This window comes from Humulus lupulus, chromosome 2 (genome assembly GCF_963169125.1).
Source record: "Humulus lupulus chromosome 2, drHumLupu1.1, whole genome shotgun sequence".
NCBI classification, from domain to species: Eukaryota; Viridiplantae; Streptophyta; class Magnoliopsida; order Rosales; family Cannabaceae; genus Humulus; species Humulus lupulus.
The window spans coordinates 288,701,899-288,773,987 of NC_084794.1; the positions used below are offsets into that span (position 1 = coordinate 288,701,899).

The 72,089-nt window shown below is 35.1% G+C and overlaps 4 protein-coding genes and 1 long non-coding RNA gene across 7 annotated transcripts; 3 read left to right on the forward strand and 2 right to left on the reverse strand.

Moving 5' to 3' along the window:
* The first annotated feature begins 16,795 nt into the window (after nucleotides 1–16,795).
* LOC133819702 (beta-amylase 1, chloroplastic) lies at nucleotides 16,796–19,537 on the forward strand. The gene is made up of 4 exons (XM_062253006.1): nucleotides 16,796–17,604; nucleotides 17,715–17,925; nucleotides 18,083–18,193; nucleotides 18,498–19,537. Exons 1-4 carry the CDS (start codon nucleotides 16,946–16,948, stop codon nucleotides 19,302–19,304), a joined length of 1,788 nt encoding a protein of 595 aa, XP_062108990.1. The 5' UTR covers nucleotides 16,796–16,945; the 3' UTR covers nucleotides 19,305–19,537.
* Nucleotides 19,538–22,617: 3,080 nt separating this feature from the next.
* LOC133816773 (late embryogenesis abundant protein 2) lies at nucleotides 22,618–23,790 on the forward strand. The gene is made up of 3 exons (XM_062249092.1): nucleotides 22,618–23,031; nucleotides 23,136–23,270; nucleotides 23,470–23,790. The coding sequence occupies exons 1-3, from the start codon at nucleotides 22,996–22,998 to the stop codon at nucleotides 23,548–23,550; spliced, it is 252 nt and encodes an 83-aa protein (XP_062105076.1). The 5' UTR covers nucleotides 22,618–22,995; the 3' UTR covers nucleotides 23,551–23,790.
* Nucleotides 23,791–45,105: 21,315 nt separating this feature from the next.
* Nucleotides 45,106–56,243, forward strand: LOC133819703 (uncharacterized). 3 transcript variants are annotated; one of them, XM_062253007.1, is made up of 18 exons: nucleotides 45,106–45,593; nucleotides 45,932–45,990; nucleotides 46,206–46,287; nucleotides 46,399–46,466; nucleotides 47,477–47,546; nucleotides 47,947–48,028; nucleotides 48,293–48,357; nucleotides 49,131–50,174; nucleotides 50,335–50,397; nucleotides 50,478–50,524; nucleotides 50,961–51,006; nucleotides 51,105–51,184; nucleotides 52,536–52,649; nucleotides 53,461–53,542; nucleotides 54,426–54,551; nucleotides 55,285–55,365; nucleotides 55,538–55,663; nucleotides 55,930–56,243. In XM_062253007.1, exons 1-18 carry the CDS (start codon nucleotides 45,276–45,278, stop codon nucleotides 55,996–55,998), a joined length of 2,622 nt encoding a protein of 873 aa, XP_062108991.1. In that variant the 5' UTR covers nucleotides 45,106–45,275; the 3' UTR covers nucleotides 55,999–56,243. The 3 variants fall into 3 exon arrangements, with proteins under 3 accessions (XP_062108991.1, XP_062108992.1, XP_062108993.1); XM_062253008.1 differs by having other exon boundaries at nucleotides 45,107–45,587; XM_062253009.1 differs by lacking the exon at nucleotides 45,106–45,593 and having other exon boundaries at nucleotides 45,972–45,990; nucleotides 46,219–46,287.
* A 7,794-nt stretch (nucleotides 56,244–64,037) lies between these two features.
* On the reverse strand, nucleotides 64,038–66,316 carry LOC133816774 (uncharacterized). Its single transcript, XR_009885458.1, has 3 exons — nucleotides 66,232–66,316; nucleotides 65,405–65,747; nucleotides 64,038–64,267 (listed from the first exon to the last, which is right to left on the reverse strand). It is a non-coding gene; the product is annotated as an uncharacterized LOC133816774 (long non-coding RNA).
* A 2,319-nt stretch (nucleotides 66,317–68,635) lies between these two features.
* LOC133815650 (uncharacterized) lies at nucleotides 68,636–69,379 on the reverse strand. The gene has a single exon (XM_062248463.1). It carries the CDS (start codon nucleotides 69,377–69,379, stop codon nucleotides 68,636–68,638), a length of 744 nt encoding a protein of 247 aa, XP_062104447.1.
* Between the last annotated feature and the right edge of the window lie 2,710 nt (nucleotides 69,380–72,089).

Consider the following 72,089-nt stretch of genomic DNA (forward strand, 5'->3'; position numbering starts at 1 on the left):
TGTACGTGGCACAGGCCACCCTCTCATTACCAGCCACCCTCATAAAATCTAGGATGGTGGTAACCATATTCATCCATTATTCGGCCTTAGCCAGATTTGCACTACCCTCAAAGACTGGAGGGTGTTGTTTCATGAACCTTTCATAAAGAGGTTCCCATTTGTTCCCAGCCTCTAGTGGCTGCTCAACTGTTGGCACCATCATAGGTGGTGCCTTTGGCAAAATGTTCCCTGTAAGAACTTATTGTTGTCTCAGGAGGCAGATTTTTTCTTCTTGCCTCAATAACCTGGCTTTCAAATTAGCAAGCACCTGCTGCCAGTTCTTAGGACCTGGCGGAGGGGTCTGACCCTGATCATTATCCTAACCTTATCTATCATTCTGGCCCTGATCTTCCTGGCCAGTTGATGACTAAATTTGCCTTGGAAGCATACCTCCAAGCTTATACCTTGCTGCAATAATCAATTCGACCAGTTAGGTAGTAATAACTAAACCTCTTGCCACCTTACGGTCCAAGACCAAGCATATAATCATTCACATTCAACAATCATGCTAATAAGAATGTCGATTCATATTCATATCCAAATTTGGTGCTAATAAGCACTTCCTGATATTCATAACAAATAACAATGCTAATAAGGATGTTCTGACATTTATAACAAATGGTGACGCTAATAAGCATTTTCTAACATTCATAACCATATAACAATGTTACTAAACATTTTCTAACATACAGGTATGATGACAGCACTAATGAGCGTGTCCTGACTTACATGTCCATATAACAGCGCTAATGAGTGCTTCATTTGCATTCACAAGCAACATCAATGCTTATAAGCACGTTCTTTTAAATCATGCAGCAGTCAAGGGCCAAGCCCTATAAGAATATCTCATGCTACCTAATAAGGCATGCAGATAAGGCATTTATATCCTATTTAAGCAATGAAGCACATAACAACGTAAATAGCTACTGAACCCTGAGTTGAGCTTGTCTTTAGTGGCGAGTGTACATGTCCAGCCTGTCTTCAGGAACCCTTAACCTTGGCACGCTCTGATACCAAGTTGTAATGCCCTGGTTAGCCAAGACTGTTACACTGTGTATTTTAAATAGTGCTAACTCGCTAGACGAGTCATTTGGCCATAAACGTGCAACTAAATGTGATTAACGGTCCGGAGTTGAAATTTTCAGTCAAAAGGGATAGACATTTAATTAAAAATGTTAAAATGTTAAAATGTTAAAATGTACATGGGATCCCATAATAATCATTTACAAAGTGTTTTACTGTAACGCCCTGGTTACCCCAGAACAGTTACGGTGAACGGTGAACCGGAAATTTGACTCGCTACCCGAGTCCTTTGGTTAAAAACGTGATCTAGGTACCATTAACAGGTTAAGGTGAAAAACCAATAAAAAGGAAATGGTACATTTCATTAAGTAAATAAACTGCTCATGAGCCTTTTAAAATGTTTACAAGTAGTCCGTAATACAAAAGAGTTGCTACAGTTTCAAATTTACAATCCCCGCCGGCCTAAGCGGCAAAATAGGGTAAACCCCTAGTCCCTCTGAGAACTCCTTGACTGTGGCAGTCAAGCGGCCCTGTATGTACATTACATCGCCCAAGCTCTCCACTCAAGGCTGGCCAAGCTTTTCCTTTCCTTTACCTGCACCACATAGCACCCATGAGCCAAGGCCCAGCAAGAAAACATAGCAAGACATGATATAATATCAACAACGTTCATAATAACCATTCAGGACTATCAGTCCAACAAGTAGATGACAATAGCCAAAAGTCACAGTAATGAGCATCGCTCCCTCTAGCCAGGTGACGATAGGGTCACCAGGGCTTAACTGATAGGTGATTTCTTTCATAAGCTTGATCAGGACAAGTACATGGTGATTGGTCACCAACATAACCTTCCTCACGACTCTAGAGTCGAAACTATGGACAACGTCCCTTAGCCTTGTGACAAACAGTCACCGGGGTCATACACCTTGGCTATAGTCATCTGGTCGTAGACCAGGCAAGAGCTTGTAAGTTTCTCGACCCTAGGGTCGGTCTGGCATTAATGCTATAGAGCCATTCAATGTATGATTCTCGACTTTAGAGTCGGTCCTGACTAGTCAGTGTCTCAAGTAGGTAATCAGCATTCACTAGCACTTAATATGCAATCCATGTCCACATATATCAACCAGCATGCCTCAAATATCAAATCATACATGCCATATACCTGTACAGGGTGCAACTATATTCATACACTGTTTTCTTACCTCTGGTTCGAGTGAGGATTATAATATGAACGACCCCTGAGAACGATCAACCTTTAAAATCCTTGACGGTCACCTGGTCATAACCAAATTATAGAATTTATCAATAAAAATGATAACCGAGGGTTCCCAAACCAAATCCCAGCCCCCGAGACATCAAATACTACCCAACCGGGTACTAGGTTCAACCCCGAGGCCTATGGTTTGAATCCCCAAGCCAAAAGCCTCATTTTAGCAAAATTGGCCTTAAGGGCCGCGACCCCCCCTCTGCTGCGCCGCGGCGCGCCTCCAGACAGAGAGGCTCCCCATCTGCCAGGCGCCAAGGGCCGCGGCGCTCCCCTGCTGCGCCGCGGCGCTCAGCCCAGAATGGCTAAGTCGGCCACACGAACCAGTTTTTCTCCCTGTGCAATTCCCTCTCAAACCAGACCTTTAAACCCTCATAGAACCTCTTCCTAACACATAATTGAACCCCCAAACAACACCCTTAGCTTACTCACATCAAACCCCAATCAAACTAACACTAAAACCCCCTTTGATTCACACTTTCCACATCAAAACCCATGACTGAAAAGCTAAAACGAAAACAGAGCATAGCTTAAGTTCAGTGATCAAAACTTACCTCAAAACCTGTTTTGAACTCCCACACAAGCATAACCAAGTCTACCAACTCAGCCTTGAAGTTCCTTAGCTTGATATCCCACCTAGAGCTCAAAACTCTCAAAGAAGGCAATGGAGAAGATGAAGCTAGGAGAAGGTACGGGAATGAAGAAGCAAACCCCTGTGTTTACTCTGTTTATTCCACAGCTTCTAAGCCACTTAAGTCACATATATCCTCCCAAAAAGACCAAAATACCCTTGTGTCATCCTAAGCCTTTTAAACCTACTCAAGGGCAAAATTGGTACTTCCCGCTTAACCCGTTAATTATAATTAACGATTTCCAATTCCTGCTAATCTCAATATCCTCAAACACCAATAGTTCATATCCCGTTACCCTAAAATCCCCGGTAATGCTATAACCACCAATATCACCCCGAGACTCACCCCGAGCCCCGAGCTCAAACCTGTTATGACCAAACCGGTAAATCATGTTTAAAGATCGTCTCATGTCGAAATACTCGAACCAATCCACATTATAATGTGGTCTCACAATATATCATTATCACGCAAACAAATATTCAAGTATACCCTCAACGGGCCAAATTACCAAAATACCCCTATAGGCAAATGTGGACTCATATGCATGCATTTAACATCATATTATAATATAATTCTCATAAACATGCATAAACACATTTAATGGCATAATTAAACAGTTATGGCCCTCCCGACCTACTAATCCAACCATTAACCATAATAGGGAATCCGGGGCATTACATTTACAGTTCCAAAAGGGTAATTACAACTCAAAAGTTACAACCCGCCAATCTAAGCAGCAAAAATAGGGTTTAACCCTAGTTCCTCTGAGAAACCTTGGTCGTGGTGGTCAAGCAGCCGCATATGTACATGTCGCCACCTAAGTTCTCCAACTCATGGCTAGTCTAGCTTTCATTTTCCCTTACTTGCACTACATAGCACCCGTGATCCAAGGCCCAGCAAGAAAACTTAAATATGCTCATAAGTAGTGATTAACACATTTCCAAATCATAACAAGCACGCCAAGCTGTAATAACCCTACTCATGCATGCATACCATTCATATAAATGACTACAGCATCATATGGGGCCAGATGCCCTAATTAAATGATTAACTTAATCATATCGGGGCCCATTACCTAAGTTACATGATTAATAAACCACACTGAGGCCCAGCCTCAGAATATGGGACTAATAAGTCACCCCGGTGCCTATTGCCTTATCCTCTGAATAACCAGCCTTGGAGCTGGCGTAACGTACCTGGCGCTTTAGTTTTCCACGACCATTGGGTTGAACAAGCGTATGATGTGCTCCTGATTAGATATAACCATACCAACCAACGCTCAATGTGCTATTACTGCCCTTGACTTATAAGTCAATGCTTTTCAACCAGCACTCAGCACTATTGCCATCCTTGACTCACAAGTCAATGCTTTTCGACCAGCGTTCAGCGCTTTTGCCGTCCTTGACTCATAAGTCAAGCCTTTCTCAATTATTTAATACTAACAGGCATTCATCATATAACAAATATCCATATACAGAGCATTCAAAATGCTTAATCAATCAATTACAGGCATAATCATAATCATGCACATTTACAGGGGCCCACGCCCAATCAAAATTATATTCAACGTTCCGGCCAAGCCCTAGTCATGTACATCACATACTGGGTGCAATTTTCTTACCTCAGGTCCAAGTGTAAAATAAATTAAGAACGATCCTCGAGCACGATCCTGGTCCCGAGCCCCTAACTGTAGAGTCCAAGAACTTTACTTAGCTAGTTAGATAGTAGTAGCAATAGTAATAGTTGTAGTATTTTTATGACTGTGGATTTTGGTTCAGACCGGGATTTAGTTGGACACTCGTAGTAATACTTGTAGATTTTCTAAGTTTAACCTATAGTTTAAGAATATTAATTTTAACCTAAGGTTTGATTAATATGACTAATATTGATGGTGATATTTATTATATTATAAGGTTTAGATTGACCTAATAAGATAGTAATACTTGTCATATGTATGTTTAATGATAATTAAGTATTTTTGAGGAATAAGTTTATTAAGATCAATATTTGAATATCCTAGGGTCTGTCAGCAGCTTTGAAATCGTTAGAGGACTTAGTCAAGGCTGTTTACTCATTTCAAATTAGGCTGAAAATGTGAAATTTCGTGTTTAAATATTCAGCGTATGCCGATATATTGCAATACGGGGATACGAAAAACACGTAACTTCGCACGACCAACTCAACGAGCCTCGGGCATATTAGCCCAGGTGATATATCGCCTACTAGGGGCGATATATCGGCTCCTTTGAATGTTTTTGAAACCGAGCTTAATTTAATCTTTAACCTCTTGATAAGTCCAGCATCTTTCTGACCGAGTCTTCAGCCTCTGCTGAATGATAATTCAAATATTTTTCAATTAAAAAGCCATTATTTTATTCAAGTTAAATGAAGAACTTTTCATTCTTAAATTCTATAAATAGGACCTAGTACCCAGCCATTTATTCATTCATCAAGCTAAGTTCAGAGGTTGCAAGCTGCTAGGTTATTTTTTAGTGCTTAAACACTTGGGTTGGGAATATAAGCTTTAACTTTATAAGCTTAATAAACACTCGGGAAGTAAGGTTCATAGTATTTTTCAGTTCCAGGTGTAGTTCGGTTATAGAAGCATTCGAGGTATTCATTATTCTAGTTCATTTCTGTATTATTCTTATAGTTTTCTACTCAAAATCCTAACTCTATTCTTATTCTTGGCTAGGAAATCTAAGATCTTGAACATAAGATTCTTGGTAAGTATATTTTTGATGGTATAGTTCTTTCATTCTTTTCATCCCTTTTTCATTAGTATAATCATCTTGCTTTGATGGTTTTTAGGAGTGTCCCAAAGTCCCAAACCTGATCTCATATCCCGGTATATTTGGTAAGGAAAATAGGATAGGATTTTATATGTTATGTTATGTTATATGTTATCTTATGATTTATATGTTATGTTAAATGTTATCTTATGATTTATGTGTTATGTTATATGTTATAATATGTATGATTGTAGACTTGGGCATATGACTTGTATAACTAACAAGCCCCAATAAATTTATGGGCATATGACTTGCTTAGCTAGCAAGCCCCGCAAATCTAATGGGCATATGACTTGTTCAGTTTACGAGCCCCAAGTCATAATGGCCATTATAGTATGTGTGACATATGTTTATCTATGTTTTATTATATGTTGATATTAATTTTATGTATATGATTTATGTGTTAGATTTTCCTTGCTGGTCATTAGGCTCATTCATCTATGTTTATATGTGCAGGAAAGTAGCTATGGTGGCGGAAGGGTTCTTGGCAGCTTGGGGGTTGTGTATTGAGGCACAATGGAAATGGATGGATTGAGCGTTCGGTTCGAGGATGAAGTCGCTTCCTAGTATTTTAAAAATTATGCTTTATATGTATTTTCCGCACTTTATTTTGTAACCCATTTATTTAAAGTTATGTTATGTTTTATTTTAAAAAACGATGGGATTCCCATATCCTACTTTAAATTTTATGTAGTTTAACATTTGTCTTACAAGTTTTAATGAAGTTATGATTATTTCACTTGTGAGTTTTATTAAAGATTAGTGTCTATGTATAGTAGTCATTAATGGTCCAAAGTCTAGAGTAGTTGGGTCATTACATTAACGATAACCTAGTCATAACCAAATATAGAATCCCATCAATAACGAGAAAACACAGGCTTCCAGACCAAGTCCTAGCCTCCAAGACATTGAATTCTACTAAACTGGGTAGTAGGATGGATCCCAGGCCCTAAGGTTTGAGTTCCCAGACTCAAAACCTTTATTGGCCAAAAACCCCCCATTTGCATCGTGGCGCACCCAATTAGGGCTGTGAAATCACTGAATCGTGAAATCTAATTCAAAACTTAAGAAACTTAAGAAAACATAAACTCTAAATTCAAAGCTTAAATTACCTTTGATTATGTTATTTTCCTGCTAAATCCTTCAACTGTCAAGTTTCTAATCTTCCCTAGAATCTTTATGACTCTAACCTTGCTTGAATCTGAGCCCTAAAACTCGAGTTCCCTTAAAAAATGCTAACGACGTAAAATGAGTGGGAGTATTGAACGTACTTCTGTTTATGATAGGTTACTTAAGGCTCAAGTAACCTTAAGTAAATCCTAAGGCTTGGGGTACCAAAAACGCCATCGGGGTAAAATAGTCAAAATTCTCATAATTCCCTCCTGGTTTCGCTAACTCCAAATATATCCTCGAATATTCATCCCCATTACCCAATAACTCGGTAATGTACTAAATACCCAATAAACCCCATTGACTCACCCTGAGTCAAGTATTGGTCTCGTTGTGACTTTCTCGCTAACTTGCTCCCTAGGATCGCCTCGTGCTGAGCAACCAAAATATACCCACATAATAATGTGTTTTCACACATATATCACATACATGCCAAATATACCGATAACGGGCGAAATTACGAAAATTTCCCTTCTGATAATAAATGGGCCCACATGCATATTTAATACGCCTAAACATACATATCAAGTTATATCATAATATAACTCACATAATCATGTAATAATACACATAAATATCACATAAGCACATAATTTTCCATAATTTGCCATCCTAGCCCCCTAATCAAGGCCTAAGCCTTATTAGGTAATCTGGGATGTTACAAAAAGGCTCAAGCTCCTCATCTAAATCATAGGCCTTTTCTTTATTTTTCCCTTTTTGAAGGATACTGAATGCTTCCTCAAGTTGGTTGATTCTTTTCTGAACCAAATCCACAGGAAGGGGAGCTTACACTACTGGTAGCTGGTTATTGTTCATAGGAACTCCAGCTCCTTATCGCAGCACAGGGTTGTACTGATTTCCATATATTGGTTGTAGGGCTCCCTCTGGCATTTAAGTGTGCCCTCATGTCCGGTTCAGCTGATTAGCCTACCCCGGTGCTAGTTCAGGTGGTCTCGAAGATCACGATAACTATTTGGATAGTCTTCATAATACCTAGGTTCAGTGTTATAAACACTTACCGACCTACTGTAATCTTGACTTCCATCGGAAGCTGAAAATTCTTTATGGGTGTTGTGAAAATTGATTGCGAGGTGGGTACTCACGTGCACCCTAGCTCCAGTTGCCTGTGACCTTGACATATAACTCCCAAACGGTTGGAGTTGTCTAGTTTGTCTATGTTTCTGATGTGCCCTCAGTGGGATCTCGCGTTCTCCCCTGTGCTCGGGTCGAGCACGACAAATTCTGTCCTGGCTTCCACTTCTAGCACTTTGAGAATGCCTCTAAGGCCCTTTCGCCCCAGCTCGATTTCCGCTAGAAGCCTTGTAACGACCTCCTTTCTTAACATACATATATATAGTATAAAAACAAAGTTTAACCTGAATATAACAATACTGAAATTCTGAATTTACAAAAACTTTATTAAACAATACATAACTAATGTTCATAACCTCAAACCATACAATACTCACAACTAAATAAAAACTTTATCTTACATACAAATCTTAATACTTTTATAAATATTTTTCGTGGCGTTACTACACCTTAACGTAGAAATGAAGATGTATTCAACCGATAAATTGAAAAGCTTTATGTAAATTACAACGTTCATGAAATACTTTTAAAGCTTTAAGTAAATTATAAAGTTCACAAAATACTTTTAATGAAATATAATTATTAAATCCAGTTTCTCGTTTATTTATAAAATAGCATAGCAGAACTCCACTCCCTTCAGGTCAGCCCCATATGTACAGTCATGTTGTCTCCACGTATACTTATCAACAATTTATATTTGGGGCCTCTTACCTACAATACAAAACATTATTTGATGAGCTAAGACTCAGTAAGCAGAATAACTACCTCATATGCATTAAAATAAACGTGCAACATGTTATGTATTTTCTTTCTTTCACTTTCCTTTCTTTTGGGCCCTAGAGGATGCTGCTGCCGGCATTACATAGGGAATCACATTCCCACCTGAACATAAACATGATAATAGGGAATTTCTCCTTCATAAACATTCATTATATAGGGACATACATCTCCCTCCTTACATTTTTGGGACGTAGGTCTCCCAAGCAGCACCTCTACTTTAACGCTTTCAATAACTTGTTTGTGAACATTAAGCGTGCTTATGCATAAGAAATATAACATTCTTAAAAATAACTTATGCATAAAAACATGTCAGAATAACATATAAAGCATATAAATGCACATAAGACACATAAAAGACTTGTTTTGTAGATGAGGATTCTACTTACCTTGTGTCTTGATAAAACAACCGAAATTGTTAGCTTCCTGATAAAAACACAAACTATTAACTTACATAAAATCTACATGATGTAATTTTAGTTTATAGTTGTTGTTATTCTATTTTTTATTTTATTGTTTATTTTATGTCCAAGCCTATGGTCATACTATAATTGTCCATGGCAAGATCCCGGTCTAAAAATCGTGGTCATGGTCATACGGAAATGTCCAGGTCATAGTATCAGTCCATAATAATAGGGAATAAGGTCATATAATAAAATTCCAAATAGTCCAAAGTGTGACCATAGCCTATATAAGTTTAGTATTATAAAGATACATAAAAAAATAGTTTATATTTCAATTTTGGCATTGTAAAATATGACGACATGGTAAAATAATCCATATATAAATTTTAGCATTTTAATGGCATAGTAAAGTAATCTATATAACTTTTGGCATTATAACGACATGGTAACATAATCTATATATAACTTTTTGCATTATAACAGCATAGTAAAATAATCTATATATAACTTTTGGCATTATAACGGCATAGTAAATTAATCTATATACAAATTTTTGGCATTATAACGGCATAGTAAAATAATCTATATATAACTTTTGGCATTATAACAGCATAGTAAAATAATCTATATATATATAATAACTAAATAACTGAAAAGAAAGGCTCGGGAAAGAGCTTACCTAAAAGGTTTTCGTAGGCTAACGTTTCGGACAGAACTTCGCCTAGATCTTCAAGATTTAGAACTTTAGAAGGGTGTTAAGAAGATTTTTGGGTAGAGTAAGAGAAAGAAAATGAAGTTTTTGTGATTCAAGATAAGTTTTGGAAGGGCTATTTATAGGAAAATTTTGGGTTACTATGCTAATAAAATATTTAAAATATGAGCATAGTGGAAAAATAAAATATTCAAAATATAAACATGGTGGTTTGCTAAAGTCATCATTATATCACTACTGCATCATCATGTGGGAACCATGGGGTGGACCCCGCCGTGGGACCCATGCGGACCCCATTGTGGGACCCACTATTAATATTACCCAGTGAATAGTAAAAAAATGAAAACTTCCCAATCTTCCTATATTACTTAGTTTAACATTTTTTACTCACAAATTTTTCTGAAAATGTTTCTCTAACACCCATAAATTAATTATTCTCACTTGTAGGTTACTTCAACAACTTAGAATTGTTAAAATCCCAAAATAGAAAACAACTATATCCCCAACGATCAGGATCACTATTCACCAACGGTCATAAACGGCTAGTTTTTGTCCTATAAATACTTGTTCCTTCAACCATTTACTTGCAAACTTCTTCATCTCTTATCCTTCTAGATAACATTCATCATCTAATCATGAATTTCTCTTTATTTTTCACAACTTTAGTGATTGTTTGCTTGTATTTAGCATCATTCTATGGGTATTATACTAATGAAATGCCCATGAATGTTATAGTTGCATATTCATTAGTTATTCTTCCACTTTACTTAATAGCTCTAGCATTCGGTTAGCATTGTAATGCACTCAAAAATATGAATAAAAATATCTTCTCTTATTTTTCATAATTGTTGTAATGTATTTGTAAAATGAAATGGGAGTTACAAGCCTGCTGGGGTAAACCCCGAGCTGGAGAGGGATACCTGATTGGAGACGGTGGTGGTCTCTCATTGTTTGGCCTTGTAGGCTCAGGGTTATTATTCCCGACAAGTCTTGTGTTACTACTTCGAGCTGCCAGGGGAGCTCGGTTATTCTCAGGGTCTGCGGGAATGTCCTTAGCTGGGTTGTTCCTAGTAGGGTTTTGTGATGACACCCTGGGAAGGTTTTCTCCAGTATTTTCCCTAGGCCTTGGTTGAGCCTGTTGGGCCCTTTGCTTGGCCGTCCTGGAAGCCTTCCTTCCACGTGGTCTCCCCCTAGTCCTCTGCGGGGGTGCCTGGGTCTCGGTGGCTTGTCTTGCCATCTCCTCATTTAGCCGTGTTGCCTCGGCTAACTGTTCACGCAGCCTTCAATTTTCATTATAATAATCCTGCTCATTAGGTCTAAAACTTTGACCAAGCCTTCCCCTGGGGGACGATGAAGCGCTCCCCTCATCGGGACTCCGATCCACGGCTGGTTGTTTGCTAGGCCTTCGAGGATGCTCCTCAGTACGTGGAGTATTTTCCTCAAGGATTTGGGGAAGTGGTTGCCCACTGGTTCCAGGAATGTTCAGGGCAGCCATTGTTGCCAAGCGGGAAGCTTTATACTAAATAGTAGGAAGAATTGCTTAATGCTCTCAATGAAAGCACCAAACTGTTGACGCCATTTTTCGTTAACTTAATTTTGTAGAGCAATTAAACAATTAATCAGGAAGAAAATAAAAGAAATATATTTTTTACGTGGTTCAGTAGTTAAAATTTGCCTATGTCCATGAGTCATTTCTATTAACTTATCTGCATTAAAGCTTCAGGAATGAGCAATTTCACAAAACGTTTCTCAGTACAAAGTTGTGCATGTGTACAAATTACTAGATCAAAGCTATTTATAATACCAGTTACAAGAATATATTCCCACAAGTTTAGGGAAGTTATAACATGTATTCAAATTTAAATTCAAATGAATATTTTAATATTAATGCAATTAAAATGCCTTATTTAAATAAATATCCCATGAAAATTGGGATTTAATACACGGTTTTAACTAATCCCAAAGAAATAGGAATTTCCCAACAATTTTTCTGTGTGTATGTTTAATGCGTCATCGAGCTTGAACACTGTTTAACGCGCTTTCGAGATCACTCGTAGCCTCAAGCTCACCATTCCAATTGTCGCCACCTCCTTGCTTGATCAGTCTGTCGAACTCATTTCTTGGAGGAGAATGATGCCTTCGAGCCTGCCACTCATGCTTGAGCGCTGATGTCGTAGCTTTGGAACTTCGTGACAATTTGTACAGGTATAATGCTAACACTCATTAGTCTTGAGCTTATTCTTTACAAACCTACATTTCGATGTCGTTTATTCATTCTCGAAATTTGGGTGTAACACTAACCTACTTTTAAATTTATTTTAAAAAAATCACTTTTTATATCTTAACCAAAATAAAAAGAAACACACATTTTTTTTAAATAGAACAAATAAAAAAATATATATTCACTCTTTTTTAAATAGTTATAGATATAGTAATAATTGATTAAATATTAAATTCAATTTTTTTATCAAGTATAATTAATAATATTAAAAAAAAAGGTATATAACTAAAATATATTCTCTACTATAGTATAATATAATTTGATCAAATTTACTAAATTAACCCACCATTTAAATCTATTAAAAGAAAACCACTATTTAAATCTTAGCCAAAAGAAAAAATCTAAAATATATTCTCACTACAAGATAATATAATTTGATGAAATTTATTCACCTAACTCACTTTTAAATTTATTAAGAAATCTCACATTTTAATTCTTAACAAAAAGAAAAGCATACATTTTTTTAAATAGAAAAATATTTATATATATATATATATGTATACTATAAAACAAAATAACTTGACCACACTATAAGACAAAATAACTTGACCAAAATTTCTTAAATTCACCTACTCTTTTATAATAGTTATAGATAAGCCATAAGATTACTACCTTTTGAGAATTCATCCCTACAATTTGTGAGATGTATTATAGGAATTATTATATTATTTAAAAAGTTGAATCCCCTCCTACCCCTCAAATTATCATTATAAAATAAATGCATTATTTATGAACTGTTATAAAAAAAACTCAATATTTGTGTAATTATTTTTCCATCCGGTATTTCTACAATTATTTTTTGCTTCAATCATACTTATACAAAAAATTTAACTACGAGAACTCACAAGTCACAATGGATAATATAAAATAGATATACTATCAAAATATAAAGAAAATGGTGAAAAAATAATCAAATTGTTGCTTTATTTTACTTTTATGTTATCTCCCAATACATCTCTAATGCAAGCAACTTTATATGTTGCCCAATTGACCCCACAAATTATTTTCAACCAATCATTACTATTCTTTATTGAAAAAAAGAAGAAGAAAAAGAAGGTTGGCAACGTTGTCGCTGTTGAGCAACTTTAGTGGGCAACAATGATATAAAATATTACTTAAGGACCCACTTGAGCTAAGGCAATTGCAGTGGCAACCTACGTTGCAGATGCTTTTAAAGCACTCCCAATGACTTTTTTACACTATCTTTCAAAGTACATCATCGTAACCTCTTTTTTTCTTTTTCAAACCTTACATTTTTACATTACATCATACAATAACTTATCTATCTTTTCATTATATAATAAAAAATATAAAATAATAAGGAGAGCTAAGAATGGGAAATGGAAAAGGGGAAAGATAATTTAAAAAAATATTATTATATATTTTATTTTATTGTTTCAAATATAAAATAATAAGAAGAGATGAGAAAGGTGAAGGGAGTATTAAAAAATGAGTAATGTTAGACACACATTTAAATTACACACATGTTTTACACACTATGATGTGTATTTTGCTATCTGTATTTTCTTCTCCGACACGTGGCAACTCAAAATGACTGACTCGGACGGTCATAGATGTCTTCAGAGTATTCTACCCCCCGAGGGCTCTATTCGGGAAGAAGATCCTTTTGGTCGAGGTCGCCTATTTTTGCCAGTTGGTAGACCATGGATACCTTAAAAGTAGATTACCCTTCGAGGTGTGCCCTCAGAGCTGGAGGTTTTCCAGCTCAGGAAGTTAAGGCGAGGGCTCTCCTCCCAGTCATCTCCTAGGTCCGAGGTTTCGGTTCTCAGACCTAAGATAAGGCGCCAGGTGTCAGCCAGTGCAGGTTTGCAGCGCCAAAGGGTTATCTGACAACCTTTTTGGGCGATCCGTCAATAGTGTTGTTGAGTGTACGACTCGACAATTTGCACTCCCACTACGCCGTCTGACATGGAGGTACTTACAGCACGCCCTGAAAATACTTGGGGCATGTTCCCCATAAAGTAGGTACCTTTTTGCGGTGGGCCCCACAAATCTCGCTTGGGCCATGATCTCTATTAAATGCAGCCCAATGCATTAAATTGATATTAATCCCCCAATAATAAGGAGAATGTGTATTAATTACTGATGATTAGTATTAATGACCCCAACCTCTATAAATAAGGCTGGGAGTCTCATTGTAAAGGGTTCGGTTTTTAGAGCGAAAAAATCTTGTACTCAGAGCAATCTAAACGCTGCCTGAGAATACACCATTGGAGCTTGCCATCATAAGCTTCCAATCCTCTTAATATCAGAGACTCGTGGACTAGTGTTCTTTTATAACCTGAACTACGTAAAAATCATTGTGTTCGTATTGCTTATTTTTTTAGTTTATCGTTTTAAGGTTGATAGCGAAAAATGCAGTCAACATATTTAATTTTAACCATAAATATTGTTAAGTGGGGACCACATCACTTTTTAATTGTATGTTAATCATTACTCTTAAAACATATTTAAAAGATGAATAGTAATCTCTAAATATAGAGAAGAGGCTAAAGCATGGGGTTTAAAAGAATAGAGTAGACTATTTGAGTATTTGATGGAGTGCATTGTTCCAGCATCCACATTTATCTTGTAGCAATCTTCTTTGGGTTCCCACTTTGTTGCAGATCTCTACAATGACCTATCTTTGCATTTGTTGTAACCTCTGAAATCATTTAATGACTTGCATCACCATTATAATAGATCACAAGCATAGGGAACACACTTACCATGGTTGAATTTGTTTCTAAGGGTGCTTTTGGAAAGTCACTGTGTAATTAGAATTAGGTGTAATTCAGAATAATTACTCGATTTGACGTGTTTGTCTGAGCATGTAATTACACAGTAACTATGTAATTTGAGGTAATTGAGGAGACTCAATTACACTCTCCAATTCTCATAGCCCCCATGAGATTTGTTACTATTAATTTTAAATAATATTTATTACATAATATTTTTTTTTGAGTAATTAGTAATTGTTTTTCCAAACATGACAATATGAATTCATAAGTAATTACCGCTTGATATCCATACATACCTTGTATTTTAAAATATAGTGTATTTAATTAGAATAATAATTACACGACCTAGTAATTGCATAGTTATTTCCAAACACGCCCTAAAATATAGATTTGCCAAGAAATAGTGACAATTCTACCATGATTTTGTTCTTTTCATGTTTGAAGCTTCATCTTTCTCATTCATTCCCATGACAACTTTTACACCCACTCTTAACACTATACCCCCTAATCTTTGTATATTGCCCACAAAATCTTATATTCCAACCCCTAACCCTCCACTTGCTACTACCCAACTTTAGATCAATTACATATAAAGTTGTGAGGAATGTAAGCCTCAGGGTCAATGGGGTCCTCAATGAACTACTCTTCCTCTGCAGTCTCTCATGATAATCTCTTTTCCTCACAAATAAGGCTTTGAAGCCATATTTAGCCTCCATGATGCTACAATCTCAAAAGTAGTCATATTTGTTTGGCAAGTGAAGCTCCATATTCTTCAACCCCACCAAACCATCTTCTTCCTTAGCCTATAAGTCTTTACACTGGTGTATTTTTTTCTAGTGGTGTTATTTAACATTTTAAAGTGTCCAACACTACATGAGGTGACACTTTATGGTTAGTTAGAAATAATTCATAATATTTATTAATTCAAATATATGAGACTTAATATTAGATTGCGCCAATAACAATGTGTCACCTAATTGTAGTGTTGGGCACCAATAATGATATTAACATTTTTAATTTTCTTCTACATTCAATAATAGCGCTCTGTCTAGAACCTTACAGCTTTCAATTTGTTCCTTTTTAAAGCTTTCTTAAGCTAAAGTAAAACCTTAATTTATATAGAAAAGAATGATCTTCAACCACACAAAATGGATAGAAAATAATATTTCTCACAATTCTTTTTCGGAAATTTCCCACAAAATTTGAAGATTTTTGTATTGTATGTAGTCAAAAAGATAAATAAGTTAATTTTGAAAATAACACGATTGAATAACACAATGCCACATAAGCAAATCAAAAGTTTCTGATTCAAATGTGGGTCCCAACTGATCAATACACGTATAAAAACAAATCAACGTAGGGCCCGTAACGCGTCAAAACCTCTTTCACACTCATTATCCTTATCAATCCACTTTACGCCACGTGTCCTCTCGCTAAACGACATTTCTCACCCCCGTTTTTGGCTTTTTTTATTTCGTGGACGTCAAAGCAACCTTACATAATTACTTTTACAAAAAAATTAATTTAAATTAAAAAATAACCGACGGCTCCCCCCACCTCCAAGATATTTGAAAAAAAATATAAATAAACAAACCGAAAGAGTAGGCCACGTAATCCACTCGACGATCCACACGTGTGAAGCTAGTTTTCTTAAAGTCGAAGGGGCGTTAACCTTAGCTGGAACCTTCGTGAGCAACGACATCGCACCGTCCATCCACATGAATAGAGCGATCGTAGCCGTCGCCTACTGAAGAGCCTCATCTTCTGACACGTGGAACGCGCATGGCCAGAAATTTGCGGGGTAACATAGATTATTGTAGGCTTATCTGATTAACGGCCTATAAATAGAATTCAGACGATGTTTTTTTCAATGTCAGTTTCAAATACCAATCCGAAACCCAATTCAAAATCCTTCTCTTTTGTGCGAAAGTAAAAGAAAAGAAAATTTATCTGAATCTGCATTTCTGCGACTCCTCCTGAGACGAAAATTAAGGAAAACACTTTGTGATCGGAAAAAGATGGCGTTGAATATCACTCACCAGATCGCGACTTTAGCTGGATCAACTGTTCCGGGAGAGTCGGGATCAGGTTCGTCGGCATCGGCAGTGTGGAAGTCGCCGGCGACGAGTCAAAGATGCAGGATTCAGATGTCAGAGTCCACCGACGGCGGATTATCGCCTCCTCGGAGTCCGTGCAGGTCCAGGCAGTTGAGTCCTTGTCGGACTCCGCCGAGTCCTTGCAGGTCGCCGGTGTATGGTGGAATGAGGGCGGATCTGTCGGTGGCGTGTCAGGCGTTTGCGACGGATTTAGAGCTGGCTCCGCCGGCCGTGGTGGAGGGGGATTTTTCCTCTGTGAATGAATACAAAGAACTGCGTGGTGCGCATGATAAGGGGAAGGGGGTGCCGGTTTACGTGATGATGCCGCTAGACAGCGTCACGATGAACCACACGGTGAATCGGAAGAAGGCGATTAATGCGAGTCTTCAGGCGTTGAAGAGTGCCGGTGTGGAGGGAATCATGATGGACGTGTGGTGGGGCCTGGTCGAGGGCGACTCACCCGGCTCGTACAACTGGGGCGGGTACAACGAGTTAATCGAGATGGCCAAGAAGCATGGGCTCAAGGTTCAGGCCGTTATGTCTTTCCATCGGTGTGGTGGAAACGTTGGTGACTCTTGCAAGTGCGTGTTAATTTAATTTAATTTTTTTTTGCATTTTTTTAATTTTAATATGTTTTAAAAATTTAGATGGAAATCCGATTACTGATGATTTGGATTATGAATGAATACAGTATTCCTTTACCCAAGTGGGTGGTGGAGGAGATTGACAAGGACCAGGACCTTGCTTACACTGATCAATGGGGAAAGAGGAACTATGAGTACGTTTCGCTTGGCTGTGATACCATCCCAGTTCTTAAGGGCCGCACTCCTGTTCAGTGTTACGCTGATTTCATGCGTTCATTTAGGGACAACTTCAAACACCTTCTCGGTGACACCATTGTGGTAAGTAATACAGTCGATTCTTTTATCCTTATTATGAAATCTTGGCCTATTTGGTTAAGAAAAGTATTTCTAGGTTAATTTATTTTTATTTATTTATTTTTATGGATCTGTGAGCTTTGTTTGGCTGAGTTTTGCATTTGTTTTTTTTTTCTCTCAGGAAATCCAAGTGGGAATGGGTCCAGCTGGTGAACTTCGTTACCCTTCATACCCAGAGGAGAATGGAACTTGGAAATTCCCTGGAATTGGAGCTTTCCAGTGTTTTGACAAGGTACTGTTTTTACCGTTCAGAAATTCATTCATGGAGTTTGTATTTTTAAAACAAAAAAATAAATTGGCTATTTAATTGTAAATACAATAGTAGAATGAAAAGACTTTATGCTTGCATGAACTATATCTACAATATTGTGAATACCCATTTAGCTGAATGCACTGCATATGCAGAAACTGTTGAAAAGGTGTGCTTGATTGATACATTTTGTGTAGAGTCATGGTCACATGGTTGGTTAAGAATTCAATCATTAGTATTTTTTATGTGCCAATGAATTGACACAAATCTTGATTATTGTATGCAGTACATGATCAGCAGTTTGAAAGCTGCAGCGGAAGCAAATGGTAAGCCGGAATGGGGTAGCACAGGTCCCACTGATGCTGGTCACTACAATAACTGGCCTGAAGATGCCCCCTTTTTCAAAAAGGAGGGTGGAGGTTGGAACGGTACTTATGGTGAATTCTTCCTCAGTTGGTATTCACAGTTGCTGATCGACCATGGTGAGAGAATCGTCACCGCAGCCAAGTCTGTTTTTGAGGACACCGGTGTGAAGATCTCGGTGAAGATTGCTGGAATTCACTGGCACTACGGTTCCAGATCCCACGCCCCTGAGCTCACGGCAGGCTACTACAACACCCGTTTTAGAGATGGTTACCTCCCCATTGCGCAGATGTTAGCTCGACACGGCGCCATATTCAACTTCACCTGCATTGAGATGAGGGATCACGAGCAGCCTCAAGACGCCCTTTGCGCACCAGAGAAGCTGGTGAGGCAAGTTGCCCTGGCCACACAGAAGGCCCGGGTTCCTCTCGCTGGCGAAAATGCACTGCCCCGCTATGACGATTACGCTCACGAGCAGATCTTACAGGCAGCGTCCTTCAACTTCGAAGGTAGCAATGGAGAAGGAGAGATGTGCGCGTTCACTTACTTGAGGATGAATCCGCATTTGTTTCAGGCGGATAACTGGAGAAGTTTTGTGTCTTTCGTGAAGAAGATGAAGGAAGGAAAAGGTTCCAACAAGTGTTGGGAGCAAGTGGAAAGAGAAGCAGAGCATTTTGTACATGTTACTCTGCCTTTGGTGCAAGAAGCTGCTGTTGCTCATCTGCACTGAAGAGAATACATTAACCTATGCATTTTAGGACCAAGGCTTGTTGTTACACACGAACAAGGACGACTTGTATTGGCAATAATTGTACCGAAAAGTTTACTGGTTTTCTTTCCACGGTCCTTTTTCGTATGCTGTGGATTGAAATGGGTTTTGGATCATCTGTAATATTAAACTCCTAAACCCTATGAATTCTGATGTATACCGTAATCAATAATGAAAATTTTATAGCTTCTTTATACTGCTTTCAAATTTGATTTGGTGTTCTGCTCTTAATATATCAATTCAACTTATCAACCAAGTGCCGATGTAAATGAGTAATCCTAAATCTGAAAAAATAAAATAAAATGGAAATTATACTTTGTATTATATTTAGAATTTACCACATTTGTATAAGCTCCTTGGCAGTATAGTTAATAATTACTAATGTATATGATGAACCAACAAGTTTAATATAGTAATTTATATTAATTATATTTATTTCTAATTATCATGTGGCTTGAAGCTGAAATCGAACTTAGTTGAGTGTTATTCCTTCTTCTATCCTACATAAGGCATGTTTAGCTTAATTGATGAACATAAATTATTTTTGGGATTTTTTTATTTACTAGATATAAACAATGTGCATAATGCACGTCTTGCTTAGTTTTATTTATAAAATTTATTAATTGTTTTTATTAAATTTATATTAATGTCATATAAATTTCAAATAAATTTATATTAGTTTTATTTTTGTTTAAGTTTATGTTTGTTCTAGTTTTTGAATTTTGGAGTAACAACAAGATATTATATATTTAATGTAATATTAAATATTATACTTGGATTTTAAATTTAAGTTTCTTGCTAGGTTTTTTGAAAAAATAATTTCTTGCTAATTCATAGTAAATTATATTATATGTTTAATATGATATTATTCTAATAAGGGAGTTTAAGTTTAATTAAATTTTATTTAAGTTATAAAACGTATGATTTTATTATTTTTAAATAATTATCATTGTAAAATATCTCAAAAATATCATATTTTATTTTGTTTAATTATTTATTATTTTAAAATGATTATCATTGTAAAATATCTCAAAAATATCATATTTTAATTTATTTAATTATTTTTTATTTTTAAATAATTATCACTGTAAAATATCTCAAAAATATCCTATTTTAATTTTTTTAATTATTTATTTTATTTTATTTAAGTTTAAGTGTTTACAAACTACCGTTAAATATAAGAATATTCTGTTAAAGTTAACATTAAAAAAATAAAAAACCGTTAAAACCAATAATTTCCGTTATCTACACACTTATTATATAGAAGAGATATACATATAACATAAATAATTAAAAAAAATTATTTTAAATAGAAAAGTTCATGGAATCCCAAGTTTTTATTAATTTTTATGTTAAGATAACATCTTACTATTTAAGATACATTTGGGTTGAATTCAATAAAGTATTATTATTAGGGTAGGTAACCATTTGGTACCCTGTGTTTTTGCAAAGTATCATTTTGATACTCTCTGTTTTCAATAATGCTCATATGATACCCTGTATTTTAAAATCGTACATATTTGGTACCCTAAACTCAAATTTAATTAATAAAATTTTACCAATTTAATCAAACTGCTGTCAATTATGTAAGTTCCAAATTTAAATTTAATTATTTAATTACATATAACTGATGTCAGTTTGATCATATTGACAAAAAGTTATCTATCACATCTGAGTGTAGGGTATTAAATATGCATAATTTTAAAATACAAGGTACCATATGAGCATTATTGAAAACAGAGGGTACCAAAATGATACTTTGCAAAAACATAGGGTACCAAATGAGTAAATTCCCTTTTTTAATTTGGTTTACAAAAATTAATATTAAGAGACCAAAATGTTAGTTTTTTATTATAATTCGAAAGTAACTTTTAAATTTTTTTCTTATTTGATTAATAAAATACTACTATTGTTTACGTATAAATTATATAAGTGGCGAAAAACATATTAAAAAGTTCTAATGTACTATACCAAAAGTAAATTTTGTTAATAAGCTAAGTAATCAAAAAGTTACTTTTACCAGAAAAAAGAAAAATTTGGGAAGTATAGTATTTTTAAAATCTATTTTTTTAATGATGTGGCAATATATTTAGAGCATCTTCAATGCTTGTAGCCACAGTGGTGGTTTGAGCATATTTATTATATAAAATGTCATCTTGTCAATGTCAAGTAAGATTTTTGTTTATTGTAGTTGGAGAAGTTGCCACTTGCAACGTTGCTTATTCTATTTCTAAAAAAATAATAATATTTTATACCAATTTATGTACTTTTGGCAACATCTAAAGTTGCTTGCATTGGTAATGCTCTTATATAAATAAAAAGTTTGTGATTTTTGGAATTAAAAAGCAAAAATTAACATTAAATGAAAATTTTTAGATATTTTTTTTAAGTTATTTTGTTAAGTGGTATTGGATATTTTTTTATTAAATAATTTTGAGATAAGTAACAAAAAGTTTCAAAAATTATACATAGAGCAATATATTATTTTATGAAATATCACTTATGAACTCTTGCCTTGAGTTAGCAGAGTCGTGTTTCGAAGGCCACTTTCTTGATTTCATTCCAACTTATACTAATAATAATAATAATAATAATAATAAAACTCGAGAAGATTCTCTTACTGATCACGTGAAAATGAACCTGTGATTGTCCAAAATGCTGGAAAAAAAACCCAACTACTAAAATGTGTTCAAATCACGTGCTTGACTTGGCTGGGTTATGTTATGTGGTCCTCTAAATCCAACCTAATTATTGTGATCTCTTTTTTTAACTTTTCTATCATCTTTCTTGGTCATAGCTCGTCATTTTTTTGATTTGTATATCTAAAGTTAAAACGTAGTTGTCAAAACACAATTTGTTGGAAGATTAGAAAAGTTAGTAACCATGAAACTTAATACCAAAAATGTCAAAGCAAATATTAGGCTTGTTTTTCATGTTCCTAAAATGAGGGTACTATTGGTGCTCAACACCACAAGTAGATGACATACTACTTTTAGTGTAATCTAATATCGGGTTCCATTTATTTGAATTTAATAAATATTATGAGATATTGCTAATCAATCATAAGGCGATACCTCATAATGTCGTGTTCGGCACCTTAAGGTGCTAAATAGCAACACTCTCGTAAAATGAGTGTTTCACACTATTATATATATGTCTTAATTAGTTTAATCTTTATTTGACCATATAATAGTCTATAATGATAAGTAGAACCTCTTTCTGGTTGTAAATAAATGAAATTAAATTGTAAACGTTTTTTTTTCTTTTACATATTTGAATGGTAAAAGAAATGTTCATTTTTCACCACCAAATGCTTCCTACATTGGTGTAACATCTCATTTCAAGTGCTCTCTTTCCGGAAGACAAAGTCCTATGCTAATACTAATCTTAATTTACTCATTCAATTAATCACCCCAAATTCCATGGCAAACAAAATCAGATCTACAGAACAGAACCATTCCACTGCCACGTGTCACACAACCCACGAATCACATTTCCACGTGGCACTAATTTTAGTGGCCATAACTAGTATATATACGTGACTTCAAATGCTATACTCTCACCAAGAAAGTGTAAAAGAAAACACATCAAAAAAAAAAGTAACCAAACACATCCATCTTTTGTCTCAATTTTACCACAAATTTCAATCAATATGTCGAGCATGCAGGAAACCCAAGCCAAGGCTGAGGTATCAAAATACAAAAACACTTCCAATGTTATTAAATCTCTCTCTTTATGAATACATTTGTTGTTTTTGTTTTGGTTTACTAAAGAAGATTAATTTTCTTGTAGGCTAAGACCGAGGAGTTGTCACAATGCGCTAAGGACTCAGCAACCGAAGCAAAGGACAGGACCGCTGATGCTGCTCATTCAGCAACTGACTCTGTCCAGCATGGAAAGGACCAAAGCGCGGGATTCCTCCAACAGGTCAGTTCTTATCCCGTTTGAAATATATTCCATTCATTCCACAACTGTTCAATAATCGAACAATTAATAATTATTGAAAGTCTAAGTACATCAAACTGAATTCGTAATATATCAAATCTCGATCGAAGTATTTGACACAAAACCTATCTTAACCATTGAAATTGCCATTATATTTACTATGTGTGTGTGAATTGATCAGACTGGAGAACAAATGAAGAGCATGACTCAGGGTGCTGTGGACACTGTCAAGAGCACACTTGGAGTGGGTGACAAGAAGTGAAAAATACCTAAAGCTTCTACTACCATGACTACTACTACTACTTCATGGGATTATTCATTATTGAGCTAATTTTACTTAGCATTATTACTATTATATTATTAATTGGTTAATCCTTTTCCCTTTTTTGCCATTAGCAAATGAGCCTGCTCAATTTTGCTTTTTCTTTATTTGTAATAAATGTCTTGAGTTACTCTTTTTGAGAAATTATATAATAAAATTTCCAGCAAGTAATTCAAATAAGTGGGTTTTGTTTCATGAACAATCTACTACAAATTCTTTTCTAGTTTGTCATTATTGACATAATTATTTATTTATTTTTATTACAAATTCACTACACTACAATTCACTTCATTATTATTCTATTGTGAAAGAGTACAAACTTAGTCAACAATTTGGAGCACACGCAAATGAATCGATTTACAAAAATGAAAAGCAATTCAGAGATTGGTAAGAAAATTAAACCATAAAGTATTCAAAGAAATTTCAATGTTTACAGTAATCAACAAAATATTATAATCATAATGTTTTATATGGTGGTCTGATGAACAAGTGGATGATTTTATCATATTTTCAACAAAAATACACCTAAAAACATAAAAATGACTTATAATTAAATTTTCGAAACGTGCTTATATTTTTTTAACTCGTATTTTTTACTCTTGAAGATAAATAAAAGAGAAAATGAGGGAGAAACAAAATAAATTATATATATTTTTAAGCTCGTGAGTATTTTTGTTATTCTATATTTCAATTATAGTATTTTTTTTAGAAAATGAATCATATTCTTTTAAATATAAGTTCACTCTAAGGCATATTTGCTCTAGATTACCGGTTTACTTCAAAAATTAATTACTGCAAGGAGGAGATTTTTTCATACATTATTTTATTTAATTATATTCAATTAAAAATATATATTATCTATTGTAATATCTTAATTGAATATTTAATTAATATTCTAAAAAATCAAATCAAATTTAAATTTAAACAAATATATGGATTGGTATGGTTCCTCTACACCTAGGACACCAGAATATCGAACCATGAACAAATAAAGATGTGAGATAAAAGCATATCGGCTAGTGATTGTGAGGCCCCACCCCAATTCTTGACACGAGGGGACACCAAATGCATCTGCCCTTCCACCCCTTTGATAATATATTAATTTAAAAAGTTACACATATATTTATATAAATATTATTTTAATTAATTAATTATTACTAATTATCTCATAATTATTTATTTGTCCAAAAATATTTAGAGAGAAATATGACTAAAATACTAGATTTCTTCGGTGCCCTAGACAATTGCATATGAAATTTGGCATAAAAATTCAAAATTTTCGTAAAGTTGAATTATGACCATAATTCAAGATCAATAATAGCCCTAGATAAAAGTATTGAAATGTTCAAAAAATTCGAGCTATAAAGAGAGAAATATGACAGAAAGACTAGGTCGCTTCGGAGCTCTAGGCAATTGCCTATAAAATTTTGCATGAAAGCTCAATTTTTTTGTTTGGTTGAATTACGACCCTAATTCATGCTAATTATTATCCCAATATAATAGTATCGAAATGTGAAAATCTTCAAAGAAAATTATAGAGATTTACAAAGAAATATAACTAAAATACTAGATTGTTTCGGAGCCCTAGGCAGCTACTGATGGACCCAAAACGGGTATGTTTAAAAATTTATAAATAGCAAGCGCACGAATCGTTCATATAGAATAGTGATCGTGTAAGCAAGGATGTCGAACCCAAAGGAGTTGTCTAAAATTGAAAAGAGAAAACTATTTTAAATCAAAAGTAATAAATTCTAACCTAGCTCAAAATATTGATGGGATTTTTGTATAATAAAAATAAAATAAAAGATAATAATAAAGAAATTAAAGACAATATATAAACATAAATTAATAATTGTAAACAAGATGGTAAAATAAGATTATTAAGGATTAGAATCCACAAAATATAAGTTCAATAATATTTATAAGTACATTGATTCCCAAGTTTTAGTGATAGTTAAAATAAATAAAACTATCATTTTCTAAATAGATTTATAATTTTAAGCACAAATTATTTCTAAAAATATAGGATTTTTCTTCACTTTTCAAAATTATAATTTCAAAGCATTTAGTGTAGATCAATCTAATGAAATAACAAATAAATCAATGAACATTATTTATAAAGCAAAACATAATATTTTTGTTCTAAGCATGGATGTGTACAATTTAATGACACATCTTACACAAAGAATATTATGTATTTGCACTAATGAAGAACAAAGTTTAAATATGTGCTAACAATCCAAAATACATGATATTTAAGATGAAAGAAGATATTTGAAGAAGAAAATTCCATAAACTTTATTGCACAAAATGGGAAATCAACATACAAAATAAATACTATCTAGTTACATAATGTTTCATCATCACCTTAATAATCTTAAAAAGATTAGAAACACATAACTAGAATAGCAAATACAAACTAAAAATTACAAACATAAATAGGAAAATTTGGAGGAAAAACCCCCAAATTTTTCTTCTAAAAATACATAGAAAATAACCAACAAGAAGAAGAGAATATAGAGGTTTTGAAATGTGTAGAATTTGGTATAGTAACCTCCCCCCTAAAAAATGGACTCCAAACTCCCTTATTTATAGCCAAAAAATGAGAATTAAAATAATCAATTTAAAATAATTAAATTGATTAAATTAATTTAATTAATTATAATATGGCAAATAGGGGTAAATTATAGGGTATAATTATGATGTTTTGGGGTAAAATATGTAGAAAGTGTGGTAAAAAGTTGGCATTTTTGTCATAGGGGACAATGGTACATTTTGCTTTTTTATGGGCTCAAGAAAATAATGCTTTGTGGCATGCTTTGGGTGGCTGGTCCGAAATGGGGCAGGCTGGATTCGGCTTGGGCCTGCTTGGTTGGAGAAAAAGAAGTGGCCAAGGGATGCAAATGAAGAGGAGGCTGATTGATGAATGTGAGGTGGCAGGCGGTATTGGCACATGGAGGCAGGCATTGACTTGTTGGTGAAACAAGTTGCTGGAAGGAAAGTGCTGAAGGAGAAATGGTCCTCACGTGGCTGATGGAGTGCAGCTGCTGGGAGCTTGGCATCTGGGCTTTTGGAGGCAGGCCGTGGGCTTCGTGGGCTGCTGGAAGCATGGCAGCTTGCTGGGCCAAATGGGTTTGGCTTTGGGCCTTTGGACAAAAACACTACATCTATTACTTTTCTTTGAATAATACCACTTTTTCCTTCATTTTCTTGCTTTCAAGAGCTAAAATAATACCACATAATTCCTACAAAATAAGTATAAATTAAGTCATGATAAAATATTTTCAATTATAAAATAAATCAATTTAATTTTTTGAAAATATTAATTATAACTTAATTTATATTTAACATTTAAGTTTAATAATACAACAATTTTTTACCACTAACTTAACAATAATAATTCAAATAATTAACTACAACATTTTACAACAAAATAACTATAAAAACACACAAAAATCTATAAAATTAAAATAAACCTAATAAATTCAAAATTACTTAAAAACTTAATAAATCAATTAAAAACTCAAGAATTAAGCAACAATTAGCACATAAAAAGTGGTAAAATAACTCTATTTTGTAGAGTTATCAGCTACTCATTAAGTTACGTTGTCATATTTCTCTCTTAATAGCTTGATTTTTTTTTAACATTTTAATACAATTATCTAGGGCTATTATTGATCTTGAATTAGGAACGTAATTCAACCAAACCAAAAATTTGAATTTTCATGCCAAATTTCATTAGCAAATGTTTAGGGCTCTGAAACAATCTAGTATTTTAGTTATATTTCTCTCTAAATAGCTCTATTTTTTTTTTAAGATTTTCACATTTAAATACTATTATTTAGGGAAATTTTTTATATTGAATTAGGGTCATAATTCAACCAAACGAAAAAAAAAATTAAATTTTCCTTCCAAATTTCATAGGTAGCTACCTAAGGCACCAAACAAATCTAGTATTTAAGTCATATTTCTCTCTAAATAGCTCTAATATTTTTGAACAATTTACCATTTCAATATTATTATCTAGGGATACAATTGAACTTAAATTAGGGTCGTAATTCAACCAAATAAAAAAATTAAGCTTTCATGCCAAATTTCATAGGCAGTTGTCAAGGGCTCCAAAGCGATCTAATAATTCTGTCATATTTATCTCCCAATAGATCGAGTTTTTTAAACCTTTTAACATTTCAATAATATTTCCTAGGGATATTATTGAGCTTGAATTAGGATCGTAATTCAATGAATTTGTTTTTTTGAATTTTCATACCAAATTTCATAGGCAGTTGCCGAAGTCTCTGAAGTGATCTAGTATTTCAATCATACTTCTCTCTTAATAGCTCGAATTTTTTTGAACCTTTTAACATTTCAATACTATTTTTTAGGGCTATTATTGAACTTGAATTAGGGTCGTAATTCAACCAAGCAAAAAAATTTAATTTTCATGCCAAATTCCATAAGGCACCCAAGAAAAGTAGTATTTCAGTCATATTTGTCTCTAAATCGCTCTAATTGTTTTTTGAAAATTTCCCATTTCAATACCATTATCTAGGGCTACAATTGAGCTTTAATTAAGGTCATAATTCAACCAAACAAAAAAACTAAGAATTCATGTCTAATTTCATAGGCAGTTGTTTAGGGCTTCGAAGCTATCTAGTATTTCGGTCATATTTCTCTCTTAATAGCTCTAATTTTTTAGTACCTTTTAGCATTTCAATACTAGTGTCTAGGGCTATTATTGAACTTCAATTAGGGTCGTAATTCAACCAAACAAAAAAAAATTGAATTTTCATTCCAAATTCCATAGGCAACTGCCTAGGACTCCTATAACGCCCTAGTTAGCCCAAGACCGTCACACTGTGTACTTTAAATAGTGCTTAACTCACGAAATGAGTCATTAGGTTGTAAACATGTATCTAGGTGTTATTAACGGGCCAGGGTGAAAATCTCGGTTAAAAGGAATTGATATATTTTATTAAAAACGTTAAATTGTACATGGGCCCATAAAAGTGTTTACAAAGTTATTTACAATCCAAAATGGTCATTACAATACAAAAGTTACAATCTGCCAACCTAAGCGGCAAATATAGGGTTAAACCCTAGTTCCCCTGAGAAACACTTTGGTCGTGGTGGTCAAGCGGCCGCATATGTACATCCCCACCTAAGCTCTCCACTTAAGGCTAAGTGAGCTTTTTTTCCCTTTATCTGCACCGCATAGTGTTGACTGCGTTTTTAGCCAACGACGTGAGAACGTCAATAATGACAAGCCTTCAAGAGAATGTAAACGACAACAGACAGTTTTAATAAAGAAAATAAAGAACACACAAGATTTTTATAGTGGTTCAGCCCCGATTGTCGGTAGTAGCCTAATCCACTTAGAGTTGTGATTTATAGATCCGTACTCAAGATCAGATGGACTGAGCCAACTGAGTTTCTTCAGTACAGATTGCAAAAATACAAGAATTCTCTCAAATATCAGCACTTTCTCTCTCTAGAATACTCAGACCCAAATTTCTCTCTCTAGAGGACTCAGACCCAAATTTTCTCTCTAGAGAAAGAAGAAGCAGAAGAAGCCCCTCTCTCATCCCATAAGCCCTCTATTTATAGGCTTAGGGTCATACATACGGTATCCCCTAGAACCGGGATATTTTATTATATTTATTACATTTAAATTACAAAGAAACATTCAAAATTCAAAATGTAACAAACCCCCCATTTGTGGGAAGAATGAGAGATTCCCGGTTGAAGTTGTTTCTGGGAATCTTGACTTAGTCCTCCTCTTGCTAGTTGATCCACCTCCTACTGACCACCCATGCAAGTGCTGGTCGGACATGTGCATGGTGGTAGGACATGCACTTGTTGGTCGGACGTGCATGGTGGTAGAACATGCATGGTGGTAGGACATGCACTTCTCTCCCCTAACATGGCACTCTCCTCTAGCATGCCATGTTTCTCCTCGGACCAAATCCTTGGGGTCTCCTAGGACCACTCTCTTGGGGTCTCCTAGGACCACTCTCTTAAGTTCTCCTCGGATGCACTCTCCTTAGCTCTCCTAGGATGCATTCTCCTTAGCCTCCTAGGATGATTTCTCCTTAGCCTCCTAGGATGCATTCTCCTTAGCCTCCTAGGATGTACTCTCCTTAGCTCTCCTAGGATGCATTCACCTTAGCCTCCTAGGATGCATTCTCCTTAGCCTCCTAGGATGCACTCTTCTTAGCTCTCCTAGGATGCATTCTCCTTAGCCTCCTAGGATGCACTTCCTTAGCTTTCCTCGGACCAAGGTGCACTTGGCTTGGTTATGACATCTTTCAAGCAGTCTAAATTCTTCGTCATTCTACCGGGTCCTTTATCACAACTCTGAGGAGTCAATGTATTTATTGACTATTAATGTGTCTTTTACTGATCATGCACTGCCACTTGTCACCTTTATTGCCACATTATTGATCTCCAATTTTTGGGTATAACACATAGCATCCGTGAGTCAAGACTTAGCAAGAAAACTTATTACTACATGTATACAAATAATATTAAATGATCATATAATCATTTTGGGGTCTTGCACCCTGGTTCGTTGACTATTAAGTTGTTCTGGGGACCTACGCCCTAAATATATGACTAGTAAGTCATTCTAGGGTCCTGCGCCCTCAATAGATGACTAATGAGTCTCTCTCTGGGGACCTGCACCCTAAATACGTAACTAATGAATCACTCCTTGGGGACCTACTCCCTAAATAGGTGACTAATGAGTCACTCTCTGGGGTCCTACACCCTAAGCCATGTGACATTCCAGTCACTTAAGCCTTTTAGCCCCGGCTCTGAGTAACTAGCCAAGTGCTTTAGTTTTCTTCAACCAACAGATCGGTCAAGCATTTAATGCTCATGTTGATTAGATCTAATCATTTCGGCGTGCATTAAACACGCTTGTTGATGTCGTTTTTCGTCAACTTAAATAGGCGAGCAATTAAACAAGAAAATATTGGAGAAAATAAGCAAAGATGAACACAAGAGGTTTTTTACGTGGTTCATCAGTTAAATCTGCCTAGTCCATGAGTCTATGTTATTAGAAGTTGAGAGTTTTCTAGAAACTTTTCAGATAATAGTTGCCCAGCTTTTGCTCTCCAGAAATCAGAATTCGGTCCTTTACAAACGATGCTTCCTTCTCTATTTATAGGGAAGGTTTGCAGAATTCATTCCCACATATCTTGGGAAGATATTATGTGAATCAAATAATATAATGCTATTTAATGCATGATTTTCCACGTACACGGAAACGTCCCATGAAAAGTGGGATCGGATAACAGGTTAAATAATATCCCTTAAACAATGGGATTGTACAACAATAAATATGTTCACATATAACTGATTAACTCAAGTACGAGATTCATCAAATCTCTGAGACTAGCAGTCGATCACGAGCTCGTCGCCTAACTTTGCATATGCTCGGAACAACTAGCTATTGATGAAGTCATCTCATTTGAGCTTACAATTCCCGAGCTCGAGCCATCTCGTCTGAAGACAAGAGATGTATCAGGGAAAAATATATACAAGTGTCAAACCATGGCCATTGCAAGCTCAGATAATATTCGAGGCTACACATCCTTGAGCTTTTCGAGGTCGTTACTTATAACAAAGTAGCTCGACTGAAGGATCATATGACGATCGTGTATATTTCAAGCTCACACCTTACAAGCCTAAATTTCAGGATCACAATCTCATGCTCGAAATCTGGGTGTAAAATTTTTCCCCCTCAAAAGTATCAGTTCGAATCATATGAGCAGGAAACTTTTGAACTGCCCTTCTTGGAAACTGTATCATTCATTACACTCGAGTGTGGACATGCGTTAGACATGCACTGAATGGTCAGAGTACTTGAGTGTCTTTTGCACCATGCGCACGTTCGTCCGTCTGCCAGTTTTATGCCGCCGTCCTTTCATTCGTTCCTGACCGTTCGATCAGATACCGAATTTGGCCAACAGTCTAGATCAACTCGACGCTTGACATCCTTTGGGGCCTATAAATATTCCCATCGTCTTCCTCATTTCATTTTCACGTCTTGTGTTTTCAGAGAAAAGAAAAGAAAAAACTAGGACTCAAAATTTGCTCTGTTCTTGCATGTTTTCCAAACCAAGAAGACAAAACAACGCTGGCTTGTTCAAATCCGTGAGATCATTTTTGCAACCACTCCTTCGATCATCAATTTCTCTGTATCCACCAGCTTCATTGTGTAAGTATATGTTCTTGACTCCATATGTTCGTGTATATATTCTGTTTTCTACATTTCTGCTTGCATGTTTGTATTGTTGTTACACTGTAGGCACATCTACTAGTTAGGCACTAGAATGTTTAAGCCGATACTGGGTAACTCTTAGATTCTTCTGGTATTATGGGTTCCAAACCCAAATTTTGCGTGAAAGATGCAAATATAGTTCTTCATTTAGGTTTCGGATGGCATGTCGTGTAGACCAAGAAAAGGGGTATGGAATTATGATTTTTAAATTGCATGTTTCCCAAAAATATCACCCTTTTGAGTAACCGCCAACTTTTTCCCTAAAAATCTGGGATTTTTAAAAATAAATCCAATTTTCTCCCTTTACGTCGAATACACACTCAGGCTCGACTTTTCCAATAACTCAAGTTCTCCCGAGCCTGGTCTCGTTCTTTTGATCGAGCCTATTCCATGGTCTCAAGCATTCGAGCTCGAACCATCTCAATTTTTATTCTCGATTTCTTGTGTGCCTGGCCCTCATCCTTTTTCTTTCTTGCTAGATGTCGCAAAATTTGGAAAAACGGTGGGGGTCATTACTTGCGATTCCTTATTCACCGAACTCCCCTTTACTCGAAATCAACAGTTGATCTGTGAGCACGAAGTGAGGTGTGAGCAAGAGGATACTCGAGCTCACTTTCGACGCCAAATTGACGAGGTCGAAGAAAGAAAGAGGAAAAAACTTCGGGTCGCAATCTATCCAGACCCGGACTCTGAGCCCAGACCAATTCTTCTCGACCCCAAGCTTAAAATAACGGTCGCTTACAAACTGGGCAAACTCCAATTTTCATTGATGGGGGAATCAACAAATCAACCATCCACCTCACAGCCGACTACCATTCCCACCTCGAGGGGAGATTTTTTTGAGACCGAGCACTATTGGAGCTCGGTTTCCTCATTGGGACAAATAACCAACATCCTAGCTCACCACGGCCTAGGATTGTTAGGCTGGCTAAGGTGTCGAGCTCCGACTTCCAATGAGCGCAGCTGCTACACCCCGAGAGATGGCAATCCCGACAATAAGCTGAAGCTCGCGGCTTGGAGCCATGAGCATATGAAGGCAAGGGCCTTATAGCCCTTGAAGTCCTTTTTTAAGGACTTTCTGGATTTTATTGGGCTCGCGCCCTTACAACTCCAGACCAACTCGTACAAGGTCTTGTCAGCCCTGAGGTCACTCTACCACGAACTGAAGTGGGAAGGACCTTCGCCAAGGGAGATTTTATATATCTTTTGTCTGAAAAGCAACCCCTCCCGAGCTCGGGGAGGAGATGGGTTCTACTATTTTTCGAGCTACCTCAGAGAGAAGAAGATCTTCGAGGACATTCCCAACCATCCTCCTAACTTTAAATTGGCGTTATGTTGGACGGACAGCCTGGCTCCCTCCAAATATTACTCGTTCAGACGAATACGTAAGCATACGATCCTTTTCCTCTCATGCTCAACTTTTGTTTAGGCTCGAATTATCTCATAATGTGTTCCATTCTTTCAGCCAACTATTACCGTCCCACTCCCACGGACGCGATGAGGGAGCATAAAGAAGCTTTGCTCCAGCTTCCTTATGGCAAGCGCTCCATATCTTATCTTCTCCACGAAGATAGGCTTCGAGCCTACAGCCTCTTGGAGAAGGACAATGTAATGCCCTGAAATCCGTAATGCAGTTTAATGGCTGGATTAGTAGGCCGGGAGAGTCATAACTGTTTAATTATGCCATTAATTGATAATATGCATGTTTATGTGAATTATATTATAATATGATGTTAAATGCATGCATGTGGGTCCACATTTCATTACAGGGGTGTTTTGGTAATTTGGTCCGTTGAGGGCGTAATTGTATATTTGTATGCATGTCGGTGACCTATTGTTGAGACCATATTATAATGTAGGTTTGTTCGAGCTATTCAGCATGAGACGATCTTTGAATATTAATTAGCGGTTTAGTCATAACAGGTTTAAGTTCGGGGCTCGGGGTGAGTCTTGGGGTGATTTTAATGATTAGAGCGTTGCCGAGAATTAAAGGGTAACGGGATATGAATTATTGGTGTTTGAGAATAGCGGGAATTTGAGAGCCTTAATTATGATTAACAAAATAGGTGGAAATGTCGATTTTTCCCTTGGGAGCCTTTATAAATCCTTAATTGACCTAGGGGTATTTTGGTCTTTTCACCCCTAGGATAGATATAAGCCATTGAAGGCTGTAGAAAGAAAGAGAAAATAGAGTAACTTTAAGAGCTTCTCCCGTACCTGCTTTTGTTCATTTTCTCTTTGGATTTTTGAGCCTAACTTGAGGATTCAAGCTTGGGAAGTAAGTCTTGAGAGCTTGGGAGTGTGTTCCACCATTGAAGAGCATCATAATCTGAGCTTGAGGTAAGTTTATAGCCATTAAATTCCCTGGTTTGCTCTGTTTTAGCTTTGGTTTTCAGTTGAGATTCTTAGGTTGGATGATTGATTTTGTTGGGAGTTTTGGCTAGGGTTCTTGTGGTTGTGATGATTAGGGTATGTGGGGATGATTTTTGGGTTCATTTGGCACCAAAAATGAGGTTTGGAAGCATTGGAATCGAGTTGGAATTGAAGGAGTAGAAGGAAGAGGTTTCAGGGGAGTTTCTGGCTGGGCGGTTTGGGGTTTTGAGTATAGCGCTGGGGCGCTAGTGAGTAGCGCTATAGCACTACTCTGTTCCTTCATGATCCCGTTTTGAGTGTTTTTAAGGGTTTTTGGCTCGGGGTTTCAATCCTTACTCACCGTGTGGGCATGTTTCGAGGTCCCGAGAGTGGGGTTTAGGCTAAGACCCTTTCATTGTTGATTTTCATTAATGGAGGTCATAATTGGATATGATTAGGTAACCGCTAAGGAATCAAAAGGTCGATCATTCTCAGGAGTCGTTCTTATTTTATTTCTCGCTCGAACCAGAGGTAAGAAAACTGCACCTTGTGTATGTGGCATGCATGACTGTTGTTGAGGCATGTTGATTGATAAATGTGGACATTGATTGCATATTAAATGCTTAGCAGAGCTTGCTTACTTGTGTATGGCACTGATTAGTCAGGGACGACATTGGTCGCATATTGCTGACTTGAGAGTCAGAAACAGCATAAGCGTCCTGAACGCAGGGCCGATTAAAGATTAGATCTAATCGATATCAGTGTTGAATGACTCTAGAGCATTAATGTAACGCCCTGGTTACCCCAGAACAGTTACGGTGAACAGTGAACCGGAAATTTGACTCGCTACCCGAGTCCTTTGGTTAAAAACGTGATCTAGGTACTATTAACAGGTTAAGGTGAAAAACCAATAAAAAGGATAGGGTACATTTCATTAAGTAAATAAACTGCTCATGAGCCTTTTTAAAATGTTTACAAGTAGTTCGCATTACAAAAGAGTTGCTACAGTTCCAAATATACAATCCCCGCCGGCCTAAGCGGCAAAAATAGGGTAAACCCCTAGTCCCTCTGAGAACTCCTTGACCGTGGCAGTCAAGCGGCCCTGTATGTACACCACATCGCCCAAGCTCTCTACTCAAGGCTGGCCAAGCTTTTCCTTTCCTTTACCTGCACCACATAGCACCCATGAGCCAAGGCCCAGCAAGAAAACATAACAAAACATGATATAATATCAACAACGATCATAATAACCATTCAGGACTATCAGTCCAACAAATAGGTGACAATAGCCAAAAGTCACAATAACGAGCATCGCTCCCTTTAGCCATGTGACGATAGGGTCACCAGGGCTTATCTGATAGATGATTTCCTTCGTAAGCTTGTTCAGGACAGGTGCATGGTGACTGGTCACCAACATAACCTTCCTCACGACTCTGGAGTCGAAACTATGGACAACGTCCTTTAGCCATGTGACAAACGGTCACCGGGGTCATATACCTTGGCTATAGTCATCTGGTCGTAGACCAGGCAAGCGCTTATAAGTTCTTCGACCTTAGGGTCGGTCCCACACTAATGCCATAGAGCCATTCAGTGCGTGATCATCGACTTTAGAGTCGGTCCCTGACTAGTTTGTGTCTTAAACAGGTAATCAGCGTTCACTAGCGTTTAATATGCAATCCATGTCCACATATATCAACCAACATGCCTCAAATATCCAACCATGCATGTCATATACCTGTACAGGGTGCAACTGTATTCATACACTGTTTTCTTACCTCTGGTTCGAGTGAGGATTATAATATGAACGACCCCTGAGAACGATCAACCTTTAAAAACTTTGACGGTCACCTGGTCATAACCAAATTATAGAATTTATCAATAAAAATGATAACCGAGGGTTCCCAAACCAAAACCCAGCCCCCGAGACCTCAAATACTACCCAACCGGATACTAGGCTCAACCCCGAGGCCTATGGTTTGAATCCCCGAGCCAAAAACCTTATTTTAGCAAAATTGTCCTTAAGGGCCGCGGCCCCCCTCTGCTGCGCCGCGGCGCGCCCCCCCTGACAGAGAAGCTCCCCATCTGCCAGGCGCCAAGGGCCGCGGCGCTCAGCCCAGAATGGCTAAGTCGGCCACACGAACCAGTCTTTTTCCCTGAGCTCTTTCCTCTCAAACCAGCTCTTCAAACCCTTTCTAAACCTCTTCCAAACACACAATTAAACCCCCAAATAACATCCATAGCTCACCCTCATCAAACCCCAATCAAAACAACATAAAAACTCCCTTTGATTCACACTTTCCACATCAAAACCCATGACTGAAAAGCTAAAACGAAAACAGAGCATAGCTTAAGTTCAATGATCAAAACTTACCTTAAAACCTGTTTTGAACTCCCACACAAGCAGAACCAAGTCTACTCACTCAGCCTTGAAGTTCCTTAGCTTGATATCCCACCTAGAACTCAAAACTCTCAAAGAAAGCAATGGAGAAGATGAAGCTAGGAGAAGGTACGGGAAGAGAAGAAAGCAAACCCCTGTTTTACTCTGTTTATTCCACCACCTTCTACAGCCACTAAACATCATATATATCCTCCCTAAAAAGACCAAAATGCCCTTGTGCCACCCAAAGCCTCTTAAACCAACTCAAGGGCAAAATTGGTACACTCCGCTAAACCCGTTAATTATAATTAACGCTTCCTAATTCCCGCTAAACTCAATATCCTCAAACACCAACAATTTATATCCCGTTACCCTAAAATCCCCGGTAACGCTTTAGCCATTAATATCACCCCGAGACTCACCCCGAGCCCCGGGCTCAAACCTGTTATGACCTAACCGATAAATCCCGTTCAACGATCGTCTCATGTCGGAGAACTCGAACCAATCCACATTATAATGTGGTCTCACAATATATCATTAATATGCACATACAAATATACAATTATACCCTCAACGGGCCAAATTACCATAATACCCCTGTAAGCAAATGTGGACTCACATGCATGCATTTAACATCATATTATAATATAATTCTCATCAACATGCATAAACACATTTAATGGCATAATTAAGCAGTTATGGCCCTCCCGGCCTACTAATCCAGCCATTAACCAAAATAGGGAATCCGGGGCATTACAATTAATGCTGGACCGACCCTAAGGTCGATGAAACTTACAAGCGCTTGACTAGTCTAAGCTAGTTACTCGAAGCTAGGGCCTAAGGCCTAGGTGATAGTTTGTCACATGGCTGGGAGCGGAATCCCACGGTTATGACTCTATGGTCATGCGATAGGTTATATTGGTGACCTGTTCATCGAGCACCTATCTTGATAAGCTAGTGAAAGGATCACTTATTTGTAAAGCCCCGGTGACCCTATCGTCACATGGCTAAAGGGAGCTGAACCCACTTTAGTGACTTTTTCCAATTGTCACTCATCTGTTTTGGACTGGAAGTCCTGAATGATTATTAGGATCATTGTTGATATTATACTCATGCGTTATTGTGTTTTCTTGCCGGGCTTTGGCTCATGGGTGCAATGTGGTGCAGGTAAAGGGAAAGAAAAACTCACCCAGCCTTGAGTGGAGAGCTTAGGTGGTGTTGTGTACATATGCGGTCGCTTGACCACCACGGCCGAGGAGTTCTCAGAGGAACTAGGGGTTTTACCTTATTTTTGCTGCTTAGGTCGGCGGGTTTGTAAATTTGAAACATTAATGACCATTTTGAGTTGTAAATAACTTGTAAATATTTTCATGGGCCCATAAACAGTTTTATGCGTTAAATAAAATATATCATTTCCTTTTGATTGGTTTTCCACCTTAGCCTATTAATAACACTAGAACCACGTTTTTAACCAAAGGACTATGGTAACAAGTTAAATTTCCAGTTCACCGTAACTGTTCTGGGGTAACCAGGGCGTTACAGACCAATCAACAGATGATAGGGCCTACAAGAAGTATACCAAGTGGGAGTTTGTGCCTCTCCCAACTGGCAGTCTTCCTCCGAGGTGAAGCTCTAAGGCACGATCCCCAGCTCGCCGTCGCAGGAGTCCGTGTTCGGGGAATGATGCCAATGATGAGGCCTCGAGCTCGAGTGACAGAGGTAAGGTCATTCTTAGCTTGGCCTTGTGGTCTCCTTCCCTACTTAAACATAAACCCGACATTCTAATCTTATGTGAAGATGATAGGGAAAACTTTTATGTATGGTCTTGGGTAGATGAGAGGGTCCATAGGTTTGATAGCTGGTTAGGGAAATACGACACAATGTATAGTCTGAATGAGGTTTGGGATGGAATAGCCGTCCAATACGTGATAAACGACTATAGGGACCTTTCGAGTTTGACTTCCACGTATAGGGAAGGGACTCCCCCAGCCTCCTCTGAAGATGGGGGAATTACCTGGTCGCCGAGCACGAGCTCGGGGGAGAGTTCCAGTTAGGTTCCCTGCATTTGTCTTTAATTATTTTAACTATTTGCTTTATGCTAATTTTAGCGTTTTTAAGCTCGATCTCTAATGTGATTTGATTGTCCAGGCACAATGGATTCCGACCTCGAGAACATGCTCACCAGTGGTGAGGGGGCCAAGAAAAGTAAGCGCCCGAGAGCCTCACAAAAGTCTGATCGGCCTGCTAAGGTCCTTAAAAGGACCGAGTAGACTCCTCCTCTCCTAGCTCCTACTGTTACGAGCCCGGCTGTGGACCCCACTCCCCGGGTCTATTTCAGATCGATCTCTTTGTCTATTTCGAAGACTGTCCCATCCTTATCCTTAATTACAACAAGTGTTTGGGCACTTGTCTGCTTCTTCCCTCTAACGGAATGCTATAGCATTCCCTTCCTGTGAGTTAGTCCCCTTTCAGAGTCCCGATGCCACTAGAAGTCGGGAACTTGATGGTCAGATGCCTAACAGATGAAACTGCCCCCAACCATACTAGGGCGGGTCTCCCGAGCAAAATGTTATAGGCTGATGGGAGATCCACTACTACGAATTCCATCATCTTGGTTACTGAGACTGGGTAGTCTCCCAAGGTTACAGAGAATTCGATAGATCCTATGCATGCAATCCCTTCTCCTGAAAATCCATACAGCGTAGTTGCATAGGCTTTTAGGTCGCGAAGCGCGAGTCGCATCTTTTCTAAAGTGGCTTTGTAAAGGATATTTACCAAGCTCCCGTTATCAATCAGGACTTGGTGTACCCTCTTGTTCACGAGCTGGAGGGTGATGACCAGCGGGTCATTTTAAGGGAACTGTACATGGGATGCGTCATCTTCAGTAAGAGTCATGGGTTGAGATTCAACCCTTTGTTGTTTCAGAGCTCTGGGTTCGGGTTTGTATGGGGACTCGTCACCAGTTTTTAGCTCATTCACATATCTTTTCCTGGCATTCCTTCCCGATCCTGCAATATGGGGTCCCCCCGAGATGGTTATGACATCTTCTCTATCAATCGGAGGGGGTCGTTCATCTTCCCGTGCTCGGGAGTTTTTGTTCTAGGCAGGTGGTGCAGCTTCTACCCTTTAGCTGGTGGAGGCCTGATTGGGGTTCTGATTTCTTACGTACTGCCTGAAATATCTTCTCAAGATTAGGCCTTCGATCTCATCTTTCAATTGCTTGCACTCATCGGCTGTACGTCCGATATCTCTGTGGAATCTACAGTACTTATTGGAGTCTCTTTTCGTCTTTTGGTTTCTCATGGGGTCGAGTCGTCTAAAAGGGACCTGGTTTTCATTAGCTAGGTAGATATTCTCCCGAGACTCATTGAGCTCGGTATACACCTTGTATACAGAGAAGTATCTTTCCCCCATCCGCCTCGGGATTATTCCCTTCATTTTTCTTTCTCTTAGAAGGGTTGTCCCCAGGGGGTTTAGATGTCGTAGGATCTACCGAGGTCAAGGTAGAATTTGTGTCTGTTGTTGTAGTTATGGGCTGAGAGGTCATATTCAATGCTGACCTTGCCTCTTCTACATTAACAAACCTCTGAGCTCGTCGATTGAACTCGGTTAGGGACCTTACAGGCTTCCTTTGCATATCTTCCCAGAGAGGACTTCCAGACATTACTCCAACTCGGACAACCATTAAATGGCCACTATCATTGACGTTGCAAGCTCAAGCGACTTCCAAATTAAACCTTGTGAGATAACTTTTTAGTGTTTCATTTGGCTGCTGTTGGACATTGGTCAAGGCAGATGCCTCGGGCCTAATGCTGACCATGGCCTTGAATTGCTTCTTGAAATCTCTTGATAATTAATCCCAAGAAGCAATCGAATGTCTCTTATATTTTTCAAACTAGTTCTTTGTTGGTCCCGTGAGAGAGGCTGGGAACAACATGCACCTGAGCTGTAGCCCACATTACTGGCTCGCATGATCGAGTTGGATGTACTTAAATGACTGTATGGATTCGAATTTCCATCAAATGGCGGGACATGAGGAATTCTGGATCCTTGAGGAAACAAGGTGTTAGAGATGTGCGGGGCAAAGGGCTCGAGTTCTTCATCAAACTCTTCGTCCCTTTCCCGGCTTCGTTCGTTTTGTAAGAGCCTGAATGCTCTTTCCAACTGCTCAATCCTTTCTTGGACTGGATCTACGGGGGGTCTGACTTGAATCATCGGGAACTAGTTATCATAAATTACAACTCCAGTTTCGCACCTCGGCGTAGGGTGCTTACGCCCATTGAGATGATCTCTTAGATCTGGATTCGATGGATTATCACGCCCCCGATTATGGTTCAGATGCTCCGTAAATTTGGGTGATCTCTTCGATTTCCAGTGTTCCTAGGTTCTTGGTCGTATATACTCACAATACAGACCTGGTGTCACCCGAGCCTTCGCTGATATGACTCATTGCACGATTATTATGAGATGAGTTTCTCGCTTGTCGCCTTGTCTCAATAGTTTGAGATCGAGACATTTGGCTTCTCGTGGGATTGGGACCCCTATGCTCCCTATTAGTTTCACGCCTTCGCCCAACTCGCCTTTCCTTATCACCATGGGTCGGTTTTGCATCCCTCCGAATTGGCGAGGGGTACCTTATTGGCGTGGTGGGTATCCTATTGGCGACAGTGGCTGCCATCCGTTACGGGGCCTAGAAAGCCCTGAGTTTGCTTGATCAGGTTCTACCATGTTCTGTGCGGTACCAGGATTTAGGGTCCGAGCCTCCGAGGGGGCTCGGTTATTCCCTACTCCGGCCGATGCCTCCGCAATTGGGTTGCCAGGACCTTCAGCCTGATTACTTCTCCGGGGTCTCGGCGGAGTAGGTTGCTCTGCTAGTGGCGGAGGTTGCTCCGCTCTTCGGGTCGCCGCATTTTTGCGTGGCCGTCCTCGAGGCCTACGTGGTGGAACGTGAACGTCCCTCGGAGGCGGAGCCTGGGCATCTTGCGGAGGTGGGGCCTGAGCCGCCTGTGCTTCAACTGCTAGTCTGGCTAGCTCTTCGTTGCGTTTCTTAGCTTATGCCAATTGCTTTTGCAATTGACGATTTTCGAGTTCCATTATTGGGACGTATCATTCAGGATTGTAGTACATGTCCTCGTCGTCCCTGGGGGCAGGTGGCCCCCGAGAGTTGGATGAACCGCTCCTTTCATCGGGATCAAAATTCACCATAGGCTGCTTTCCAGGGCGCCGGGGGTACTTAGCTTCATCCAAAATTTCCTCCTCAAGAATATTGGAATCATTTTCTGCCATTGCTATTCCGAGAGTCTTTCTGACTGAACAGACTCACGCACGTACTGTTTAATGGTTCTCAATGAGGGCACCAATCTATTGACGCCGTTTTTCGTCAACTTAAATAGGAGAGCAATTAAACAAGAAAATATTGGAGGAAATAAGCAAAGATGAACACAAGATGTTTTTTACGTGGTTCAGCAGTTAAATCTGCCTAGTCCACGAGTCTCTGTTATTAGAAGTTGAGAGTTTTCTAGAAATTTTTCAGATAATAGTTGCCCAGCTTTTGCTCTCCATATATCAGAATTCAGTCCTTTACAAACGATGCTTCCTTCTCTATTTATAGGGAAGGTTTGCAGAATTCATTCCCACATATATTGGGAAGATATTATGTGAATCAAATAATATAATGCTATTTAATGCATGATTTTCCACGTACACGGAAACGTCCCATGAAAAGTGGGATCAGATAACAAGTTAAATAATATCCCTTAAATAATGGGATTGTACAACAATAAATATGTTCACATATAACTGATTAACTCAAGTACGAGATTCATCAAATCTCTGAGACTAGCAGTCGATCACGAGCTCGTCGCCTAACTTTGCATATGCTCGAAACAACTAACTATTGATGAAGTCATCTCATTCGAGCTTACACTTTCCGAGCTCGAGCCATCTCGTTTGAAGACAAGAGATGTATCAGGGAAAAATATATACAAGTGTCAAACCGTGGCCATTGCGAGCTCAAATAATACTCGAGGCTACACATCCTTGAGCTTTCTGAGGTCGTTACTTACAACAAAGCAGCTCGACTGAAGGATCATATGACGACCGTGTATATTTTGAGCTCACACCTGATGAGCCTAGATTTCGGGATCACAATCTCATGCTCGAAATCTGGGTGTAACAATGCTAATGCTGCTCTTGACTCATAAGCCAATATCATACGACCAGCGCCCAATACTATTGCCGATCATGACTGATAAGTCAGAGCTTCATGACCAGTACTAAACACCATTGTCGTTTTTGACTAATAAGTCAGTGTCATTCTCAGGTAAGCAAAGCTAAGAGGCATTTACAATGCAATCAATGTCCATATATAGAGCACTCAACATGCCTCATCAATAACTATGGATGTCGCATACTGGGTGCAGTTTTCTTACCTCTGGTTCGAGCGTGAAATAATAAAAGAACGACCATTGAGAACGATTTGTCCTTAGGTCCCTTAGCAGTCACCTAATCATAACCCAATATGAAATCCCATCAATAAAAAAAAGGTTCATGGACTAAAACCCAACTCCCGGGACCTCGAATCCTACTAAAACGGTTAGTAGATTCGATCCCTAGCCTTGAGAATCGAAAACCTGTGCCTAAAACTCATTAAAACCCAACCTGACACAAGGAAGACAAGCGGGATGCGACCTGCCCCCAGGGGCCACGACGCACCCCCAAGACAGAGAGCCCCCTGTCTAGGGTGCCAGGGGTGGGCCGCGACTCGCCCCTATGGGTCGCAGCGCACCTGCTTGACAGACTCCAAGGGAGGCTCTGGGATGCATTCAAGTCGCGACTTGCATGAACTCGGTCGCGACTTGACCCCGCGTACCTAACTCCCCTACATTTTTCTCAATTCCAACTCAGCCAAATCTTCACCAAACCAATCTCAATATCACAACCAAACATTTATACAACATATCCACCAATTTAACAATAAAACCCAAGCCTAAACATACTTAAAACATCAACAAATATCCACTTCATAGATCAAAATGTCAAGCTTTCAACTAACCTCAAAACAGAGTAAAAACTCATAAATTAAAGCTTAGAATTCTAACCCCAGTTATGGATTAAACTCCTTTCAGTTGCTGCAACACAACCCTAAACTAATCAAAATTAAAATTGACCTGCCAATGTTATTTTATATGAAAATAAAACATTTTTATTTAATTTACTCAATAAATACAAGTATAGACCAATTGTTTGTATAGCTAAATAAAAGATAAAGAGAACTAAATGCAAGAATACACATGACATAATAAATGTAACAACCTAAAACACAGTAACGACTTCTATTTTCTTAATACTCCCCCTTAAGATGGACTGTGGATATCATGCACAACCATTTTGGAGAGCAGAAACTAGAGAGCAGTAGAGAGCAGGAGAAGGCAGAGTCTTAGTAAAGGCACCACCTACCTCTAACATAAGTGGTGGTTGTCTGGGAACGTGGGTGGTTGTCCCCTCCATACAACCAAAAATGAGGAATGTCAGAAAATCATAATCACCATTGGGAACAGGTGGCTCGCCGCTTGACATTGACACAACCTTGAACGTGGCCATACACATGTGGGCCTAGAAATCTCCGAGGAACTGTTCAAAAGGAGGAGTTTACTTGGAAGACTCCTTGCAAGCTACCCTAAACACACATTACTCAATTTTTTTTATTGTAATTGGAGATTAACTTCGTAATTATATTTTCCATGTACTAAACCCTAATTAAATGGTATCAATTTTCTAAGTCCCCTATAAATAGAATTGGAGACTTATTGTAAAGTCAATTAGTGCATGCATAAACACTACCAAATTGCAAACTTAAACCGAGTTTGAACCGGTATAAATTCTTGTCAATACCATTAACTCATATACTAGGCTTGATTAATAAAAAGTTCAACCTAGTAAAAATGAATGTTATTTATTCGTAGTTCTTCTTTCTCTTGTCATTGACCAAATCTCGGTAAAAGTTATTGATTTTGACTTGACGAGAGAGATAGAGTAATGTAGTTTATCTTGGATATTGCCATTTTCAAGAAAAAAATTTAAGTTCCCCTACTACTTTCGTTTTAATAAAACTGTTTCTCTGTCGAACACGTGGCCTTCATGCACAGACAGACTTAATTTTTTTTTTTGAACAAACAGACTGACTTAATCCTTCCTAAACTGGTTTTGCAAGTTTACTGAGAATTGCTAAGTGTACAAAAACTAGAACGAGGTGGCATATTATTAGTGGTATAATTTAATTTATTTTTTTGAAAGAGTATAATTTAATATTTAGTTTTACTTATTTAAATTTAATAAGAATTATAAAATATTATTAATCAATCTCAACTCACGTGGTGTACAACTAATAACAAGACTGATATTTATATTTCTTATTAATATTAGTTATTACTAATAATTATAATAAACTGCGAATTTGAGGTCCATAAGATTAACGGTCGGAGAATAAAGACAATAGGACCTCTCATGGCTACTCCACTACTTTCTCAAACCTTCATTCTACTTCTACACCAACGCCACCACCACCCTTAAATTCTCATTTTTCTCCTCTTCATTCTTTCAAAATTACATTCCTGCCACTGCCACTGCCACTCTCCTCCGTCAGCTTCAGCCATGGCTTCTCTCCCAACCTATTACACTCTTCATCTTCACCAATGCTTTTCCTCACTTTCCCCTACTCTCTGTTACCTTCCCAGCCCTCGCTTTTCTCGCCGATTCCCGCCCTCGCTTTCCCGCAAATTTGAGTTATTTGCTTTCCGCCAAAATCTTACGCGGAGAGACAAAGTTTACTCTCTCTGTTGTTGCAAAGCTGGTGCCGAGGTCGCTAGCGTTCCGGTCGATGAAGAAAGTGAACGGCCTCCGTTTGATATCAATCTCGCTGTTATTCTCGCTGGTTTCGCTTTCGAGGCTTACACTAGCCCTCCTGTAAATGTCTCTGAATTGAATTTGACTCTTCTTGTTCTGGTTAGAGTTAGGGTTTTGATGAAATTGGAGAAAATGAAAGAAACTTAAACGATTGATTTTGTTAAAGAGATGATATATAAGATTGAAAGCAAGTTTGGAACTTTGGATGAGCTAACTAGATAAAACATGATTGGTTGGTGGCTATGATGATTATGTTGTTTTGCTCCAATTTCTCGGTATCCAAACAGATTGAGAAACAAACAAACAAACAAAAAAAATAAAAAAACCAAAATTAAGTTTCTGTCACCAACATCATTGCAGGATTTTGACTAAAAACGTTAATTTATTGGCTCTGTTTTCTCCAGGACAATGTTGGTAGACAGGAAATCGACGCAGCAGATTGTAAGACGGTGTATCTATCAGAGTATGCAATTCCTTCAATTAGATATGGATACAAAAGTTTAAGCTCTTCTGTGTTCTAAATGGTTTATGGAAAATTATCCTTGCTTTCTTGCTTGCTTTCAAATATCATGAATCTTTGTGACTCATGGTTGCTTGTACTAATCCATGATTTATGAAACCAATAAGTAGGATTGCCTATTAGTTTATACGTTTACCGTTTTGTTTTTCTGAGTGCAGAACATTTGTACAGGAAATATACGATGGCCAGTTATTTGTGAAATTGAAAAAGGGTCTTGACCTTCCTGCCATGGATCCATGGGTTTGTATTTCTTTTATAGGCTTTGCCTTTATGCACGGAGATGTCCATTTTTATCATATAATGTAAATAGTCTACTTTTCTATAATGACTACAACTTTATCTTTGTATCAGGGGACAAGTGATCCATATGTGATCATGGAACTGGATGGTCAAGTTGTCAAGAGCAAGATTAAATGGGGGTATATTCTTGCTGTTTCACATTTCCTTGCGCTTCTTTTGGATAACTTATCTTTTTATTTATTGCTCTTTTTTTATTTTTTTTTATAATAAGATTATCGTAAATCTTCTGAAGTGACGAGATGAGTATAGTAGAGCTCTTCTAATAGTTTGGAGTCACTAGAACATCTTATCTTGTTGTGCCGTATAGCTTGTTACAATTATATTTAAGATTGAAGAATGGTTGGGTAAACATTATAGGTTTGAAATCACCGCTGTTTACTAATGTGACACTTAAGATAGATGAGGTTTATTCCCATTATGAGTGTCTGGGACAGGCAAACAATCTGACCTGCTAGTGCTTGAGATCATCTAGTTTTCTTTAAATATAAGCTCTTGTATTGAAAAAAACATGGGGAATCTTAAGACCTAAAACAATCCGTACATTAAATTGACACAGGAGAAAGATTTATGTTTGGTAATATATATTTTGTTTTCCTTGAATTTTGGTGTAAACATGCATCATGATTCATATATCCTCTGTAAAAAGTGGTTGTGATATACTATGTTGACATAACCTTCTTTATTAATGATTCTTAAGGAATTTCAATTCATTGATCTTCTTTTATTTTTTTTCCTATATATATATGTATAAATGGTTTATTTTCCTGCCTGAATAGTTGATTTGTACTATGGAATGAGTTTTTTTTAATCTCACTCTTATAGATCTATACACACATATATTTTTTTATACACACACACACACATATATACGTGTTTATAATTATGAAATGAATTTCTTGTCAGTATTTTTTGTGAGAATATTTATATTGCGTTTGAAAAAGTAATTGGTGAAAGAAGGATTTTTAATCCATTGATGATGAAAAATCATCTAATTTTTCAACTAAATTATACAAGTTTTAAATGTGGTATATCATAAAATAAATCTCAGGAAATGCAGAAAAACACTGGAACTTTGCTGTGGTACAATTTAAAGGTTTTGATGTATGTACAAATGATTAAATCCTGTCAGGACAAAAGAGCCAAAATGGAATGAGGACTTCACATTTAATATCAAGCTGCCTGCAAAGAAAAATATTCAGGTCAATATGCAGAGTTACTGAAATTACAATTTGTTTAGTGATAAGAAGGCTGTAGTAATCTCACTATCTCTCCCTCTCTCTCTCTCTCTCACTCTTCCCCTTTTAGTTGTTGTTTTGAAAATTATAAAGTTGCAGCTGATAAAAACCATATTTAAATGAGTGTACTTTCAGAAACGTATTTATATATATTTTTTTATAATAAGATCCTTCAGAAATATGACTTTGTGAACCTGGTTGTTAGAAAAATGGTTAGACATTTGTTGATGCATGAGAGACTTCTCTAGGCAGTGTCTTGTTAAATGATACCTCCTTCCATTTCTGTTATCCTTAATTTGAAGCTATTATGTTACTTTGGTTTAAGTTATTTTCTATTTTTCTATAACGTGAATTTAAATTTTAGGTTGCAGCTTGGGATGCAAATCTTGTAACGCCACATAAACGCATGGGGAATGCAGGCATTAATTTAGATTGCCTATGTGATGGTAAGATCCAATGAATCACTTACATGCTGTATAATCTTCTTATCCATCCATAAGAATTTGAAGTCATTTGATTAATATGCTTCCTTATATGTCAAGATTGTTTTTGTTAAAATTCATATGCAAATGGGGTATCTTCCAGTAGTGTTATAATAGCATACACAAGGTTGTGATTGATGTTGCAGCTTATTGATGTTGAAAGATTAACACTAGCAATAATTCATGCAAAATTTAAAATGATAATTTAACAAATATGTGTTCTGGCAGGAGAGCTGCATGAAGTACTGGTGGAATTGGAAGGGATGGGTGGTGGTGGTAAGTTACAACTAGAGGTAAGTTTTGCTGGTGAAATAAAATTTTAGTTCTGGTGAACACTTCCAGAAATAAGATTACTGTGCTGCACATTTTTCCTATTTGTTGGGAGACTACGTTTTTTGTTTTTGTTTTTTTAACTTTGGGTGTGGGGGGGATATTTTGCTTTCAAGGATTGAATCTCTTTAGCTGTGGTGGTATTGGTTTTGAACAACTACCACATGACGATAGTAGCAGCTTCTATTATTAAAACAATACTAGCGTTATTGTTACCATTACATTCCTAATGGCACACGATTGTGAAATTATTTACCTAAATACTATATTACAAACTGTTCTTGCAAGTCCAAAATGGTTTCTGTTTCCAAAAAAAAGGGTAACATATATGGCTTTTTTTAATCCAAAAAAGCATCTTAAAATGCTTTGCTTTGCAATCCTTACACATCATAATAATAGTGTCCCTTTAAAGTTTTCCTTTTAATCCTAGAATTAGAAGAAAAACAAGATAATTTAAGTGTGATGCGCATATTGCAAAGTTTTCCTTTCACTGATTCCAAGATATATTAATTGTTGTTGTTCAGCGCCCCTTGGATTCTGCATGTCTTAACTGCCAGCATTATGTTTTTTGAATGAAAATTATCACTAGTGATTACTGATTCATTTGTCTTGTTTGTTCCCTTCTAGTTTTCAAAACTTTATCCTTCGGTGTTCATAAATTGGCAAGTTTGTGTTCCACCAATAATTTAGTTTTCCTGATATTCAACTTTTGTCCTTGCTCATGATGAGGTTTCAGGTCAAGTATAAAGACTTTGATGAAATTGATGGGGAAAAGGACTGGTGGAGAATTTCTTTTGTTTCAGAATTTTTTCGTAAAAATGGTTTTGATTCTGCTATGAAAAAATTTGTTGGCACTGAAACAGTCCAAGCAAGCCAGTTTGTTGATTATGCTTTTGGGCAGTTGAAATCCTTCAATGATGCATACCTTACCAAGGATAAACTTTCAAACAATGAAAATGAAAAAAGTGTGATTGAGATGTCTAGCGAAGATGCTCTTGTATCAGACATGCCATCACAGATCCAAAGTAGTGTCGAAGGACCCTCAAATGATGCGGGCTATGGTGGTAGCAATTTAGAGGATCTCAACACAGATGATGATGGAATAGACAATGGGTATTTTTCAGAATTAGTAAATTTAGTTGGTGAGTCAAAGGAATCAGATAAAGATTTCTGGAAGAGCTTTGCTAATGTTATCAATCAAAGTGTTGTTCAGAAACTTGGTCTTCCAACCCCAGAGAAATTAAAGTGGGATGGATTTGACTTGTTAAACAGTATTGGTTTACAGTCAAAAAAGATAGCAGAGGCAAGTTATGTTAAGTCCGGGCTTGCAACTCCGGAAGGCATAGATGAAGACCTTGATACAATAGGTGGATCACTTGATATTAACACCATTCGTTCTTCCCTTCCAGATATACAAAAGGCAACAAAGGATCTCTTAAAGCAAACAGAATCTGTATTAGGAGCGTTAATGGTTTTGTCTGCAGCCATTTCTGAAGCAAACAAGGAAGCACGTCTTTCAGAAAAGAGTAAATCGAAACAAGAAGATGCTTCAAATGTAGACGATGATTTTTTAAGATCTAATAAGAATGAGAAGCTTGCTTCACGAGATGTGCCTATGCTGGATGAAAAAAAAGCTGAGGAGATGAGAGAGCTATTTTCAACTGCAGAGAGTGCCATGGAGGCTTGGGCAATGCTTGCTACTTCTTTAGGTCAGCCAAGCTTTATAAAGTCTGAATTTGAGAAGATATGTTTCTTAGACAATGAAACAACAGACACACAGGTAATATTTGTTTTTGTAAGGAGTTTTTATTCTTGGTTATGATTTTCTAGAATATGAAAGAATATCTTAGTCTGATTCTTGAACATTATCTGCAAGGAAAACCAAGTAATTGATGACAGAGATTATATTCCATGGATTACTAAATTATGGAAAGCTGCAGGTGGCAATTTGGCGAGATCCTGCGAGGAGAAGACTGGTTGTTGCTTTTAGAGGAACAGAGCAGGTAGGTCAAATATTGCTGCTAGTATGGAGTTGGTATGTATTGCTTTCAGTTCAAATATTCTAATATATTTGGTTTTGCAGGCGAAATGGAAGGACTTGAAAACAGATTTAATGCTAGCACCTGCAGGGTAAATCTATTAATGTACACTAGCTATCAGTTTATGGTACTCTTTTTCAGGAGCTGTCTTTTTCTTTTTCTGCGTTGCATTTCTGAAAGTTGATCTTTGCCAATTGGCGGATATTTCTTTCAATGGAGATGCTTCATGTGCTATACTATTAGCTTCCAGCTCACAAATAATGTAGTAGCAGAATGTGTAATAATACTGTTTGTTTATTTTTCCAAATATATTTCTTCATCTCATACTTGTGTAGGACAACTTGCCTTCTATAGAAATATAAGTATTGATGTTTGGAGTCTTTCAAGTGCTCCACCATTTCTTGCTAGCTTTTCATTATTATTTCATCACATTAATACGTTTAAGTTTGAGATGTCCTTTCTATTGTTAATAAGTTTTTTTTTAGATACCAAAGATATAATTATGTGTTCTCTGTATCATTTTATAGGCTTAACCCTGAAAGAATAGGCGGAGACTTCAAACAAGAAGTTCAAGTGAGCAACTGTTTCATTTATTGAAATTTGAGTTAAAATTTCATAAATTCCAAACAGTAAGATCTTTATATGTATTGATGGTGAACAAATTATTTCAGGTTCACAGTGGCTTTTTAAGTGCATATGACTCAGTGAGGATCAGGATTTTCACTATCATCAAACAGGCAATTGGTTATTCGTAAGTGATGTCTAAATGTGTAAATAACATTTATATCTAAAAAGATTTGATGCTTGTTTTGAATATCTGATGTTTGAAATACTTACGCCGTAGTCCTTCACTTCAATCTAACATGGTAGATTCTTGTATGTACTTAGGTAACAACAACCATTTAAATGCTGTAATGAAAACATGAATTTTTTTAATATATAAATAAAATTGGATTGCATACTAGTTATATAAGTATTCAGATTCCATGTAATATATACCTAATTATTCCCAAGGGTATTTTTCGTTGACTAAGGACCTCTAGATGGGTGCTTACTGCAATCTGCATTGCAAATTTATTAGAATTTCTTTTTGCAGAGTTTATGCAATAGCTTAAAAGAAATTAGCTAATAATTTCCTCTAGAAGCCAAGCATATAATAAAATTTAAATGAGTAATGCTACATACACTCCCAATTTACACACTCTAATTACATAGTATGATATGTTTTTAACCATGAATTTTTTTAAGTGGGGACCACACCATATGGTTAAAGATTAATTACATGTCATAGTGTGTAATTTGGAAGTGTGCCGATCGTTACTCAATTTAAATATATGGAAAAAAAATACCTTGAGATAACACATAAAACTAGCTGCTATTTTTCATTAAAGGATGTATAATGTACGAAAACCTCAATACAACTGAATACAAGTTTTTCTTCTGTTCATGTAATGCCTTTTGGAATGGGTGAGGGTAGGATAGTATTTGATTGGATTAGATTAGATTAAGAAAAATAAAATAAAAATAATAAGTTGATTATTTGCATACAATAAATTATGAGAAAAGAATATTGATACAGAATTCAATATATTTTAAGAGGAGGGATTAGATGGAATAAATTTACTCAATGGGATTAAATTTTCAATACTAGGTGGATTAATCTTTCCAGTATGTTCTCTTACTGCATAAACCAAAACACACTACACAAACCAATCCTATGCTTCTTTCCAAGCATGATCTTGTTGATTATAAAATTGTAGTTGAACCTTTTGGATTGCTTCATTGATATAATGAAGTGATACTCAACAATACATCAATGTTTATCTTTTTAAATATTTGGGGTACACATATTCCACTTTTGTGTATAATATTAGTGTAGAATGATGAGCTGTCTTTTAAACTTATTGTTGACCAGAATTATAAATGATTATTTTATGTGATGTAAAATCTCGCTAGTTGCAATCTGTTACATGTATTTTGGATTACGAATGCAGGTTAATATTATGGAGCAGCTAGATTTAATTAAGTTTTTATCCATTTGCATTGTTAAGTATGGGTTTTCAGTTGAATAAGCACCTAACTTATTTGGTTTACTTTGGCAGTGATGATCATGATGAGGTATCATTGAAATGGCATGTTTATTTAACTGGTCATAGTTTAGGAGGTGCATTGGCCACCCTTCTTGCTCTGGAACTTTCATCGAGTCAATTGGCAAAGTGAGTTTTTTCTTCAGATTAACTATTTTGCTATGTTCTTGTTACTATATGTGTTCACATGTTATGCATCATATTGTTTCCAAGTCCTATTTTATTTTTCTAATAGCAATACCTATATGATACAAGATCAATCAATACGGTCACATGGATAGACATGGTAAATTGTGTGAACATATTTAAAACACAAGCAAGGACTACTGTATAACACATTAACAAATTTTTCTGTGTTTTTGCTTTTTCCCTAAACTTGAGCTAATATACTCCCGTGAGCTGTGTATAGGTTTGTTTTTCCAAATAAGAACTGTCATAAGTCATACTGGTTCCTTCTGACAAGTTCGTGGCATTAATTTTTTTTTTTAAATGAAATGATCATGGAGATGTAGAAAATGTGGCATTTTTTTTTACAGTGTGGGAACTAGGATGATGACACACTAAGTTTTGCTTTTGGTTCTCATCTTAAGTAATGTGTATGGTCATTGTTTGGAAGGATGCTGCCTGGCTTAAAGATCAAAATGAAGATGTCTGTGGCCAACATTACAAAATCTGGAAGTGTATTTCTAGTGGCACAAGCTTAATATATGTTATAAAGTTCCTTGATTTTTTTTATTTTTTGTATGGGGAGTGTCAAAGGCATCTTCACTCAGCTCTACTGTGCATAGCTTCATTATGAAGTATAATTAAAAAAAAAATCAGTATGCAGAGTGATAGTAATACTAATAGTATATTGGCACCCATAACAATTAGCAATATCTTGCAAACAAAAGTTATTAAGCATGTATTTTATTGATTTTCTTGTGTTTCTGTATTTTAGACGTGGGGCAATATCTCTGACCATGTACAACTTTGGATCTCCTAGAGTTGGTAACAAACGATTTGCAGATATTTACAATCAGGTAACAAAGAAATACTTGCAAATTCATGCTCTTTTTTTTTTTTGTAGGATCCTTATATTTAATCACTATATATGCATTTTATACGACTCTCCCAAATGGTTTTAATCCTTTTACGGAAGTCATCTCGGCTTGGAATTTTATTCACAGATAGCCCTATGAAAATATTGTAGCTGGCACACTTTCTTTTTCACGTAAAATTTTTCAAACTGTGGTATCTCTCAGCTACGCACCACTTTACACATAAAGTTTATTTTCTGTGTGCACAATCCTCCTACTTAATGCATTTTTCTGCATTCTTATATCACCCCTTTTTTGGCTCTTATACTGATTTTGTTGTGCAAGAACCATAGTATCTTTATCCTATATGAAGACCATAAGTTTAAATTGCATTGAATCTGGAGCTCTCGTTTTTTTTCCCTTCATATTCCATTGTTGATTACCAAATTCACTAATTATATTCTATTTTTATTGAAGGTGATTATATATAATCTTTGCTATGTACTGATTCTTCTCTTGACAAATTTTTGCGTGTTCAAATTGCTTATAAAACTTTTGTGCTTTTAACTGAAACACAATTGGGAACTATCTTGGCGTCATCATGTCAGCCTGTCTGAGTCTTCTTATGTTGGGAAGATTTAAGTGGCCTTTCAATTTCAGAAACAAAGTACTGAGTTTTGGTCTGTTAAATGATGACTCTAAGATTCACTATGACAGACATCTTAGTTTCTTTATTCTGAAATTAAAGAGATTCGAGGAAAATGAATTTTTTATAATCATTTTAGTTTAAGTTTCTGCTCTTGGTGTGAAAATGTTTAGGCTACTTTTATTTCACTGGATGCTATTTGGTAATGTTTGTACAACCCTCTACGTTTGTGTTTTACAGAAAGTCAAAGATAGCTGGAGAGTTGTAAACCACAGGGACATTATACCAACAGTTCCACGTTTAATGGGTTATTGCCATGTTGCTCAACCTGCATATTTAGGGGCAGGAGTTCTAAGAACTGCTTTGGTGGGTAACTTATATTTTTCAGTTTCATATGGAGGTCAATTATCTACTTGAATATCAACAATAATGAAAATCTAAACCCATCTATTAGACATCATATTTTATGCATTTCTGTGTTGTATGATATCATATTCATTCCTGTGGGAAGACAAAGTGGTGTTGCTCTCTACACTTGCTACATTTGAACTTTAAGGCTTTCTTGATTTAAATGGGGCTGGGGGAGAAAGAGTGGGGTAGGGTTTGTGGATATGGTAACTTTTGTTTCTTTAAAAATTTCTTCATATTTTTCTTTTCTTTATACCCTGAAGAGGCACTCCGCATCAAAAAGAAGATTTTACACTAAAAATGCATTCCCTTTTAAGATTTTTAAATATTCAGGGGTTCTTTGTCATCTATATTTCTTTCTATTCAACCTCAGCCACCATGACATGCCGTTGGAACATGATTCTGTGGTGCATAATCCTACTCACTCAAGCTCTGACAGTAACGGAAAAACTAGGTTCCAATGTTGTGGAAGCAATTTTTTTTTTATTACTTGCTTAGACTTGTGTTTTTTAATGGCTTAACAAAGTATTGTAATGTTAATTTGTTTATTTTTGTGTTTGAATCTTGCTATTCCTATTCAGTAATTTCTTAACGGTTACTTAACAAGATAACATGTATAAAACAAATTACTTCTTCAATTTGTACTGCTATTTTACTACAAAAAGCTAATAAATACAGAGGTTGTATTTAGGAAAATTTGGAGCTCTCAGGAGATGGTTACCACGGCGATGTGATTGGGGAAGCCACACCAGATGTACTTGTCAGTGAATTTGTATGTCCATGTATTTTAATCTCTATTATCTTGAGTTTTTTTATTTTCTTGATGAATGTTCAAATTTCTTTAATTCATATCCAACCATCTAACAAGAAGAAGCCTTTATTTCGTACATTCATTTCCATATTCTCAGCAACAAAAAGTGATCATCATCTTTCATTTTACACAGATGAAGGGTGAGAAGGAAATCGTCGAAAGAATATTACAGACCGAAATAAATATATTCCGTGCAATCAGGGATGGGAGTGCACTCATGCAACACATGGAGGATTTCTATTACATCACATTGCTAGAGGTACTATAATGTAGTAGCATTACTATTTGATTTAACTTGTTTTTTGCTCACTGCTTTGAGTTTAATGTGGTCGTCTTGACCAGTGGAGCAGAGCAAGATTTGCATTGGTTACTGAGAAATTTAAGTCAATTCATTGTTTGAAAATTGGGATATATAATTAACCCGAGTTTTAGTTACATATTGGCATTTTCTAGAGCTATCAACAACAGTAGTATGAGTACATTTTGAGCTTCATAGTCTTTATTTTTTCTTTTGTTTCATACCAGAATGTAAAATCCAATTACTTAGCAGCAAGATCAAACGCTTCTGATGAAGGTAGCCAAACGAGTGAATGAGGTTAGCATCTCACACCCATAAGAAACTCCATGCACATACGCATTGTTTTTTTCAATTATTCATAGTAAGATTGTTAATTCATACCAGGCATTGAGCCTTGAAAAAGGTTCAAGTAAGACCTGAAGTAAATTCACTACTGTAAATTTGTAATACAGGGCCATAATTTCCTCCAACTGTACGTAAGTACAGTTTTTTGGTTCACACAAAAGCAATAATACAAGCATTTGTAATTAATATTCCTTCATTTTCTTTTCTATTCGTGTCACAACGGTAGGTATGTTGTTTAAACGAGTTAATAATAGAACTTCTTATGCTACAAATATCAGAAGCTGATTAAGTGACAGGATTAAAACTTTTTAAAGGACGTGTCGTTTTTGTTATTGTACAATCAAGTACATTTGAAGTTGAACAATATCACATCAAATTAGGTTAATCATTCCCTGAGGGAAAAAAATGAAGCTTTTTAATTGCAAAATCTTTGACAAACAACACCTGAAATTACTTACTTCTAGTGCAGTTCTCTAAAGTCAAATTAATATTTAAAATGGTAATTTGTGTTGTAATAAGTCAAGTTAGTACTTTAAAATAAAATTTATTTTTTCCAACACTCGAACACCTAAAGTCATATATCTACTACTATATAGAAGTGTGGATGTTGGGTGATTTCCATTCTTGACAATCACGTGTTTTTTTTCTACTCTGATATTTATAATATCTTATTTATATTACGCATATAAGCTCTTTAACTAACATTTTTTCGAAGGCTTAATTTATTATTTCCTTTTATATAAAGTATTGGAATTTAACAAATTATTGAAGGTTTGTATAGTCATTATCTTAAAAAAACACACATTTATATACTTATTTTATAATTTGAAATTAAAGAAGTTTCTACATAATAAATATATTTTATTATTAATATTTGGACAATAAATTAGTGTTTAATTTAAGAGGAAATTTTATTTTATATGGGAATTTTAATAGTGCAAAAATATGACATTTTTTCAAAAAAAAAAATTAATCTATGGCTTTTTTTTAGAACTTTCACTTTTAGTGGTTTATTTTTCCATATATATATATTTTTTTTGTATAAAAGTTGGTTTATGCCATAGTAATTTTCTTTGGTTGTTTTGCAATTTTTTTTTAATATGAATTGTGTTTAAAATTATTTTTTATTTATTATAAACATTTTTTTTTTATTTAGATTGTATGTTTCTTTTTCCAAATCTTGGTAAAGTAACCAGTTACTTGATTAATATTTGACATTAATATTTGCCAGTCAGTAATTTTATGTTATAAGAGGGGTAACTAGTTACTATAAGAGGGGTGACGCGTTACTCATATTAAATATGAAATTAAACATTAAATTTGAATGAAAAAGTTGAAGAAAACTTCATTAAAAAAAAAGAAGTAATTATGATTTTAGTAACATAGGTAACCAGTTACCATAAAGAATCTAAAAATATACACACACATCAGAATGTGAAGGTAACCAGTTAAACCCAGAAATATACATACAAAGAACGTGAAGGTAACCAGTTATCCCCAGAAATATACACACAAATAACGAAAAGGTAACCAGTTACTACAAATCTGAAGATATAAAAAAAAATCAGATCCAGCCCCCTTTCCTTCTCTCCCATCTTCTTCATATAGTTTTTTTTTTAGATTTGAATGTTCTCATCACGGTAACTGGTTACCCATTTACGTTTTCATATTTTTATTAGTTTTCTTTCCAAATTTTGGTGTTTCTATAAGGGTTACAGTAAAAAAAATACTGAAAAAATTGATTTAATTTTTTATATATAGTGAAAAAAACTATAGAAAGATTACAATAATAAAATATAATAAATAAAAAATAGTAGAATAATTATGTAATGTTAAAATATGTGTGAAAAAAAGGAAAAAAATGGAATGAGAAAATAATAAGTATAAAAATGAAGAAAAAAGAAGGAAAAAAACTTAGAAAAGAAAACTAAAAAAATATGAAGAAAAAAACAAAACAAAAGAAATGATGAAGGAAAAAAAAACAGATGAATGAATAAAAATGAAAAAGAACAAGAAGAAAAATAATGGAAAAATAGAAGAAAAAAATATAAATTAAAAAATTGGTAGAAAAAAATCTCATACGTGTGAAAAAAAAAAAATACATATGAAAAAAAATTAATAAATAAATAAAAATGAAAAGAAGAAGAATTGAAGAATGGTAAGGAAAAAAAAAAGATGAACGAAAAAAGTTGGTAGAAAAATTTTAAAAAAAAGGAGGGGAGGGGGATGGAAGAAAAAATAAGTAGGGAAAAAAATAACTGAAAAAATAATTGAAAAAAATAAAATAACATCAAAAATTTAAGAAAACATAACTATGATTAAAAAAATGTGGCATTTTCATATTTTAGTTAGTTACTAAATTATGTTTACTATATTTTAATTTTTGATTTAATAAATTTTCTTATACAAATTAAAAATAATATAATTCTTATATTTTTATATATTGATGTTATAAAAGTTGTATTTTTTAAAAATTCCCTTAATTTAAACATAATCATAGAGTAGTCTAAAATATTCAACTTTGTATGTATCAATATTTACCGATTTTTTTTTTTCAAATGAGCTAATATTATAAACCTTTTAAATTTTATGAATAATTTAGTTTTACTTTCAGATATTAGAATATATTCTCTATTAATATATACTTGCGTAAAAAATTTGTTTAATGGGTATGGTTCTCACTTTTTTCCAACACTTTCAAAAACAAAATTAAAAAAATGTATGTAATTTATTATTAAAAGATGTATGATTAAATTACCCTTAATTAAAAGTAATTATAAATATATTGAAAGATATTATAACATGTTATTTTTAAAATTAAAAAGATAGTTTAATTAATAAAAATATATGTATTTTATAAAAAATAATTGACAATTTATTTTATTTATTATTTTTAATTGCCCTCACCTAAATTCTATAAATATTATTTATTTAATTTTCAAAAATAAATTATATTTTACAAAAATATAAAACTATATTTTCAAAACTAAACAAGGATGAAATTTTGTATAATATTTTTCAAAACTTGAATTATTATTATTTTTTTATATTTTTCTTAGTGAGAAAAGAAAATTCACAAATAAAAGACCGTGCTTAAAGTAAGTATCAATTTGACTTTGCTTAACGTACATGTGTGTTTGTCTACAGAATCGCTCAACTTTAGCTTTGATACCACTTTGAAACCTCCAACTAATTCTATAAAAATAATTTATAAAAGTCGTAGTCTTTTCATTTCTAAAGTTCCATAAAAATCCATATAAAAAACTTTTTGAAGTATTTGCATACTCAAAACATTACAATCAATTTAAACAACATAAATAGCCAAAGTGAACCTTAAGTTTAATAAGTTTAACAAAATCATTAAAACCTCCCGGACTCCCAACAGTCAAGCCACATGTTTACCATGATTATATTAATAGAAATCTCTTTCAATTCTATTATTATATGTCTAGGTTGTTTTTCTGTAAGTACAAGCTCATATCCATTTTATAATTTAACATATGAAAAATAGAAACAAAATAGAAAAATACAATAAACTAATACAAGCCCATAATGTCTTTAGTTTAGTTTGAACGTAAAATTAGTGGATGATTAATGACTTAAAATTTGTAATATAATGAAACTATTATGATAAACAAAAGTTTGCTAATTATTTTTTCCCTAATCTTGTACTCCTAATCCAATACATGATAAAACTTTCTTGAACCCAAATTTTGTACCATAGGAAAGTCTTCATAAAATTTCAAGTTATAATAATGAGCTTTGCATACGTAATTAAATTTTCTAAAAATGTTGTCCAAATCTGTTTTTGTACACATCCAACATTAAAATGAGACATTTCAACCCATTAAGGGTATCTACAAATCCTATATGTCATATTGGTTAAATGAGAATGCAGGATTTTTTTTTTACAAAGTTAGGAATTTGTAGGAAAACTTAGCACCAATCTGTCTTAAAAGTCAGATTTTTCACCTTTATTGCAAAAATAATTATCACCATTCACATTATTTTACATTGAAAACTTTCAGAATGTTATTTACATACTTTTAAAATTTCAACTCAAAATAATTTGTTTTGCTTAATGAAACTATTTTTCCAAATTTGTTGGTCAGATCTGCCAGTTTACAAAAATAATTTTACCTCTTGAACTTGAAAGAGTCGTAACATGGTGAAAACTTGGTATTTTTAAACGTTTTATAGGCCTAAACTCACCTACCCAAACTCGACAATAGGCATATGCAAAGAAAACTGCGAAAAAAACAAGTTTTGGAGGGTTAGACCCGTTGGAAGTCCAACCCTCAAATCTGTCAAAACCAAGCCTAACAACAAGGAGGAACCTTGGATTCCTTTTCTATCTATCCACTATCCTACTTAGTCATGCAACATAAATCACAAATAACAAATAATAACCATAACAACTTTACAACAGAAAAACCAACACTCAAACCCTCACTCTCTCATATCAAAACTTAAAAACACAACTTTACATCTTTGGTTGTCTAGGCTTTGGGGATTTGCTCTTCAAGTTTTCAAACTACCTCGTTAAGACCTCAAGCACCTAAATAATAAGCTATAATCTAAGTTATGGTGTATTATTTAGGTGCTTGAGGTCTTAACGAGGTAGTTCGAAAACTTGAAGAGCAAATCCCCAAAGCCTAGATTTTTTACGATGTTTTAAATTTCTCAAAACTATTACTGTTATATTATTGTGTCCCTTCTGTTAGTTTTTATCCTACATGGCTAACTAAGTGATGATTTGACACTTTAGGCATTGGTGTGGCATTGTCATGTCACTACTATGTGTATAATAAAAAATAAAATTATTTCAAAAGATGAAAAAAATAAAAATTAATTTAAAAATTAAAAAATATATATTTTAATAAGAAAAGATAAAAGAAGTAAAAAAAATAGATGTTTATAATTTTTAAATTATTTTTTATTTTTAAATAAGTAAAAAATACAAAATAAGTAAAAAAAATAGATTTTATAATTTTAATTTTTTTTTAATCTTTTGAAGTATTTTTTTTTTAATTTTAATTATACGCATGACAGTGACGTATGTCACGTCATTGCCTAAAGTGTCAAATCATCACTTAGTTAGCCATGTAGAATAAAAACTAATAGAAGAGACATAATAATGTAACGGAGAATTTTAAAAAACGTAAAAAAATTACTACGTACGATAAAGTAGTAGTAATAGTTCGGGGTGCAAAAATCTTATTTATTCTTATTCTTATTATAATTAATATTTTGTCTTGTTCATATTGCCTGTAAATAGAATTAATCATTAATCTATTATCATCGTGGGATTCTAAATATTAGTAAATTATAATTAAGGCTTTAGACACTAATAATAGGATTTTGGATTCTCAGTTTAGGTGATGATAAGAATTCAATAATATCATTTACATCACATTTGGCCATTTATTCTTTTTGCTTATGGCGAAATGAAAGCTTAACAATTTAATCTATTAAATGTGAAAAAAAATTCACATAGAAAATATATATGGACAACAATATCTTACTCAAGTTTAACATTAATTGGTTTTAAGATGAAACCTTAATTCTAATCCTAGTGTCTTCTTCGCTCACATTGTAATATAATCATATAAATTGGAACCATTTTCCTTCAAACCAATTGAGTAGGCCTTAAAATTACGAACGTTTTGTGCTGAGTTCTAGAAGTTTTTGTCGAGGTGGCAGGCATTCCTTGAGAATGGGAGACTGGAGGACACGTTGAAGCCAAGCCATGCCAAGCATTGAGGAGACGCATGGTCTCTGCATCGATGAGGTTTACAGAGGCAATTTTCTCAGTTATCCAATTCACCCAGCAGCAGCAGCAATGTCCACGAAACCTATGGTTTCACCTCCGAAAAAGCTTTTCAACCCAACCCTCTAAAGTAGTATACTAGTACTATTCAACCAATTTCAATATTTGATTTGTGGTAGTTTAATTTGCTGTGGTAATAGTAGTAGTAGTTAGTAATGGAGATCACTATAACTAAACTGGCAATGAACGAGTTGCATGCATATATCTAATCAGGTTTGGATTGAAATTGAAACCTCAATCAACTTGCTGTTGGGTTATTTTTAATAATGTAATATAGTCTAATAAATAAAGTGAATTGTATTTGAGTTAGTATTCTGAATGAGACTGATTTAAGTGATCTAGTTAGAAGAAGAGTACAATGGAGATATTTTATAAAGTATAAGGTGAGCTTTGTAATTATATTATTAGGATTCTAGATTTGGTACTAAGGCTAATCTCTCATTATCTCTACTCGTTTATTCTAGAGTATAGTTTGTAGAGTGGGTTTACATTTATAAAATTTTGGTAATCTTGATAATGTGATACAAGTATAAAATTTATATTTATTAAGATTTTGTGGTAACGAGGAAATTAGATATCATACCTCTTTTAGAACGTTCTTTCGAAATCTACCTACTTTTAAAAAACTTTTCTTTTATACCCAGTTTTTAAAATAAACTAGCCCTTGTTATTCGTTCTCATTCAGACACTTAAACTAACCATATTTACTCATGACACAAATTCTCTAAAATGAAGGTAATGTGGTTATCATACATTTAAATTTAAATTTGGGTAAATTTTTTTGTTAAATTGGGCATTTACTAAGCCAAAATATACATGTACTATTACAAAAATGGTTTTTTAGGACTCGCAAAAAACTGTGAGTCCTAAAAAAATCTGGTTGAGTGACTTTAAGAGCATCTCCAATGGGGAGAGTTATAGCCGTAGCCATTGACCAAAATCTGACACAAAGTGTAGCTTATGCATTGGAACTCTTAAAAATTTTGACCATTGACTAACTTGGTTGCCTCACAAAGGCAACCGTCTTTTTTCATTTTTTCACTTTTTTTTTATATATAAATATATATATACATATATTTATTTTCTTACCATTTTTTATATAAATATATATATACATATTTTTTTTGTTACTGTTAGATTTTTTTTTTCTTTCTATAAATACTCACTTAATTTCATTCTCACACTCTATTTTTCTTCCAAATTATCAATATCACAAAAAAAAAAAATCCTATCAATGGATTTCCCAAATTCTCCAAGTACCTTTAGAGATGTTCTCAAAGATATTATGTATGCATGCATCATATTACACAATATTATTGTCGAGGATGAAAGAGATGCATATGAGAGTTTGGTTGATTTTAATTATGATGACGGCCCCTACAGACACCCCAACAGTTGAAGTATTGCATGGACCTATTTCCGACTTCCCGACAATGCTGCAAAGAAATGCTGAAATTCGTGATAGAAATATTCATCACAATCTTCAAGCAGACTTGGTAGAACACATATGGTCAAAATTTGAAAATCATTTTAATTAGTTTTTTTTTAATTATGTTAGATTGATTAATTACGATTATGTCATTTTATAAGTTTTTTTAAATTTAGTCTAATTTAAATATCATGTACTATTTATTTATATTAATATATGAATTTACAAAATTTAGTATGATAATATTTATAATTATAAAATGATATATTAAATAATAATATGTGGGGACCATAGTTGCAATTTTTAGGGTAGCTTGCATTGGAGTATTTTTAAGAAATAAGTTGCCAAAAGTGATGTGGATGAGAGAGAAAATAAAAAATTATATTTTTAGTTGATTTAGACATTTTAGGCAATGGTTGGGGTAGTTTGCATTGGAGATGCTCTAATAAGCGAGTCCTAAAAGAATGTTTTTAGGACTCGTAATGCGAGTTCTAAAAAATCTGGTTGAGTGCCTTTAATTAAGCGAGTTCTAAAATAATGTTTTTAGGACTCGCAAAATCTGGTTGAGTGCCTTTAACTAATTTTTTAGGACTCGCTTTGCATGTCCTTAAAAGTAATTTTTTTTTTTTAAAAATGCAGCTACAATTTTTATTTTTATTTAGAAAAAATATATCCCTTTGAGTGTCCAAAATGTATTATATATGTTAGATTTCTAAAATTTCTAAAGAAAATACAACAAAATAATTTTTTATTAATTACTCAAAAATATAATTTCAGTATTTAGTCTACTCGGCTTATAAAATCATATTACATGATAGTTTATACTACAATCAAATTTTATCATCACCAAATAATAAACAAGAAATGTATCCAATGTTAGTGAAATATATTTTTTATTCTTAAAACTTCAACTGTCAATGTTGTCTAGTATTGCGCCAAAGAAATGCATCTCAATATAGACCTGCACATTATAAAAAAATTATTTAATTATAAATATATTATAATTCAAACTTATAAATACAATTTTTACTTTCTATTGATCCAACTTTATGGATGTCAATAATACACCTAGCCGACAATAAAAATAAAATAAAATAATAACTAAACAAACAAAAAAACAATGCACACATCATCATCATCATTTGGTTTTTAACAATCAAATCAAAGTGAAAATGCATAATTAAGCTACGCAAATTACATTCAAACCAAATAGTTTTGACTAAATTAAGCATCTAATTAAGCATCTTTTAAGAGACCTTTTTAATAATAATCCACCTCTTAATCTCTAATTTCGTTAAAACTTTAATGCCGGCTTATTATTTATTATGATGTTATGATTCAAGTGGGAAGGAGCTTAAGTGATAAGACATTAGTACTACTTAGTTACTTGATTAATTAAGAAAGAAACATCACTAATTTGAATCCTATCTTGGATGTATAGTGAGTTTCAACTAAACATAATTTTTTTAGCCTATTCTAGTAATTAAAAATTTATCTCAGATCTTAGTATGTATTTAAAATTCTATAATCAACTTAATTATTAATTAGACCGTCAAATGTTAAATATCCGGATCACAAATTTATCATTATGGCAGTCATCTTTTCATATTTCCACACAAAACTAAGTACAAAAAAATCTATAGAAAATCGGACAGCATATCCCCTAATTTACTAGCCTAGTCATCTGTCACAATCAACACCAACATGTCAAACAAATCAAACAACACACAGGTTTTCATCCATATATCACCGCAGCACACAAAATTCTCAGAACCTACTTCACTAAGACATGCAAGTTCTCAATCTTCCATTATCACCGCAGCACACAGAATTCCCAGAACCTACTTCACTACGGATGAATATTTAAGATATTCAAACTCCACTAAAGTGCAATACTAAAATAATTAGAGAATAAACACATACACATTCCTTCATTTGATCAAAGGGAAACATAATTACCAAATCAATTACTAATTCTATTGTTAAGAGACAAACTCATTTATTTGAAAAACATTTCCCTGAACAACTTCTTAAAGATAAAAAAAAAAAAAAGAGATGAAAAGGTTAACATGAAAAGATTACTAAGTTATACTCATACCTGCTTCCATAGCTCTTCAACTTCCTTTATACAGACACACATTTTTGCTCTATTAGATATTGCTATGGCCCAAAAGCCTATCTAGAAATACAATAAATAAAATGTAACTTAGTTGAGTTACAAAAACCGCAAAAAGATTGGCCAACGATAGAAAAAAGGGACAAAAAATGATGCTAATTCCAAACTTAAACCCATTTAATCACACACCCATTACCAAAAACAAAAACTACAGAAGTTGAGAGTTGAAAAAGAATACATGAACAAGCTTTCCTTGGTTCTGGTGCAGCAGCAAGTAATCTTCTTAAATTTACTTCCGTTTTGCTAGTTCCCATATTTCAAAAACCTACAAAAGCAAAACTCAATTTTAAGCCCAAAAATATCAATCAATTCAGAATTGACCAAATTAATCATATTAATCCATTCAAACTGGTTGCAAAATGCACCAAAATCCAGTCAAGAAATATACCAAAAGCTAGTAGCAAAATACAAGTAGTAGCCATTAAAGAAGCATAAAAAAAAATAAGTAATTACACACAGCTACACATAGATACCCTATTTCACATTATATGGTACACATACTGGAGTGGTTTCCATTCTTTAGTTTGTCAATGATCTTGAATATGAAATCAAATATTCAAATATGTGTAATTACACACAGCTACACATAGATACCCTATTTCACATTATATGGTTCATTTCCCTTTCATATTTTAAAATTAGATTAAGACATCAAACATGAGATTGATTCTACTATAAAAAATATGCATACTATTTCAAAGAATACAAAAAGGTCAGAACATGTAAGTTATCTTCCTAGTTCTGCAAACCTTTAGTGTGATGACCGCCGTTCTCTTTGTTAGGTCCGAGCTGCAATTTTCCATGGTCCAAGTCATCGACTTGAGGTGTGGAAAAATTCCCTGAATATTAGTTGAAAGCCATTTATTTAAATGTGAGTCTCTAGTAGTTTAAATAAAGAGAAACTCATAATGAAGTTGCAGCCAACTAAACCAAGAATTGATAAACCTCTAGCTCTAACATCTGATATCATAAAAAAAGGTTTGATAAATAAACAAGTGAGAGCTTCCTCCTACCATGTTTTCAGGAATAATTGGTGCGGTAACAGTAACACCAAGCCCAGCCACCATCCCTGCCGAGCCCAGCCACCGTCCCTGCCTGAGCCCAGCCACCGTCCCTGCCAAGCCCAGCCACCGTCCTAGCCTGAGCCCCTCCCTGCACAGCTACCGTCCCTGCCGAGCCCAGTCACCGTCCCAGCTCGAGCCCAGCCACCCTCCCTGCACAGTCGACCCAGACCCAGACCCAGACCAAGCCCAACCCGAACCCCTCCCTGCGCCGTCCTTGCACGATCAATCCCACCCCTGAGACCCCCGCGCCGTCGAGACCAGCCAGCCCGGAGAACCCCACTCGCGCGTCGAGCCCTTGAATCCCCAGCCGCTGTCGAGCCCTTGAACCCCTAGGCGACATCGAGCCCAGGCAGAGTGAGAGATGGGAGGACGAAGGAGTGAGAGAGCCGAGTCCCCTGCCCCTGCATCGAGCCCGCCGCCGTGATCCGACCACTAGCCACCCACCTGCCGTGACCCATGCATGCCGTCAAAGAGGAGGGCTGAGGGTTGGTTTTTGAGTTGAGGAAAATAACAAGTGAGAGAGTGTGAGATTGAGGTTGAGGGATAGGGTTTAGTTATTATTATTATTATTTGTTAAAAATATATATAGTTATTATTATAAAAATATATAAATACAAAGTATAATGATATTAAGAAAAAATAATATTAGTTTTTATTTTTTAAGTATATTTAAAAACTAACAACTATTACTTTCAGCCCAGTTGTTTTTAAGACTTGCAAAGTGAGTTCTTAAAGAGTATTAAGGACTCCCAAAGCAAGTCCTTAAAATTGTTAAGTAAAACACTCATTTTTTAGCCCAGATTTTTTGAGGACTCGCATATTTTTTTAGGATACCCATTGCGAGTCCTAAATTGTGTTTTTTCAGGACTCTCAATGAGTGTCCTAAAAATTCCATAAATATTTTTAAGGACTTGCATTTATGTGCGAGTCCTAAAAAGATGTCCCGTAAAGGGTATTTTGTAGTAGTTACCCCAAAACAGAACAGATAAACAACAACTGTAAACTAATATGTATATAAATATATAATATATATTTTCTTTATACTTTTTAAATTAAGAGTGGGATTATTTTTAGTGGAACAACTTAGATTCAAACTCTAGCTTGCTCCAAAAGGAAGAAAACAAAAATATTATACTATATATTATTATTATTATTATTATTATTATTATTATTATTATGTTGCAACTATTATTTTTAGTAGAAAAACACAACCAACTTCTCAGAATCCTTAGAACAACTTCAATAGTAACTACATCATTAGTTGCATAATATATCTAAATCATCCTATAATATAATTTTTTATTTTCTCTCTCATCCACATCACTTTTAGTAACTTTTTCTATAAAAATACTCTAATGCTAAGCTACCCCAAAAATTGTCAACTATGATCCTACACATTATTATTTAATATATTATTTTATAATTATAAATATTGTCAAACTAAATTTTTTAAATCCATATATTAATATAAATAAATATTACATGAAATTTAAATTAGACGAAATTTAAAGGAGCTTATAAAATGACATAATCATAATTAATCAATCTAACATAATTAAAAAAAATACTAATTAAAATGATTTCCAAATTTTGACTATATGTGATCTACCAAGTACGCTTGAAGATTGCGATGCATGTTTCTATCACAAATATCAGCATTTCTTTGAAGCATTTTCGGGAAGTCAGAAATAGGTCCATGCAATACTTCAACCATTGGGGTGTCGGCGGGGTCGTCATCATAATTAAAATCAAACAAACTCTCATATGCATTTATTTCATCCTCGACAATAATGTTGTGCAATATGATGCATACATACATAATATCTTACATCTCTTTGCCAAAAACGTATTGGTCCTCGTACAATAGCAAAATGAGATTGAAGTACCCTTAATGCTCGCTCAACATCTTTGCGTACCACTTCTTGGCATCGGGCAAATAATTTTCTTTTCTCTCCTTGAGGCAGTGGGATAGTTTTAACAAATGTACCCCACTCTGGATAGTACCCCTTGTTGTATTGTGTGCCTTTTATCGTAAATTCAACTCTCAGAGCTTGCCCTTGTAAGATATCAGTGAATAATGGGGATTGATTTAACACGTTGAGATCATTATTGGATCCTGGAACACCAAAAAATGCATGTCATATCCAAAGATTTTGTCACGCAACTGCTTCGAGCATGATTGTTGGTCTGCCGTGATCACCTCGCGTGAATTGGCCTTCCCTGCAACTGGGAAAATTTTCAATTCCCAATGCATACAATCAATGCTTCCCAACATGCTTGGAAAACTACGCACCTCTCCCATTTGAAGTAAGCGACGAATGTCCCCAGCATTGGGCCGTCTTAAATATTCGGTCCCAAAAATATAATTCACTCCCCGAACGAAATTGACTAGACATTCAATAGCGGTGGTTTCACCAATTCGAACATACTCATCAACATAATCGGTAGGCGCTCCATATGCCAACATTTGCATAGCAACGTAATGGCAAAAGCCCCTTCTACCGACTGCATCGAACCCCATATGGAAATACTTCGAATGATTTTCTAGAGCTTGCACTATGTGTAGGAATATGTGTCTACACATTCTAAATCTTCTTCGAAATTGATATTCTGTATACACCGGTTCATCAGAAAAGTAGTCATCGAACAAACGTTGGTGTCTTTCTATATTACCTCTATCAATGTAGGCTCTCTTTCTTCCTTGTCTTGTTGAGCTACCCCCTTCTATGAGCGCTTTGAAATATTGATCATCATGATCGTCAGTACACTCTGCAATTATGATATCCTTTAGACTCATATTGTCGTATGGATTCGGAGAATTTGGTGAATCCATTGTCGAACTTAGAGTATATGATGTTTGGGAATGAAAGATGAATGAGAGAGTAAAATGAAGGATTGAATGGAGATTTGAGTAAAAGGAAGATTGAAATTTGGTATTTATAGACATGGTGACATATATATGTAGCCGTTAAAATGTAGTCGTTAAAATATAGCCGTTAAAATGTAGCCATTAAAATATAGCTGTTAAAATAAACGATAATTTATTTAAATAAAATAAAATACATAATAATGTGGTTGATAAAAATACATAACAGTTACAACTGCAGGATATTATTCTTAATATAATTACACAAGTTTTCATGATCTTTCTTTTGTTCAGGAGTCATATGCGATGAGTCCATGATGAGATAATCAATGTATTTTGTCATCTTATTATCTTCTGCCTCTTTCTCCTTTATCGCCACTAATTTCTCCAATGCAGATGCTTTCCGTTCACTAATCTCTATAAATCTAGTATGTGTGTCTTTTTTTTTCCTTCCCTTTTCTCTTTGCTACCTTTTGGCCAAGAGGGCACACTTCACGTACTTCATCATCACTGATGTCTGCATTGGAAGAATAAGTAAATGCCCCTAATTCTGACACATTTGTTCTCTTACCACCTTTTGGTTGGTACATTGTATTCTATTTCGGCTCATCCTTTAGCAATCTCCAACAGTCCACAAGAAGAAAATTTGAGTGGCTATTTTTAGATTTGTACAATTGATATGCATTCTCAAGATTTTGCTCATCAGACCAACCACTGTGATGTGCATGTTGTACTTGTTTATAACACTCACTGAAACGCACCACCTTTTGATTCATCTTGTTCCAATGATCTTTGCATTGCCTTCCAGTTCTTGCTTGTTCGCCTTTTTGGTTGGTGTTGTAGTATTTTGCGATCCGAGCACAGAAATGTGTAGAAGTTTAGTCATTCCCCAGAATGACACCCTTAGATGTATTAAGCCATCCACTTATCATAAGTATAGTGGCTTCCTTGCTCCATTTGACTTTACATTTATGCCTTGATTCATCTTCATTGTGTAGAACTACATTTTCCAACCCTTCAACACCATATTCAGGTTGGGTTTCAAAGACAAATGTCGATGATGTTTCACGATTCAAATCAATACTAGAATTTTCCATATTTGGCCTGTAATTTCTTGAAACCATTTCGGGTTGGTGTAGGGAAGGCATATGAAATGCATATGGTAGTGAATTTGTTGGTGTGAAGAATGAAGCTTGTTGGGGCGTCTCAAAAGTGCCAAAATTTTGGAAAGGGTAGGAGGATATGGGATAATTTTGAGAATTTGGAAAACTTTGGTTAAATTGAGAATATTGAAACTTTGGATTTTGGGGATTAGTAGAGGGAGTATTTTAAAAATTTTGATTGAAATGAGTATATTGAAAATTTGGATTTTGGGGGTTGGTATGTGGAGAATATGATGAATTTTGAAAAATTTGAAAATATTGAAAAATTAGATTTTAAGTGTTGGTATTTGAAGAATTTTAGGAATTCATTGGTAAGAATTTTTTTTTTTTTTGTGATATTGATAATTTGGAAGAAGAATGTATGAAATGGTGTGAAAATTGAATGAAATACATGAGTATTTGTAGAAGAAAAAAATTTAATAAATTGTATGCTAACAGTAATAATTTAGACCATTTTTACATCAACGGTAATAATAATAGTGTGTTAGTTGTATTTTACATACATATAATATATATATGCGTAATTTTAAAAAAAAAAAAATAGCAGTCGTTGCCTCTGTCAGGCAACGACTGCTTCAAATTTGAAAAGCAATCTCTCTCTCCAATACTAAGCAATCTTCCATATCCATAGCGTGTCAGTCCATGTCATTAAGTCACTGCTTTAACCACATGCATTTGGACTTGCTCTTAGTAGCAGTCATTCTTAATTGGCTTAACTCTCTCTCCTCTAGTTCTAGTTTGATTGATTTCACTACACAGATATGCAAATTTTCACAAGCATAACTAAGCATACCCAACACCACATACAATTATTAGTATAATTTAATATCGGTTTCAAATTAAAATATGTCAACGGTTAGAATTATTATATAGACTAATATAATCATAAACATAATTCCTCATTTTATAATTACAATTAATTATAGTGACTATTAATTGTTAATAACATAGTTAATAAGTATAAATTGATACATAATAGCACCCAAATAACTATATATACCATAGCTCACCATCGAGTCCAATAGGCCCAAAATATCCTTAGAAATGCATGATACACATATGGTGTATGTAAGTTGGTTTTGGTAAGGGTTTGTTCTCGTAACCTCTCTCTTGCATCTTTGCATTTGATCTTGGTATTGTTGTTGTTTTTGACATATTTATAGTGCTCAAAGATGACTATTGGAGATTCAATGTCAAATTTAGGAGGTATGTTTATTATTGTTTAATTAAGGGTTTATACTATTTTGAACTCTGTGTTTTTTCCCATTACCTATTTGGACATTATGTTCTGACAAATTATTTTTTGGACCTTATGTTTTGTAAAATAGTTAAAATAGAATCATAAACTCAATTTTGATGAAGAAAAAATTAAATATAACAACACTGTTTTTAAGCGGAATGATTTTATTTTTGTTCTGAATTATTAGTTTGGTAAATTATTTGTCATTTTAGTTAAAAAAAATATTGACCAAAGTAGGTTTAGGGTTCTATTTTAACTATTTTATAAAACATAG

Excerpts from the sequence above, each read along its gene's own strand:
- LOC133815650 (XM_062248463.1), bottom strand. The coding sequence starts at position 69,379 with ATGGATTCACCAAATTCTCCGAATCCATACGACAATATGAGTCTAAAG.
- LOC133819703 (XM_062253007.1), top strand. The coding sequence starts at position 45,276 with ATGGCTTCTCTCCCAACCTATTACACTCTTCATCTTCACCAATGCTTT. Across the intron at positions 52,650-53,460 it reads TCATCGAGTCAATTGGCAAA|ACGTGGGGCAATATCTCTGA; the intron begins GTGAGTTTTTTC and ends TCTGTATTTTAG. Across the intron at positions 53,543-54,425 it reads TTGCAGATATTTACAATCAG|AAAGTCAAAGATAGCTGGAG; the intron begins GTAACAAAGAAA and ends TGTGTTTTACAG.
- LOC133816773 (XM_062249092.1), top strand. The coding sequence starts at position 22,996 with ATGTCGAGCATGCAGGAAACCCAAGCCAAGGCTGAG. Across the intron at positions 23,032-23,135 it reads AAACCCAAGCCAAGGCTGAG|GCTAAGACCGAGGAGTTGTC; the intron begins GTATCAAAATAC and ends ATTTTCTTGTAG. Across the intron at positions 23,271-23,469 it reads GCGCGGGATTCCTCCAACAG|ACTGGAGAACAAATGAAGAG; the intron begins GTCAGTTCTTAT and ends TGAATTGATCAG.
- LOC133819702 (XM_062253006.1), top strand. The coding sequence starts at position 16,946 with ATGGCGTTGAATATCACTCACCAGATCGCGACTTTAGCTGGATCAACT. Across the intron at positions 17,926-18,082 it reads TTCTCGGTGACACCATTGTG|GAAATCCAAGTGGGAATGGG; the intron begins GTAAGTAATACA and ends TTTTTCTCTCAG. Across the intron at positions 18,194-18,497 it reads CTTTCCAGTGTTTTGACAAG|TACATGATCAGCAGTTTGAA; the intron begins GTACTGTTTTTA and ends TATTGTATGCAG.